The sequence below is a fragment of the Camelina sativa genome, chromosome 15 (genome assembly GCF_000633955.1).
Source record: "Camelina sativa cultivar DH55 chromosome 15, Cs, whole genome shotgun sequence".
Classification (NCBI taxonomy): domain Eukaryota; kingdom Viridiplantae; phylum Streptophyta; class Magnoliopsida; order Brassicales; family Brassicaceae; genus Camelina; species Camelina sativa.
The window spans coordinates 15,497,581-15,557,670 of record NC_025699.1 but is presented as its reverse complement, the minus strand read 5'-3'; the positions used below and the strand labels follow the sequence as shown (position 1 = coordinate 15,557,670).

The following is a 60,090-nucleotide window of genomic DNA, read 5'->3' as shown; positions in this document are numbered from 1 at the left end:
TGCAACCTCCTTCTTCACCAACCCATGAGGTACCACATTCATCCAAACTTTGTAAATAACATTGCATTTAGTTTAATTCATTTTGTGTGATTCTTGGATTCTTTTCCAACTTTTATTTACACAGGGACTGTGTAAGTTAAGTTTGGGGGAGGGTCATAGAATGTATTTAACATTGTGTTTTATTTTCTTATTTTTATTATTTCAAATTTTTGCATGCTAGTTTTATTCATTTGAGTCTGCATCTATGTGCATTAAAAAACCCAAAAAATTTGAAAAATTTCGAAAAAAAAAAATAGAAGAGTGTTCATGTAGTTGCATTTGCATACTATGATTGAGTCTAGTTTGTTCCATATAGGATTGTTGCATATGCATCTTAGGGGACAATGATTAAAACCACCTTGTTTAAAAATCAAACCTTAGGATTGAAGCTATAGCCCTTAGTCACAGTTCATTGTTGCTAGATCAATCTTTGGAAAAAAATGAAAAATCTTTGCTTAGATCCTTTGTGTCGATTGAATGCTTCCTCCACTTGCTTGAACTTTAGAACATCTCTATATTATTGGATTTAATTTGAACTTTAATTGTCTTGCTTATGGAACTTGAATACTTGCTCATGGTAACTCTAAACTCGGGTTAGCACTCCTCATTTTACCAATCTTTTCGTTTAACCCGATTCATTTGTCCTACCCATGAACCCAAACCTTTCTTTCAAACCTTGATGTGAATTGTTGAGTGAGGCCTTTTTCATTGTGCTATAGGTTGTGAAACCTTGAGAGTATTGAGAACGACAAAGAACTGCCTCTTGATTTAGCTAAGTTAGATTTGAACTAGCTAATAGATTCGGTTTTGAAGGATAGGTGGTTATAATGTTTATTTGGGGATGGGTTGTGAAATATAAAAAAAAAAAGAGAAAAAAGTCCCTAAGGTTAGAATTAATTAGCTCTAAGTCTCTAAGTTAAACAAAAAAAAAAAGAGAAAAGAAAAAAAAAATCTTGCTATAGTCTCCTAAAAAGAAAGAAAAAAGAATATATCTATATTAGGAGTTTAGCAAATAAAGAAAAAAAAGAGAGATTAAGAGCTAGAATTTTAAAGTCTAAAAGTCTAAACCTTAGGGAGTAAAAAAAAGAATAAGAAAGAGTTAAAATCAAGGGTGTGGGTAGTTAAATTCTAGGAGGTTTAAATAAAAAATATATATATATTATGAATATATGAGAAAAGGGTAGATCATCAAGAGTTAAGCTTTGTATGCCCAAATTGTTCTCAGTCTTAGATAGTTTTCACGACTGTCTAGCATTCCACTTTTTGAGAGAAACCACCTAAAGAATTTGCTTGAAACCACCTTATCAAAAAGCCTTACCCTTGAAACCGATTGAGCTTGATTCACCTTCCATTTGCAAGAATTCGCCAAACACTTAATTGAATGTGAAAGAGATGTTCCTTATCTTTAGTTGGAGGTTGAGCTAGATCGATGCATGGCAATAAGCATAGAAAAATATTTGTAAGTATGTTGATTGATCTTAGCACCATTAAACTATCTTTAAGGACTATAGCTTGCATCCTTCGGTTAGCATCTTAAGGTTATGAGTCCCCACTTTCAAACCGTACCTTCTTACTTACTTGCTAGAGGACTAGCAAGATTTAAGTTTGGGGGTCTGATAACACTCTAATTTACATGTTTTTAGCATCCTTTTTTGTCCATATTTTGCATTGTTCATACCTCTAACTTAGCATTTTTAGACCATTTACTGTAGGAATCAAGTTTTAGAGCATTTAGGGTGTTGCATTTCTGCATTTGCATATATTGGATGAAAACAGGTGCTAAAGAGCCAAAAATGGGGAAAAACAAGGACAACTCGAGCATGTACCCGAAGGAGCCATCGAGCTACAAGAACAAGTCCGAACCCCAACACGATCGAAGAGGATCCAAGAGCGCGAAGAGCAACCCGAAGATCCACCCGAGGAGTTACCCGACTCAAGCCTCGTGTACCCCATCGAGTAGACCATCGGGCAGGTCTGGGAAGCTAGGTCAAATGGGTTTCCATATATAAACCCCCTCTTTCCCTAGCTCGCAAACGAGCACGCCGCAGACCCTCAAACCAGAGAGCGAGAGCTTCTGTGAGAGAACTGAGCGACTCAACATTTTTTCTTGTTTTTGTACTTTTAATTTGTAGTTTTTCATAGATCTTTTATCCCTACTCTTTTCTACTCTACTCTATCTTTTAAATAATGTCATTTTCGTTTATTTCTATGGCTTTATCATTCGTTTCTATGTCCGAGTAGTGTAGCAAAGTTTCTAGGGATGGGATAGATGATTAGGTGTTCTTGATCGGTTAGGATGCTTTAGTTGATTGTTATGATAGATAAATTTCCTTCTAGGTTGATGTTCTTAATGCGGTCAACAGACCGACAGGTTGAGATTAGATCTAGGGCGTTTACAATGCTACAGGCCGAAAGGAGTAGATAAAATGCTTGATTAGGTCAATGCTAGAGGTATACTTAACTTTGAGTGACAAAATCAGATAAGTCTAAGTGTACTGACAAAAATGAATTGTTCTTAATGCCTGCTTGTTCATATTGCTAGTGTGACAGTGTGGTAGTATGTTCAAGGTTGATTGTTACTAGTGCGACAGTGCGGTGACAAGGTTTTAGTGGTTCATTGTCTAGGAAATAATTGCTTGAGGCATGTGAGGCATCCGTATTGGTCTAGAACACTTAGGATTCGATTACCCCCATCCTTAGGAACTTTCGTATTTCATTTCTTGCATTTTCCTTACTTACTCGANTAAAGAATTTGCTTGAAACCACCTTATCAGAAAGCCTTACCCTTGAAACCGATTGAGCTTGATTCACCTTCCATTTGCAAGAATTCGCCAAACACTTAATTGAATATGAAAGAGATGTTCCTTATCATTAGTTGGAGGTTGAGCTAGATCGATGCATGGCAATAAGCATAGAAAAATATTTGTAAGTATGTTGATTGATCTTAGCACCATTAAACTATCTTTGAGGACTATAGCTTGCATCCTTCGGTTAGCATCTTAAGGTTATGAGTCCCCACTTTCAAACCGTACCTTCTTACTTACTTGCTAGAGGACTAGCAAGATTTAAGTTTGGGGGTCTGATAACACTCTAATTTACATGTTTTTAGCATCCTTTTTTGTCCATATTTTGCATTGTTCATACCTCTAACTTAGCATTTTTAGACCATTTACTGTAGGAATCAAGTTTTAGAGCATTTAGGGTGTTGCATTTCTGCATTTGCATATATTGGATGAAAACAGGTGCTAAAGAGCCAAAAATGGGGAAAAACAAGGACAACTCGAGCATGTACCCGAAGGAGCCATCGAGCTACAAGAACAAGTCCGAACCCCAACACGATCGAAGAGGATCCAAGAGCGCGAAGAGCAACCCGAAGATCCACCCGAGGAGTTACCCGACTCAAGCCTCGTGTACCCCATCGAGTAGACCATCGGGCAGGTCTGGGAAGCTAGGTCAAATGGGTTTCCATATATAAACCCCCTCTTTCCCTAGCTCGCAAACGAGCACGCCGCAGACCCTCAAACCAGAGAGCGAGAGCTTCTGTGAGAGAACTGAGCGACTCAACATTTTTTTTTTGTTTTTGTACTTTTATTTTGTAGTTTTTCATAGATATTTTATCCCTACTCTTTTCTACTCTACTCTATCTTTTTAATAATCTCATTTTCGTTTATTTCTATGGCTTTATCATTCGTTTCTATGTCCGAGTAGTGTAGCAAAGTTTCTAGGGATGGGATAGATGATTAGGTGTTCTTGATCGGTTAGGATGCTTTAGTTGATTGTTATGATAGATAAATTTCCTTCTAGGTTGATGTTCTTAATGCGGTCAACAGACCGACAGGTTGAGACTAGATCTAGGGCGTTTATAATGCTACATGCCGAAAGGAGTAGATAAAATGCTTGATTAGGTCAATGCTAGAGGTATACTTAACTTTGAGTGACAAAATCAGATAAGTCTAAGTATACTGACAAAAATGAATTGTTCTTAATGCCTGCTTGTTCATATTGCTAGTGCGACAGTGTGGTAGTATGTTCAAGGTTGATTGTTACTAGTGCGACAGTGTGGTGACAAGGTTTTAGAGGTTCATTGTCTAGGAAATAATTGCTTGAGGCATGTAAGGCATCCGTATTGGTCTAGAACACTTAGGATTCGATTACCCCCATCCTTAGGAACTTTCGTATTTCATTTCTTGCATTTTCCTTACTTACTCGACCACTTACCCGATCAGGTACATGATAACCTGCATCGAGTAATACCTTGAGCTGTTTATAGTTCACTTGCATACTCGATCACCCCACTCGATCCTGTACTCGATTGCTTGCATCGAGTGCTTAGGTCGTGTGGTTTACTTGTCTATATTCTTTTACTCTGTTTATATTAGGACTGTTAGAACCAAACCCCCTATTGCTTGGCTTGACTTGCTTGATTCTGATTACATCCTATCTGCTAGCAATACACAACCATTTGGATTGATAACCCTTTGTACTACAACTGCATAGGGAATTGATACCCTTGGTGAAAACCAGTCTATCACAATTCTATTGGTCAATTTTTGAGAAAACATAATGATTATGTTTCTCACTTTTTGCATGAAATCTGATTGGTCAATCAAGGAAGACAAATGCTCCTTAATTTCCCGATTCTTGACGTCTCGGCCAGCGACACCACGATGCAGTCGGCGGTAAGCGACATGGCACAGTCTCGGTCGGATTCTGCGACACGCCTCAGACGACTCTTGCGGTAAGTCTCAGACTTGCGGTAGGCTTCGGACAGCTTCTGCGGTACGTCTCGGCTCCATCGGTCATCTCTCGATCCGTCTACTTTTCCTCGGACACTTCTTCGGCAATTCTTCTGCTCTCCTTCCTGGCCTCCTTTCCAGGTCTTTTGGTCATGGGTTTTCATTTTTAATTTTACCCCATGGTGAGGGTCATTACAGTAGTTCTTCTACTCTTGACTTGATGAGCATTGTCATCAACAGATATCCATCAAAATTACTTGCCTTGACGAACAAGTAATTAAATCTGACTTCTTTCACTGCGAGGGTTTAATGCTATGCATATTGAAAGGTGATTCTAAGTGTGTGGTTTGGAATCCGTATTTGGGGCAATCAAGGTGGATCGAGTTTAGATTTTATCATCACCCATATACAATGGACAGATTCTTTTACGCTCTTGGATATTTCGATAAGAAGAGCCAATCTTGCCGTAGGCACAAGCTCTTGAGGTTTACAGATAGTTACCACCAGTATGATCCCGAAGAGCAGTTTTTTTGGTATGAGATTTATGATTTTGACTCTGGTTTATGGACGACTCTTGATGTCACTCCATATTGGCGTATGTCGTTTGGTAACCATGGCGTTTCTCTCAAGGGATACACTTACTGGTGTACTGCTAAAAGGAACGAGAATTTTAAAGAAGTCTTGGTCGATTGCATAATCTGTTTCGATTTTACGAGTGAGAGTTTTGGCCCGCTCATGCCTCTGCCCGTTACTGGTGGGCATTATGACTTTACCAGTTTATCTTGTGTTAGAGAAGAGAAGCTTGCGGTTTTACTTCAGGAAAGTGATTCAATGCTACTTGATTTATGGATTACTACTAAGATTGAGACTGAAGAGGTGCTGTGGAGCAAGTTCTTGAGAGTCGAAACTGCTGGATTTAATAGAAATATTCCATTTATAAGTGAAACCTTCTTCATTTACGAGGAGAAGAAACTCGCCTTTGGTTCTGTTGTAGATAAGCGCCACAGTGTTATTGTCATTGGAGAGGCTAATTACCGTAGGGTATTGGATTTCGGGCGAGAGTTTGGTGACGAAGATGGTTGGCTAAATTTGTGTTCTTATGTTCCAAGTTCAGTGCAAATCAATCAACCTGCAGAAGGGGAAGGGAAAATACAAAGCTATTTGGAAAAGCGTCGAAAACATGTCGAGACTTGTCTCACTTGGATATTATGACCAATATAATATATGCCGGAGGAAGGAGGCAAAAGGAGAAAACGAGATATTATGATCAATATTATTGAAACTGAATTTACGTCTTCTGTATGGCTTTCATTTACTCATTCTTCTCTTTGATCAAGATTACTCTATTATAAGATTTTTGTAAACAAAACAGTAACATTAATTTTCTCATATGTACATTCAAAATAGATATATTGGCTGCGATTGTTTTAAGGGATGCAGAAGTAAAACCATAAAATTTGGGATTTACAGAGCTGATTGATTGTACAAGTAGTAGTCACATATCTGAAGAATCTAGCAAACCGAACCAATGGAAACCGAAGAGGAAGGAGAAATAAAGGGACCTTAGTCGTAGCTTGTCTTGGTCTTTGGCTTTGTCTTAGGCAAAATCTACTCTAAGCCTTTTCAGATTCTTTATTATCTCCACTAATGTGATCAATAAAATTCTCTTACAAGGAACATCGTTTACATGAGAGATGGACGAGTACAAAAAAATGTATGAATTGTAAAAATGAGTTTGTAGCACATAGGAAATACATGAAAAGGGTACAAGTACGACAATGGAGCCAAGTTTTAGATCTAAATCTCACAGAATCAGAGAAGAACCCCAACATGTCTTTCTTTTTCTATACACACATTACAGGAAAAAAAAACTGTTGTGGAAACGAAATTATATGTTGCATCGGTCATACCCTGAGAACCAAGAGGGTTCCGCGAGCTTTGACAACTCTTCGTCTTTCTTGTAATATGGCTCGAGCTTTGACAACTCTTCGTCTTTCTTGTAATATGGCTCGAACTCTTCTCTCCATTGGTGATCACCAGAACTTGGTGATGGCTCCATTTGTTCATCATATTTGGCCATAGCATCGCCATCAAAAGAAGCTTGCAATAATTCCACGGGATTCTGTGGCTCTGCAATGTGTTGTTGGTTAATAGTGCTGGTTTCGGTTTCGTATTTCCTCTTCAGTTTGTCCATCTTTTTATATGCTTCTGTTGCTTCATACTCTGCATCCATTGCCCGTTTCTGCGAATACACAAGCCATAATGGTTAAAGTAAAGAGTAATGTGATGAGATTAATAACTGAAAAATGGCAGATGAGGGTGAGATTCTAGAAAATAGTTTTAAATGTACCTGTGCAAGTGTCAATCCTTCTTCAGCTTCTTTAAGTCGAACAAGTAACTCTCCTGCAGCTTGAACAGCTTCAGCTGTATCTCTTAATTGTGATTGGAGACTCTTGTTCTCATCCCTGAAGTATTGTGCCTCCTTCTCTCTTTGCACCTTCAAAGCTGAAATTTCTGCTGCAAGTGCGTTTATGAATCTAGACTCAGCTCCCTTGACTCCTGCTCTGGCTGCCGCCTTTTTGACGTCATCAATTCCTTCTCGAATCCTCCTATGCCTTCCAAGTNCGAACTCTTCTCTCCATTGGTGATCACCAGAACTTGGTGATGGCTCCATTTGTTCATCATATTTGGCCATAGCATCGCCATCAAAAGAAGCTTGCAATAATTCCACGGGATTCTGTGGCTCTGCAATGTGTTGTTGGTTAATAGTGCTGGTTTCGGTTTCGTATTTCCTCTTCAGTTTGTCCATCTTTTTATATGCTTCTGTTGCTTCATACTCTGCATCCATTGCCCGTTTCTGCGAATACACAAGCCATAATGGTTAAAGTAAAGAGTAATGTGATGAGATTAATAACTGAAAAATGGCAGATGAGGGTGAGATTCTAGAAAATAGTTTTAAATGTACCTGTGCAAGTGTCAATCCTTCTTCAGCTTCTTTAAGTCGAACAAGTAACTCTCCTGCAGCTTGAACAGCTTCAGCTGTATCTCTTAATTGTGATTGGAGACTCTTGTTCTCATCCCTGAAGTATTGTGCCTCCTTCTCTCTTTGCACCTTCAAAGCTGAAATTTCTGCTGCAAGTGCGTTTATGAATCTAGACTCAGCTCCCTTGACTCCTGCTCTGGCTGCCGCCTTTTTGACGTCATCAATTCCTTCTCGAATCCTCCTATGCCTTCCAAGTAATTGGATATGCTTCTCTTCCAGGTCTGCATATTGTTCAATCATCCGTGCATGACCCTGCATCGCCATCTGCATTGCTTCCGTCAACTCTTCTGCACATCTTTTCTCCGTATCCAGTTCACGTTTCTGCTTTTCCATTAGCAACCTATTGGTATCAAGCTCAGTTCTTAATTCCTCAGCAAGAGAGATCCAGTTGCTCTCGGCTTCAGTCCAACGAAGTCTTTCATGTTCTAGTGTCTTCTCAGGACTCTCATCTACTGACTCAGGAATGGTGTTAAGTGGCGGAGCCTGATTAGGGTCACAAGCGTATGTTAGCTTAAGCAGGGAAGCTCTTTTGCGAGCTGATGTAAGAGAAGGGTCAGTGTAACATTGTAGCTGCGCCTTTAAATCGTGAATCTCTTCTAATAATACTTCCCTTTCTCCCATGTCACCATAGAAGTTCTTGAAACTTTCGAGCTCTTCTTGCACTCGTTTCAACTCAATCCTCGTCTGCAATACTTCAGGGTGATTCTCATACATGTCCTTCAGAAGCTGCAGAATTATATGTAAGAAAACATTTCTCCATTGATTCAGTAATATTCTAAATAATGGAACACAAAAATTTACCTTATGCTCATGCATTAGAGATGCAAATTCTTCGTCCAGGAAATCATCTTTAGATAACACGCCATCCATGAGGCTTTCAAGGCGAGCAATCTTGTCCTCCCTTGTTTGTCCTATTATGGCATTGCACTCTCTCTCATGCTTGTACTGTTGCACCTGTTTAATTTTCCAGAGACAATTAGAGATGTTTCCTATATACGTCGAAAGTAGAGAAGCTAACCAACAGAACAGAAGCAAGAATCATACCAGCCGATTAAGCTGTGATATTTCAGAGGCTTGCTTAGTGCAGAACTCTTCCATAGCCATTTCTCGTCTGATAGACCCTGCTAGTACCTTTTCCACTGCCTGTAAGGTGCAAGAAACTCCTATCATATTATTAAACTATACAAATGCGGAAAGAAATGCTTTAAATGAAAGCCACAATTCTTACTTTAGGAACTTGGAAATTGGACTTTTCTGAATCTTCTGAGTTGTCAATAGGTACTAACGGAAGATTAGAATTGTCACTTATTTCTTGGGCATCACATTCTGCGCTGCATTTACATTTACTGCACAGTACTTCTTTGGGGTTCTCTTCCACTATTATATCAGCTTCGGGATAAGTCTGCACACCTACATCAGTCTTACTTAAAACGGTTGAAGGCTTGCATTCTAGAGCTTTGTGGGACAATCTGAATGTCGACCGTCTATGAGCTGTACTCTGGCGATAAGAGTCAAGAAGTTTCATGCCTCTGTGGAGGCTAGCTGCCAATTGCCTAGTTGGCACAGGAAAAGCTTCACTTTTCTTTGTAGACAAAGCACTATATAGGTTTAATATCTCTGTGGACATAGCCGGAGAAGGTTCCACAACTTCTGTAGTCGACTGGTTCGCTCTCTCAATATCCTTTTGTGATGCGGTGGACATTGACGTTGTCCTCAAGCTTTTCCTGCTATTTCTAATCTTAGGAGAAGCGCTCTCAGTGGGAGGTACTAGTTCAGGAGAAGCACTAACTAGATCTATGCTAAGGCAAGGCGACACAGGACTTACTGTGACCTGTTCTGTATCATTTGATGTATCAGCTACTGATACAATTGCAGAAACATCAGCTTCGAGAACCAAGTCTTGAATGTTGTCCGCCTTGCTTGGTGATTTTCCCTGGTTTGTGTCACTAATACAAGAATGAAGAGAATTGGTTATGGAAGCAGGCTGTGCACTCGAACCATCATCCATAGTTTGCACAGGTGCTTTGATCTGATCTGTTGTGATGCTAGTTTCTGCCACAGTTAACGCATTCTCAGTCTCTGACCCACTGTTCTCAGTTTGGCAACATGCGTCCTCCATGTTAACATCTGTATCTTCAGAAAGCTTCTTTTCAGTAGATTGGACATCAGATGATTTAAGGTGGGAGTTTCTGTAAGATTCATCCTTTAGGGCCAATGATGAAACTATTTTCTCTACTCTGCTCATGTCCTGATTGTTTTCCTCGGTAGGTGGCGATAAACCCATTTGAGCACAAAGCCTTTCAACAGCCTCCTCATCAATTTCCATCTCAGTATCCCCATCATCATCTCTAATTGGTAATGACTTGGGATGACCCAGGCCAAAGCTTCTTAACAAATTCAGACTTCTACGCGCATTCCAGGACGTGGTGTAAGATGCATTTGGGTTAGTTGGGTTGTTATTATTATCCTTCACCCTTTGCAGTTCATCCTGTGCGGTTTACATTAAATATTACATTAGATATTACATTAGTTGGGTTGTATCTATGTTTTATGAGATAAGCAAAAGAATGTATACCCTAAGCTGGCGTATCACTTCCCGCAAGAAATTTACATCATCCTGCATTACTTCATTGACAACAGCCTTGTTCTGTATCGCTTTTGCACGCTGAGCAAATCTCAAGGTACTGAAGGTTTCACTTCTACAACTGCAATATGTGATGCCAGTTTTTTTTCAGAAAAATGGAGAATAAAATAATTTCTGGAACACAGATTTCTTACGTGATACTCGTATGGGTTCTTAATTTACCTTTGCGAGGGAGAAACTGCACAAACCATAGCTAACTTCGCATTCCCACCAAGAGACTCTTGCAATAGAAATGTCAACCTGGAATCTCGGTAGGGTATATGCCTTTGCTTCCCTGTTTGTGAAATTTCTGCGAGAATGTTGATCAAGTTCCTGCATGTAATTAAAAACTCTGTGGGTTACATTGATCTTAGTTTCAGACTGTACAGAATAACATCTGAAAAATGTCAAGGTAAAAGATCTGGCATAGAAGTCAGAAATTACAACCATCATTTTCAAATTGTGTTCATTTCAATAAAATCCAGATTCAAATGCATACTCTCGAGAGAAAGGAAAAAAAATGCAGGATTGACTGGTAAAGAAAATTAATAAGCAGCCTATCTATACGTAGATTATTCTGATCTTACCCAAGTTGAGAAAGTGATCGATTTATATTCCCAGCTTCCTTTAAACGATCACCTGCTGCACCGGTTAACTTTTGCCTTTCTGAACCAGCCAGATCAACAAGATTTATTCTACTTGTTTTGAAGCTGCTTAGACCATCTGCAACACTCTGTTACATATTACATTGAAATACAGTTAGATATAGATTGACATTAACCCATAATAAAATTATCTATATAATTGCTACAGTAGTAAGCATCTCAGCATCATAGCCTAGTTTTAAAACCTTGCAGTTGCCAAATAATATGAACAATGTAATAAAGAAGAACAGCCCACCTTGCAGTGGGACTCGACAACACAAGTAAATACACAATGCGACCTTGAACTCTCTGCATTTACACTTGTTGCCCCAGTCCTTCTGTTTGCCAAGCCCTGCGACAGTTTAAAACTCAAGCATTATTATTGAAGATACTCATTTCAAAGCACGCAACAAAATAGTTCAGATTGTCTACACTGCAAGACTTTGACACACTTTGGCACAATACACAGTATTGCAGTTCCTGCAGTGTAGACAATTTTTCTTTATAAGAAACCAAAGTTATGCATCCCATCTTTTAAAAGTTTAGGATAAAAACAATGATATCACACCTAGGAAGTACGTTTTTATCATTTACTCTAGAAATCTTTCAAAGTAGAAGGGGATTAATTCCAGAGAGGAACATGAAATGAAATGATATAACAAACCTTAACCAGAAGCTTTGACAAATCCTTCAAGTTTTTCACGTATTCCTCAGTCAGATTTTCAACATAAACACCGGACTTGACATCTTCTCTAATCTGGTGCAATATTAATTAAAAAAAAAGATGAATCCAGGTTCTCTTCCTTACAAAATGAAACAAGTTGAAGTTACAAGTTCTTGTTACCATCAGGTTTTTTTGGCTCGGATCCAAAAGATCTGTTATTTGCTCGTTATATATCTGCAATAAAAAATGGGAAAGGGAACCATGTATATCAAGCTTTGAGAAATTAAACATAATAAGCACAAAATCTATAGTAGAATACACTCATCAAACCTCGAGAAACGAACAGCGGCACTGGTAATTGAGCTGCCTTTCAGCGTGCTTTGCTTGCTCCTGCAAACAAAAGAAATAAAATTTTGAATGTACTGCCTCTTTAGCAAAAATGAAACGAACAGAATGTAAACAACAACACCAAGGCATCATCACCTCACTGATACGGGAGAAGAGCAACTCAAAGACACGTGGTGTCAATCCTCTTTGGTCACCACTAAGATGCTCTTCCAACAATCCATTTGCAGGACCCCACATGGTATACGTTTTCCCACTACCAGTCTGAAGAAAGCAAAATGTTAGAATTACAAACAAACCTGGTTTAAGAAAAGCAATACAATCCCAAAGAAACACATTGGAAAATAATGACTACCTGTCCATAGGCAAAAACAGAACTGTTAAATCCAGCAAGACAGTTCTCTACAAGAGGGGCTCCCACAAGCTGAAAGATTTCATCCTGCAAAGAAGACAAGAAAATATACAAAGACCTTAGCCTAAGTAAATCATAAGATAAGTAAGTAGATACAATGACACCCCAATAATGAAACTAAATACTTGCCTGAGTTGACTCCGGGTCAGCAATCGAGTCGAAAGTGAAAGTCTGTTCATTGATAGTGAGGGCATCGTTGGATATCTTTTTAACTATCATCTCCTCTTCCTCACCTTTGCTTGGAGGCTTCATTCTGACTATAACCTACAAAAAACGAGACAAGAGCTCGAATTGAGTAGCTTTAAACACTACTAAGACAAATCGAACTAACCGTAACTAATAGCAATCAAGAAATTAGGGATTTTAGAATCTGGAACTTAATTTTGACCAAACTCATCCAACAAATTAGGGTTTTTTTATTATCGAACATTTTCCAATTTCTGGGCAAGAAAATCAAAAATTCATAAGAATCAAACTACCTTGACACCAGAGTCTGAAACCCCAGCCGCTACTCCAATATCCGCGGCAGCCTCAGCAATTAGCTTCCGTTTAAGGGGATTAGACGACGGCGGACGCGGAGGCAAACGACTCTTCAGTTTCGCTGGAGACGATCTGTGGTCAGGCATCAACGAGTTCAGATCCGGAGGTGGAGCATTCTCTTTAGAAGATCTCACCTTCGTTCGAGACTTCGATTTCTTCAAGCTAGGGTTGGGCGATTGCGATTGCGATTGGGACTCTCCCATATCCCTAAAGATAGCGTTTCTTGGCATCATAAAGTGCTTCATTCTCTCTGCGGATTAACCGATACGAATCCCTAAAGAAGAGAGGGAAGAGCAAGATCTGCTTCTGCAACAAATCAGTGTTTCGGGCAAAGTAACGAGGAAGAAGGGAAGAGAGAGAAAGAGAGAGAGAGAGGAGAGAGTTTGAGAGAGCCGTTAATGGCGAGAATTTGAATTTCTAGATCGAGAACCACATGTTTGTTTATTCCTATCTTTTATTATTCATCTGTATCCGACGTTGATCGTGAGATTAAAATCCAACGGATGAGATCAAGTTAGGGCCCATGATTTTGTTCGACCGTTTGAGTAATTTTATTTAAGATATGATAATGAATCTCACGTGGCACGTGGCTTTTAGATTGTGTTGGGTTGGGCTTATAAATGAAGCCCAATAATAGTCCATTCCAAACTTTTAAACCGACTTAAAAAAATTCCTAATAACCAACCACACAATTTTCATTTGTCACGAGTTCCTAGACGTTTGCAACTATGCAAATAAAACATATTGTCATATCAATCAGTAGCTGAAGATCGCTTCAACTGTTACTTCCTTGACCTAATCGCAAAGAACATTCTCTTGCTGAGCGAGGACGATTTAGGAAAGCTAGTTGATCCAATATGTGCTTTTTTTTTTATCCAATATGTGCTTAAGCTCGACTTTACTCACAAAAACCACACAGGACACAATCTGATTGAGCAGGTAGAAAACAGTGAGAAATGAAGAGTTCCACTTTTTTCTTACTATTGGTGGTGAAAAAATTCAAAGCACGAACAAACTCATGCCGTTTCATCATCATCCTCTGTTATGTACGAATCCTTGTGTCATGTTTTGCTTGTTGTGCGGATCAGAAGAAAGTAAAGATGGTATCATCTGTCTGGAGTGCCCTTTCTCGATGCACATGGAATGTATAGTTCCCTATCTTAACCACCCACTCCTGTGCAGTCACTTTCCCAAGATCTTCACCAATGGAAACTACGACTGCCATTTATGTCAAAATGATCTTTCCAAGTCTGTCTTTATTCGTTGCACGATATGATCTAATTTGTATGGCGAACCCACCACCACTACTCACTATCTCCTAGTTAAAGCACCATAAGCATAGCCAGATAGCCTCAACCTCTTGTTACGAGTAGTCACTTTTACTTGTAATGCATGTGGTGTGGAAGGTCACCGTAATCCTTGTGTGTTGTGAATGCCACAAAAATTATTGAATAGATATTCAATATATTACAGTTCAAAAGGCATAAACTTTTAAATAAACATAACTGACTGTAAAAATAACAACTATTGAAACAAAATATTGTGATGAAAAAATGTGAACAGGTGAAAACACAACCCTAAAAATGTTTAGATGGATACTTTCACAAGCTAACGATTTCAAGTAGGGATTTAGTTTTTTTTTTACAATTTTTTTTGGTTTATTTTTTTTTTACAGGATGTACATTTTTTTGTTATTTATTTATTTTAATAAAAATATAGAATAAATGTCTATTTGGCAGAATTTTATTGGTGATATGACTTGTGATTTATAAAATAAAGATATATATATATATATATATATAAATATTTACCCAAAAAAATGAATAAGACAGTCAAATGAAAAGATTAAAGACCCCCAAAAAAGAAATAAATTTTACACACAATCTTTAACGTGAATAAAAAGCTAATAAACAGAGTGTTTAATTCAGTTGCTATAAACAAAACAAAACAAAAAACGTTAAGAGCTGAGATTTTTAAGTTTCTTTGGTCAAAGAAACAAAAAAAAAAAGAGACAAAGAACTCGAATCCTCTGATCTGATCTGAAGTCACAACAATGGCGGAGACAGCAAACACAGATCTAGAAGGAATCGATGGAGTTCGTATGACATGGAACGTCTGGCCACGTTCCAAAGCCGAAGCAAGCAAATGCGTGATCCCACTCGCCGCTTCCATTTCTCCGATCCGGCGACATCCCGATATCCCTACCCTTCCTTATGCTCCTCTCCGTTGCCGAACCTGCTCCGCAGCGTTAAACGCATACGCGCAAGTCGATTTCACAGCGAAGCTCTGGATCTGTCCCTTTTGCTTTCAGCGTAATCATTTCCCGCCTCATTACCATGTGATCTCTGAGACTAATCTCCCTGGTGAGCTTTATCCTCAGTATACTACTCTTGAATACACGCTTCCTCCTCCGCATGATCATAGGAATGGGGAGGTGGTTCCGTCTCAGGCGGTGTTTGTGTTTGTTCTTGATACTTGTATGATTGAAGAGGAATTGGATTTTGCTAAATCTGCGGTTAAGCAGGCGATTGGATTGCTTCCTGAGAAGGCTTTGGTTGGGTTTGTGTCGTTTGGTACTCAGGCTCATGTACATGAGTTGGGATTCTCTGAGATGTCTAAAGTTTTCGTTTTTAAAGGGGATAAAGAGATTTCGAAAGATCAGGTTTTGGATCAGTTGGGACTTGGAGCTTCTTCGAGGAGAGGAGGTCCTGTTTCTGGATATCATCCTAAAGTAGCTCAAAATGGTTCTGGTTTGAATAGATTCTTGTTGCCTGCCTCGGATTGTGAATTCACTCTCAACTCTGTAAGTAAAATTTGTTTTTTTGAAAATTATTTATCATTTAGCTAGTGTTGATTGTCAAGTTGGAATTTTTTTATATCTGATTCTGTGGATGATGTTTTGTATGCAGCTTTTGGATGAGCTACAAAGTGATCAGTGGCCGGTTCAGCCAGGTCATCGTTCCCAACGATGCACAGGTGTGGCATTGAGTGTAGCTGCAGGATTGCTTGGAGCTTGCTTGCCTGGAACTGGGGCTAGAATTGTTGCTTTGATCGGAGGTCCATGTACAGGAGGCCCTGGAACGGTTAGTGCCTGTTGATGATTGTTGGCACTGTGAGCATGTGTATGAAGCATGTTTGTGAGTCTTGGTAAAAGTCTTCTTTCTAATCTCTTTTGTACAGATTGTCTCAAAAGATTTGTCGGATCCTGTGCGTTCTCACAAAGACGTAGATAAAGATGCCGCTCCTTACTATAAGAAGGCTGTCAAGTTTTATGATAGCATCGCGAAACAACTAGTCACTCAGGGTCATGTGCTAGACCTTTTTGCTTCTGCACTTGATCAGGTATTACTTTGACATGATAATAAATCATTGGTGCACAATGCTCTGAATTACTTCTTCAAGTTTCATTTTGCAGTTTGTATTAGTTGCTTTTGCAATACTGTTTTGTATTTTTTGTAGCTGGAAATCTAGAAAATGAAATGCATCTTTTATTCTTGTGTCTAGCAGTGTGGTCTTGATAATGCAATAAGTTTTACAACTGTTTGTCAAACTTAACATGGTCAATATATATATAAAAAATGTGAATCCTCTCACTTGTCCTCAATTTTGTTAACTAGCCTGTGATATCAGTTTAACTAATCCTCTCAATTTCCTGTTTTTGATGATGTTTTTTCTCCACTGTGTTTCTTCCAATAGTTTCTATCTTTAGTCAACATAAGGCATTGCTTGTTGTATATTGTCATGCTCTCATTTCTGATAACTATAATTGGATATCTAATTATAATTGTTTCTGCTGTTGCATTTTGGATATAGTTAGGTTGGGGTTGCTGAGATGAAAGTTGCAGTTGAAAGAACTGGTGGCCTTGTTGTTCTGTCTGAAAGTTTTGGCCATTCCGTATTCAAAGATTCCTTCAAGCGGGTATTTGAAGATGGCGATCAGGCTCTTGGCCTCTGCTTTAAGTAAGTTTCTACTTTGCTGATGCATCACTCTCTTTGATCTATTCTTACATGATAGAGAAATTTTTGGCAATGCAATAACCTTTCTCGTTTATTGAGTATCATAGGCTTCAAGCATATGTGTAAGAAATAAAACTATGTGCGTACTTCAATATAAACTGACCTTAAATCGTTTATATCTAGTGGGATGCTTGAGATCTGTTGTTCACAGGACATCAAAATTCAAGGGGCTATTGGGCCATGCTCATCATTAGAGAAGGTTAAATATGGAGTCCTTGAATATACCCTTCTTTAAAAAATGCATTGATAGTAATTTGTGAGATGAACAAAGCTATCTCTTCTCAACTAAATTGGAATTTTCTTTTATTTGAATCCTTTCAGAAAGGTACTAGTGTTGCTGACACGGTTATTGGAGAGGGGAATACTTCTGCTTGGAGGTTGTGTGGCCTTGATAAAAGTACGTGTTTGACAGTATTTTTTGACATATCTTCAAGCGGGTCAAATTCTCCAGGAGTTGCGAATCCACAGTTTTATTTGCAGTTTCTCACAAGGTACTTTGGGCAGTGTTTTAGTCTTGTATTTATCTGTTTTTTTGTTGTTGTTTCAAGTCCGTGCCTTTCTGCATCACATTGTGGGCGTCATTATCGGAAGTATCATGTTGCTCACTTAATTGCAGTTACCAAAACCCTGAGGGTCAAACATTGCTTCGGGTTACTACTGTATGCAGACAGTGGATAGACAGTGCTGTGAGTTCAGAGGTTTGTCTTGTTCTTGCTTTATTCATAAATTTATGACTTTAGTTTCAATTGATAAGCAATTTGAATTTTTTTTTTCATCATGACCTATTCTCTGAATCCATAGTAAAGGGTAGGCCAACTCTTTGGGTTTTGCTTCATTTAATTGAACTTTACTGTACTTTTAGTATCACCGTTAGGACTAGAACATGTTTTTACTGTACTCTTTCCTTGACTACAATTTTCAAATTAGTGCTATATAATATACTACCACAGATTTCCATCAATTATACTGTTACAGTTACTACTGATAGGCAGTAAGTCTTAGTTCTTGCATTCTTGTCAGTACTATTAGTCGTATATTTTGGCATTCCTTGTGGCTAATCAGAAACAATCCATCACTAATGTATCATCATATATAATTTATATGGAATAATAAGCAAAATTCTGACAAACATTTTGATACACATACCAGCCTATCCATTTGCATTGTTTGTTTTTTTTAGTTTCCATGAGATGAATTTTAGACATGGGCCCATGGTGTAGGATTATGCAAATAACCATCAAAAAATGCAATGCAGGATTTTTTATAGCCTAAAAGCTTCCTAGTGAGCTAACATTCTATTTTACCGATTGTTATATATTTTTCAGGAACTTGTGCATGGGTTTGATCAAGAAACTGCTGCTGTGGTAATGGCTAGATTAGCTTCTTTGAAAATGGAGTCAGAGGTACGTCACAGTAGACAGCTTCAGTTTGGTAGTTGCTTTGTTTTGTTTTTGTGCGGGCGTAACCTCTTAATGCTGGCAATGTTTTTAAATATGTGTCTTTCCTTGGGAAAATACTCACCAGGAAACCTAGTGAGTATTTATACGAAAGACATTCAAAGTTTATTGTTGACACAGCTGTATAATATATTGTAATCTGAACTAGGAGGATCAATGTTCCTTGGAAAATACTGCAGGGACTAGTTATCTAAGGCGCGCCTATCAGCAAGTCATGTTTGTTTATACAATTCATCTTTTTTTTTTCGCAGGAGGGATTTGATGCTACTCGGTGGTTAGATCGGAATCTGATTCGTCTTTGTTCAAAGTTTGGAGACTATAGAAAGGATGATCCAACCTCCTTCACGCTGAATCCCTATTTTTCGTTATTTCCTCAGTTTATATTTAATCTGCGGCGATCGCAGTTTGTTCAGGTACCACTGCTTTTACATGTCATGGTTTGTGCTCATCATATCATTAGCTTAGTGTCATGTTTTCTTTTGCGGGGTTGTGATGATGGCAGGTGTTTAACAATAGCCCTGATGAAACCGCATACTTCTGCATGTTGTTAAACCGGGAGAATATTTCGAATGCAACTGTCATGATCCAACCGTCGTTGACAATGTATTCATTCCATTCACCACCTCAACCAGCTTTACTAGATGTGGCTTCCATTGCAGCCGATCGAATTCTTTTATTAGATGCATACTTTAGTGTTGTTGTCTTCCATGGAATGACTGTAGCACAATGGCGAAACATGGGTTATCATCATCAGTCTGAACACCAGGTACTACTAACTAGCTGTGACAAATAGATTTTTTCATGATGCAGAACCATCTCATTGTGGTTGAATAACTAATCTTCCTGTGACTGACTAGCTATTACGATTTTTGTGAGATAGGCTTTTGCTGAGTTATTGCAAGCTCCACAAGAGGATTCCCAGATGATAGTCCGGGAGCGTTTCCCTGTCCCAAGATTAGTTGTCTGTGATCAGCACGGCTCGCAGGTCATTTGTCTTTATCTATATGTCTTCATGTAATTGTCAGCTTCAATTTTGGTTTTTGCATCTCACTAGATTTGAATGGGAAAATGCAGGCGAGGTTTCTATTAGCTAAGCTGAATCCATCAGCAACATACAACAACGCAAACGAGATGTCAACAGGGTCAGATGTGATATTCACAGACGACGTGAGCCTTCAAGTCTTCTTTGAACATCTTCAGAAGCTCGCCGTGCAATCTTGAGTAGTCATTGTTTTTTTTGAACAAAGTCTTTTTTTGAACAAAGTCTTTTTTTTTTTTTTCTTAACTCATCAACTAACATTGAAAACTTTTAATTTTGTCTTTATTAAAAAAAATTGTCTTGTAATATTATGTTTTTGTTCAAGAACTTTGGTATTTTTCCTGATTTAAGACTAAGTTTTGTACCATGCATATCTTAATCCTAATCAAATTGCGAACCTCGTATAGGTTGGATTACAGTACATGTTGTTTATTATGATACAGTTGCGCGCGCTGGACTTCGCTTAGGTTTGAGCTGTTATACGTCATATTGGAAATATAGCGCGTTATAGTTTGCAATTGCATGAACCAAATGATAATCACGTATGATGCTGTGAGTTGTGAGTCTGTCACAAAACCAAACTCTATTGCCAGCTGTTAGTTTCTGTAGACAGACATTGTCAAACGCGAAATATTCACAATCATAATTGCGAGACTTTGTCATCCTTAATTCCTTGAATTATGAAGAGAAAGAAAACACAACATCGTTTGCACAAGTTAATATTAAATTACTCACTAATCTACTGCAATTGAATCTAATACAACGTTTCTCATTACAAACCAGATGGCAGGTAGTCAATATACCATCCCCGACAGCAGCACGAGCACCCCCTCCTCCATGTATATAATGTCGGATTTTGCCGCTGCCTTTGTGATTGATTATACAACTTATCACTCAAATCAACTACAAGATTGCAAAATATCACAAAAGATAAGACAAACTATGATAAGTTGATAACAAATCCGGCAGAAACCTTTGGCATACATTTTTGATGGTTTCATTATATACATAAGAACTAATTAAATTTCATTAACTAACCAAAATACAAAATACGCGTGAGTTTTTATCCTAGTGTACTCATATTATTACTTGGATTTTTGTTTACATGTTTTTTTCTTAAAAAATGGTGTAAAAACAACATAAATTTAAATTAAACAGTGGACGCAGTGCCGTGCCAGCCTTTCTATGGGCTTACTTAAGGCAAGTTTTAAAGTGTAATTATTTTTTAAATGATAATTAACATATAATTATATAGATATATATATATATATATATATATATATAAAATAAAGAAGAAAATAATAAAGAGGTCTAAAACAACGATTTTATGTCTGAAAGATCTTAATTTTTGTGTTTTTTTTTCTTAAAATTCATATTCATATATAAAATCATTTTTTGAATTTTTTTTACAAATTCAGAAAACATAAATATTAACCAATATTCATATAACAGGAAAACTAAACAAGAATCAGTCTTTATATATGTTATAAAAGAAAATCAAAATCTAGCAAGTTAAGCATCAACTTTTACACCACTATAAACATGAAAAATAAATTATAATATACAAATACAAAAAGACTTCGTATAAACATATTTGAGGGGAAAAGGGCCATTTCATACCCGTACACACCTCAAAAGTGCGAATTGCTGCCTGTACAAACAAAGAGTGCCAATTTAGATATGTACCCTAATACATTTCTAATTTCATACCCGTACTCACAAAATCGAGCCAATTACAAAGTCCACGTTAACGGATTTAAGTCAACCGTTAGAGATGCTGACTCAGAATCCACGTGTATGCAAAACGATGCCGTTTTGATACGTTTTCCTCGCAAAAAAATTTGTGGACATTCCACACTCGGGGAGATTCGAACCCTCAATCTCGAACATTACCAGCATTGGACTTAACCAATTGATCCCACAATAACACTCAGTAAAATCATACAATTATATTCTTATAAACCTAAGGTAGCATCTAAATCGAAGAAAAATGTGGGAAATCCACACTCCCGTGGGTTGAACCCGCGTCCTCAGATTTTAATAGCAAGGACATAACCAACTGATCCAACAACATCACTCGATATATCACACAATGTTATCGTTATAAAGCGAAAAGAAATCTAAGCCCCAATTGAAAAAACAAAATCAATTTTAGTGTAACCAAATAATTTGATTTTATTTTCTCAAAAGTTTTTAATATAAACAGATGTATTAAATTAGACGTAATCTAAAAAATTTAGATTAAAAATATGAATTAATTAATCTAAATTAATTAATCTAAATTTTTTTAGATTAATTATTTTTTTAGATTAATTTTTAATGAATTAAAGAAAAAAATAGGATATATTTTTTTAATGTAAACGTCCTCAGATGTTCTCAATAGGACATATTTTTACATCTAAATTTTAATATATCCTATTTTTTCTTTAATTCATTAAAAATTAATCTAAAAAAATAATTAATCTAAAAAATTTAGATTAATTAATTTAGATTAATTAATTCATATTTTTAATCTAAATTTTTTAGATTACGTCTAATTTAATACATCTGTTTATATTAAAAACTTTTGAGAAAATAAAATCAAATTATTTGGTTACACTAAAATTGATTTTGGTTTTTTAGTTGGGACTTAGATTTCTTTTCGCTTTATAAAGATAACATTGTGTGATATATCGAGTGATGTTGTTGGATCAGTTGGTTATGTCCTTGCTATTAAAATCTGAGGACGCGGGTTCGACCCACGGGAGTGTGGATTTTCCACATTCTTCTTCGATTTAGATGCGCACTTTTGAGGTGTGTACGGTATCCCCACATTTGAGAAACATAGACTTCGTTGGAAGGTTTGCTCTGTTCTCTCACTTAGCTGGTGCTTTGGCCGTTTCTTCGTTGCCGTTAATAAAGCCGCCGTCCCAATTTCTTGTGGGCTTAAGGATTTCTCTCTCGAGTTTAGTTTACTGAGCAGAGCGCTATCCGGAGATATCAACGTTTTCTGTCCGGCTTCAGACAATCATAAAATCTGGGTTTTCCTCCTTTTAATTCTTCAGTTTCTGTTTCGGTAAGTTCCTTGCTTCCCCGCTGGTGGTTTTTATTTCTTCCCCCTTGCTTCAGTTCATCTTTATGGAGAAGCAATTGGATCAATATCTTCAAGAGATGTCAATTGAGGAAGAAATAGATAAGCCTCTGGTTTTATCTAATCAGCCTAAGTTTAGTGCCTCTGAAAGAAATCAGAGAAGCATCCTGGGTCGCTTTCTGAACCCTGAGAATCAGCGAATGGCAAATTGGATCTTAGAGATGCCAAGGATTTGGAGATTATATGACAGGGTTAGAGGAATAGCTTTATCACGCGATCGTTTTCAGTTTATTTTCAAACACGAAGAAGATATAAACGAAATTTTAAAGACTGGGGTTTGGACTCAAGATGATTGGGGAGTTGTGATGGAGAGATGGGTTGAAGATCCTCCTTCTGACTATCTAATGTTTTTACCCGTCTGGATTAGGCTTCGTAATATCCCTGTGAATCACTACACCAAGGATACTATTACGGAATTAGCTGGGTGTCTAGGACAGGTACTAGAAGTTCCTTTCGATGAATCAGATGCACAAAGCAGAGATTTTGTGTGTGTTAGAGTTTTGCTTGACCTGTCCAAGGGTTTGAGAAATTTTAAAGAGCTTCAACTGCCGAATGGAACTATAGTTAAGATTGGAATAGATTATGAGAGGATTCGCAAAAGATGTTTTCAGTGTCAGAGGCTGACTCATGACAAACCTAGATGCCCTTTTATCCAATCTGTTCAGGATCACCAACGTGTGGATGATAGATCGGCTGTGACAAAGGATCTATCGAAAGGCAAGGAGGCGCAATCTTCAGGTTTAGCTTCATCTGCTGCAGGATTCTCTTCTTCAAAAGTCTTAGCTGATGCAATCAAAGCTGATAGGATGATAAAGCAGAGCACGGTTTTAGAGGTTCCCATACAATTCTTAGATCAAGATTCCTCTTTTTATTGCTCTCCGTCAACCTTTTGTGCGGGTAGTCTTGAAGCAAGTTCCTCAAAAAGTTCTCAGCAGGTGATATCTTCGTCGAAAAGGCCTAGGCCTTGGTTAAAAAATTCCAAAGGCAGAAAAGATAAAAATATCAAAACTATGGGTTCAATTTTGGATAATAATCTTGATATTACTGGAAAGAGTGATGCAAAGGAAACAGGAAAGGGGTTGGCCAAAGGTCTCCAGAGAGACAATGATTCGGTGGTTCCAGGTGAACTGCCGCAAGACCAATAAATTTATTATGCTGTAATGTTCAAGGGCTGGGGAATCCTTGGACAATTCGTCTTCTCAAGGAAATGAGAAAAACTCATTTCCCTGATATCTTATTCCTCATGGAGACAAAAAAACTCTTTTGGCTTTGTGGAAAAGATTCAAGGTTGGATAGGCTATAATAATCTTAGAACTGTTGAACCAGAAGGTTTTAGTGGTGGATTAGCTCTTTTTCGGAAAGATAGTGTTGATATTGAGTTTTTGGGAGTAGACAAAAACTTTATAGATATGAAAGTTTCTAGTGGTTCAAAGATGTGGTATGTTTCTTGTGTTTATGGGAATCCGGTTATTGGTCTTCGCTCCTTAGTTTGGGATAAAATCTCAGAGTTTGGTTTGTTAAGAAAAGAAGCCTGGTGTATGCTTGGTGATTTTAATGCCTTACTATCAAATGGAGAGAAGTTGGGAGGACCATTACGAGACCTAAGTTCCTTTCACCCTTTTCAAACTTTTCTTGCTAATTGTGACATGTCTGAACTTGGTAGCTCTGGAAATTGTTTTACTTGGGGTGGCGTTAGGAATAAACAGTGGATTCAGTGTAGACTTGATAGATGCTTTGGGAAACCTGCCTGGTTTTCTTTATTTCCCAATAGTCATCAGTGGTTTTTGGAGAAATTAGGATCAGACCATAAGCCTGTTTTGGTTAAATTTACAAGTGACAAAGAATTGTTCATGAATCAATTCTGGTTTGACAAGAGATGGGCTGAGGATCCTTCTTTATTGGAAGTAATCCAGAAAGCGTGGAATGAAATGAGCACAATAGGTTCCGATTGCTCTGTTCTGGCGAGAATTGAAAATTGCAGAAAGGCTATTGGCATCTGGAAGAAACGAGCATGGTCTAACTCAGAGATCAGGATTAAAAGATTAAGAAAAGAGTTAGCAAGTCACTATGAAACCTTGAAGCCTAACTTCAGAAGGATAAATGCGATTAAAAGAGACCTTGCTATAGCATTCCGGGAAGAAGAAATTTACTGGAGACAAAAAAGTACAGAGAAATGGCTTCTTGATGGGGATAGGAATACCAGATTTTTCCAAGCATCAGTGAAAGCTGCTAGAATGAAAAATTCCTTACCTTTCATTATAGATGACACTAGTGTCGAGCAATTTGGTGAACAACAGAAAGGTGAAGTGGCTGTTAAATATTTCTCTAAGCTTTTCTCATCATCTGCACCTTCGCAGGTTAGTGCTTTACTATATAACTTTCAGCCGAGAGTTTCAATCAGTATGAATCAAGACCTCTCTAAGGACATTACAGTCTCTGAGATACGCCAAGCTGCCTTCTCAATTAGTAGTGAGAGTGCTCCCGGTTCTGATGGGCTCACTGGCTTCTTTTTCAAAAAGTTTTGGCCAGCAATTCATGATCAGGTCAATAAAGAGGTGCTCTCGTTTTTTACCACTGGGAATCTTCCGATGGAATGGAATCATACGCTGTTGTGTTTGATCCCCAAGATTCAAGCTCCAAAAAAAATGTCGGATCTCAGGCCAATCAGTTTGTGCTCAGTGATTTATAAGATTGTCTCAAAAATTCTGGTGCATAGACTGAAAAAACATTTATCTTCCATAGTCTCTCCTACTCAGGCTGCTTTTGTCTCAGAAAGACTGATTTCTGATAATATCTTAATAGCACATGAAATTGTTCATAGTCTTCACACTCTTCCAAGTGTTTCTCAGGAGTTTATGATGGTTAAAACTGATATGTCAAAAGCTTATGATCGGGTAGAATGGAGTTTTTTGAAAGATATACTTATTGCTCTAGGATTTCATGAACGTTGGATCGCTTGGGTTATGGGCTGTGTAACATCGGTGAACTATTCTGTGTTAGTTAATGGAGAATCTTATGGTTCAATTCAACCTGAAAGAGGAATCAGACAGGGGGATCCTCTTTCCCCTTTCTTGTTTGTGCTCTGTACTGAAGCTTTGGTTCACCTTTTCAATCAAGCTGCTAGTGAAGGTAAAATTTCTGGTATTCAATTTCATCAAAAGATTTCCTTTGTCGGGAGCCTCTTGGGTGGTGAGAGATCATGTTGGTAATGGCATTCTTCACAGTAGACGGTCCTTTGCTTCGGTTTGCTCTGTCTTTGAGGCTAAAATAAAGAGTTGGGAATGGGCTTTAGAGAGTATGGCAAGTTTACATGTGGAGAATGTTACATTTGGGGCATCTTCTTTGGAAATTATACAGGCGTTGCACAATCCTAGCCACTGGCCTGCATTTGCAGGGTTCATTGAGCCTCTTATCCTTCTTGGCAAAGATAAACCAAACTGGTTTCTGCTTTATGAACCTACCATGTGTAACATTGGGGCCACTCTTATTGCAAATAGTGTTACGTTGGATCTGCGGTTGTCTTCTTATGTGGCTTGTGGTTTCCCCACATGGTTGAAAGGTTTTTTTGAGAATGAACAAAGGGTGCTTTCTACTTCTATAAGCTAGCAATTTCTCTCTGTTCCATTATCAGGTTTTTTCCTCGTTTCTAGTTTTTTAAATATGGGTATATATATATATATATATTTGGGTTTATCGTTCATCGATTGACTAGGGTCTTGAATCTTCCCAGAAAAAAACAAAAGCAGAAGACTTTTTGGGTTTTAAGCGGTGATTCTATCTCTCTATAATCATTTTTTATTTGGTTTGCTCTCCTTTTTGTCTTCTTTGACTTTTCTTCTCTTATCAAATAAACTCTTGTACTATATTACCTTAGTACTTTTATTTACTCCTATATATATCCTCCTTTGGTTCCTTTTTATATTGTAACTTTCCTTCTCTTTTCTTTTACCCTTCTAATGTCTGACGAACTGTGGAATGATCTGTAGTATATGGTTCTGGGCCGAGACGACCCAGAACTGTTTGTTCCACATGTAGCTTATGCTGGAGTTCTTGCTAGAAACAGGGTTAGTTTGATTGGGCGTCCTCTTAATACCAACGAGCAAGAGCTTAGGCGTGTGATCCTTGCGCTGCCTAACTCATGGGGTTTATCTGCTAGGGTGCATGGACGTGTGTTGGATGATAGATTTGTCCAGTTTCGGTTCCGGTCGGAGTCTGATTTGAGAGCTGTGCTCAGAAGGGGCCCTTGGTTGTTTAATAACTGGTTTGTAGCTTTGCAAAGGTGGGAAGACTATCCTGCAGATGATTTCCTCACCTCTATTGACCTATGGGTCCAAGTAAGAGGTATACCCTTACCTTATGTGTCTGAAACAACTGTTCGGTTTATTGCTAATAATACTCTTGGAGAGGTTGTTGAACTGGATTTCAATGAGGAGACATCTACGCAGATAGCTTTTATCAGACTTAAGATCAGAATTGGTATATCAGACCGTCTCAGGTTTTTTAGAAGAGTCAGATTTGAATCAGGTGAAGGGGCCATGATTGGCTTTGAGTATGAGAAACTCATACGGATCTGCACCAACTGTTGCCGTATCAATCATGACTCTAATCATTGTCCGTTCCTGGCTCCCCCTATCGTTCATGAGGACTGCTTAGAGGTTCCGGTTTTTCCTGCTAGAGAAGAAAGCGAGGGTTCTAATCTTCGCAGAGGCCCTGAAGACCCTCAGTCAGAGCAGAGCTCTGAGTTATCCTCTTACTCTCCCATCTCTCAACCACCAAGACCGGTTAATCCTGCACCTTCTTTAGAGGAATTTCTGGCTGCTCACCATCTCCAAAGGGGTCCTTCCTCAAGCTCCAGATCTTTAAAAGAATCTTCAGATTCTAGAAAAGCTAAAGGAAAACTTGAACTGGGTGAGAGTTCTAAGAGAAGGAAAGGAAAGCAGATACAAGTGGAGCCTGCAAGAAACACTCGACAATGCAGAAAGGATCCAGGTGTGAGGTTCTACCCAGTGAATCCTGAACCTCCTTGAAAAGTTTTTAAGGCAGTCAAAAATCTCAGAGACTTCTAACATAAAAGCAGACTCTTATCTCTGGGATTTTCTTTTTAGTTTATGGTTTTTAGTTTCCTTAAATAATAATCTTCTAACTCTTGGTTAAGTTAGTGGATGCTTGTTACACCTTTTGGTGTGGTTTGAGCTTCATGTTTGATGAAGGCTAAAGGTTGTGAAGAAATTCATGAAGACCTTTACAAGAAATCTTTTTGCAGAGGAGGAGATGGTGTGTCTGAATCAGTCATTACTCTTGCTTATGAAGTATGCTTTGAGACTAGATACAATGATCTTCATTGTATGGGAGGTCTTACTGTGGTGTGATGACGATGGACTTCCTTCATCATCTTCCAACTAATTATCGTGTTTATGTTGTTTTCTAAAGTTAGTTGTCTTTAAAGGTTGCTGTAATAACTTTGAATCTCCAAAACAGTCTCTCCATGTAAGGATGAAGATATGGTTTGATATATAAAAGGAACTTTTTGGGAAAAAAAAACACATTTGAGAAAACAAAAATATTTAGGATTCTTAGAGCTTAAATAAATAAAAATAACGAAAGAAAAAGTTTTTGTTGACATAAGAATTTGGTTATGAACTCACGTGGAAAACATAATAAAATATTTTTGAACCATTAGACCAAAATTTTATACTGTATATTATATAGGGGACGTACGGCTATGAGTGGACGTACCATCATCACATTTGATACACCATACAATACATTAATTGATGCACCTCATTTAAGTGGAAGCTACTGAAAGTTGAATCTATATATTTTTATGGAAAAAAATAAAGACATAATAATTAGGAAGAAGTGTCCGTGATAATGGAGAAATTCATTTTGGATGTGGAACGGGTATATATATGTATATTTTTGGACAAACGGATGGATTATATATATATATATATTTTCATATTCAACTTATGTTTTGCTCATATTTTTCTTAATTTTTTCTTATTTTTTGCTACTTTTCATTATTTAAATAACTATAACATTAGAAGTATAGTCACACTAAATTAGTTCAATAACTATAATATAAATGTACTGAATTAATAAAATATTACTTTCATTTTAACTGTCATTTTATATGACTTAAGTTTGATTTCATAATCGTCATTTCAGATTTCTAATACATGTTTGAAAAAATTCATATTCTATCCCAAATGCTTCTATGTTTTGACCAATTAAAAAAGTAGGTAATATATTGAAAATAGTAAAATATAAATTTTATTTTCTTAATTCGTGTGAAAAAACTTAAAAAACAAATAATTTTAAATGGAGAAAATATTTTTTAATTTAAATTGAAAAATGAAATATGAAAAGAACAAGAATTTTAGTTTTGATTTTGGCTCTAATTCACAACACAATAACAGCCTAAGTTTAGTTTTGTAATATGTCACATGATAGTAAAGTTAAACTTCTAACAACATTACTATGTCATCACATTCCATACTTATGTCATCACCTTCCATACTTATCAAGCACATGACTGCAACATACATATATGTTTTTATATATACATCTTCCCTTAGTTATTTAGTTGTACTCATAAGAATTAATCAAATTTCATCTATAAACCAAAATTAAAAATACAAAATAAGTCTGGATTCTACCCTAGTGTACTCAGATAAAATTTTGTCATCTATTTTTTTAATAGTATACAATAACATGGATTAAATTAAATAGTTAACCATTACATTTGATACACCATTTAATAGATTAATCGATGCTCCACATTTAAGTGGCATCTTTGTAAGTTGTATTTGTAGGTAAAAGAGAAAGATATATTATATAGGAAGAAGTGTACCTAATAATGGAATCTTCATTTTGCTTATATAGGTTGGGAATGTAGAAAATTATGATGAGAAGTAATAAGTGAGAAGCGAGAAAAAAAAAGTGAGAAGAAGACATTCGAGTGCTGTATTTTTTTCAATGGAGATACCAGTCTCTCTAGGTCCGTCAGTTGTAATTATTTTTATATTTTTCAACTTTTTCTTAGTCACAATATTTGTGAATATATCTTTCATTGCCTTTATTTAATTCATATTAATCTTATAAATTATGTTTCAGATGTTGTGGTTGTTGATGGTCGTAGATTTCCACAGTTTAAGCAGAGAGTGCCGTAAGCACAGGCTGATGAAGCAGCTGCTTGCGGCCCGATACTGATAAATAATTTTCCGGCCCTAAAATTAGCAAAATTTCCTATTAGTGTAGTGGTAAGGAACTACTAAAACTTCTTGGATGTCTCCAGTTCAACTTTGTTTACAATCAGTTTTATTAATTTTGTTTGATTCATTAAAGATAATTGCCAAAAAAAAATTTTAGGCTTGTGGCCCATATAATCTGTGCGACGGCTCTGAGTATAAGCAACTTACCCAACTAGAACTTGGGTATTCGAATCATCCTGTGATTGACCGAGTGATTCGGCTACATGTAATCCGTAACTTATGGACTGAAGATGAAATTGGTACAAAGTTTTTGCTCGTCGACGAAAAGGTGTAACTATACCCATATTTTAATACGTATTGAATAAGATGAATTTAAAAATGAATGCTATGTATTACTACAAGTCTATAACAAACTTTTTGTTTTTCCAAAATTTTCATGGTGACTTAATCGAATGTTTCATCCATGTCACACGTTCTACTGCACACCGCCTTAGTTCACAAACTTAATAAATATTGGTATTATTAAATGGTTACGTCGGTTTAAAGAATGACTTAAGAAAACCGACGTCTCCAAGCATGTTTCTTGTAGTGATTACTTAACTAATTATATAGAGATTATTTGCTGAAAAAAAAAAATTATATAGAGATTATTACATAATATTTCCATTATATAAAATAATTAATCAAAATTTCGAAATAATCTTATCATAAATTAGAAATTAAGAAATACAAATATGTTCTTTACTTTTTGTCAAAGTAGTCGGATATCAAAAAGTAAATAACATACATGATATACAAAGTAAAAACTAATGGAAATAGTACATTAGCAAAGAGACTTGTTTTTCATTGTATACCAACTTAAATAATCAAAAGAAAAATAATGATCAAAAGTAAGAAAAAACCAAGAAAAATATAAGAAAAATATAGAGAATTTGTTAAAAATGCCCCTTTTGATATACCTCTTTTCAAAAATATCCTCTTTTCTGGCCATTTTTATTTTAGCCCTTTTTTAATTTTTAATGACCATTTTACCCTTATATGAAAATTATTTTATTCAATAAAAAGAAAAATAAAATTTTTCCGCCAAAAAATTTCCGACATATTTTCCCGCCAAAAAGTTTTCGAAAAAATTTTCCCGCCAAAAACTTTTTTGACAAAAAAATTTTGATAAAAAATTTCGACAAAAAAATTTTCCCGCCAAAAAAAATTTACAAGGTTTTTAAAAGGTTTTATAAGGTTTCTACCTTATAAAAGCCTTATAAACACCTTATAAACACCTTGTAAAGGCTTTTACAAGATTTTTTAAAGAGTTTTAAAAGGTTTTTTAAATAACTTGTAAACGCTTTTACAAGATTTTTAAAAGGTTTTAAAAGGTTTTTAAAAGGTTTTCAAATGGTTTTTAAAAAAAAATTTAAAAGGTTTTTAAATACCTTGTAAACGCTTTTACAATGTTTTTAAAAACCTTGTAAAAGTTTTTGTAAGATTTTTAAAAGTGTTTTAAAAAGTTTTTAAACACCTTGTAAATGCTTTTAAAAAGTTATTAAAAGCGTTTACAAGATGCTTAAAAACCTTTTAAAAGCATTTACAAGCTTTTTAAAAGCATTTACAAGGTTTTTAAAAGCGTTTACAATGTGTTTAAAAACCTTTTAAAAACATTATAAACGCTTTTAAAAGTTTTTTAAAAGCGTTTACAATGTTTTTAAAAGGTATAAATTTCAATATTTTTGGCGGGAAAAATTTTCGATTTTGGCGGGAAATTTTTTTTTTGGTGGGAAAAAATATTTTTTTTGGGAAAAATTTTCGATTTTGGCGGAAAAAAAATTTTTTGGCGGGAAATTTTTTTGGCGGGAAAATATTTTCGATGACTGTACATTCTTGCTGTCACTCAAAAAAGGGTAATTTGGTCATTTTGTATATAAAGAGGGGTAGTTTTAAAAATGGTCAACATGAAGGGGTATTTTTAAAAAGGGGTATGGAAAAAGGGGCATTTTTGAGAATGCCCTAAAAATATAAGCAAAATATAAGTTAAATTTGACAAAATACAAAATTAAAGATCTAAAATTGAAATGTTAAAACAAAATAAGCGATTAGTAATTACCAACTACATAATAAGAATGTCACAATATGTGAAGATAAAAAATTAACTTACTTTGTGTTTCAAAGGATTTTATTTTTATTGACTTTAAATCAGATGATTGACACGAAAAGTCTTGTAAAGGGAAAATATTCCTTTATATGTCCAACAAAATAAAATCAAATAGATAGAAATTTATTTATAAAACATTCCACCTATTTATTTATCAGATAACCAGTTTACTTTTTAGTTTAGACCGGTATGTCAAGGGTGCCAATTCTCGCACTAATACATCATAATTTGATTTAGATTCTAAAACACATCTTGCAGCTAGCTTAACCAAATTGGTTTCGAACTCCTCAATTTTTTCCATGTTACTTCCCAGTTTAGCAAGTGGTATAGTTTTGATACCAAATTGATAGGTCTCAATCAAAGCATATATTAGGCCTGGACATTCGGTTTAAACGGGTTATTCGGTTCGGTTTAATCGGTTTTTCAAAATTTCGGTTATCTAAAAATTCAGCCGAATTAACCCGAATAAAAGTTCGGTTCGGGTTATTCGGTAATCGGTTTATTCGGGTCGGTTATTGGATTTAAAATCAATTCCGAAATAAACCGAATTTTAATTTAATTCGGTTTAATTAAACCGAATTAGACCAAATTTATAAGAATGGGCTTTAAAAATAACAAATTTACAATTACAAACCACTAAACTAGTGGGCCAAATTTTACAAAACAAAGCCCAAATTAAATTGCAACCAAAATCCATCAAAAATTAGGGTTTTATCAACTCCTTGCCCCTACTCATTTCCAAGGCGGCGGAACTTCAACGGTGGCGGATCTTCGATAGCGGCGGATCTTCGACGGCGACGGTAGCATTAGCATCTGGCAGTAGGATCTCCCCGTGAAAAACATGCCTTCATCGAGGCCTACCATCATCAAAAAAACATGCAATCATTCATCTAAACTTATGAAATAAGAAAAGAAAACAACAAAAAAGATGAAAATCGATTAGATCTGAAGATTTACCAATCGTTAGTTTGGTGTTGAGGAAGCTAGTAGCGGTGAATCTGGACCACAGTTTAGTTGTCAGAGAGAATTGATTATAAATGACTGATGGTGATAGGCTAACAACGTTTTAGACTGTTGTGCAAAACACTGGCCATGGATCTATGACAACGAAGAGAAGAAGATACATAAATAGGTGGGAAGATGCAGCAAAACNAATCGGTTTTTCAAAATTTCGGTTATCTAAAAATTCAGCCGAATTAACCCGAATAAAAGTTCGGTTCGGGTTATTCGGTAATCGGTTTATTCGGGTCGGTTATTGGATTTAAAATCAATTCCGAAATAAACCGAATTTTAATTTAATTCGGTTTAATTAAACCGAATTAGACCAAATTTATAAGAATGGGCTTTAAAAATAACAAATTTACAATTACAAACCACTAAACTAGTGGGCCAAATTTTACAAAACAAAGCCCAAATTAAATAGCAACCAAAATCCATCAAAAATTAGGGTTTTATCAACTCCTTGCCCCTACTCATTTCCAAGGCGGCGGAACTTCAACGGTGGCGGATCTTCGACAGCAGCGGATCTTCGACGGCGACGGTAGCATTAGCATCTGGCAGTAGGATCTCCCCGTGAAAAACATGCCTTCATCGAGATCTATAACCTACCATCATCAAAAAAACATGCAATCATTCATCTAAACTTATGAAATAAGAAAAGAAATCAACAAAAAAGATGAAAATTGATTAGATCTGAAGATTTACCAATCGTTAGTTTGGTGTTGAGGAAGCTAGTAGCGGTTAATCTGGACCACAGTTTAGTTGTCGGAGAGAATTGATTATAAATGACTGATGGTGATAGGCTAACAACGTTTTAGACTGTTGTGCAAAACACTGGCCATGGATCTATGACGACGAAGAGAAGAAGATACATAAATAGGTGGGAAGATGCAGCAAAAAGAATAATCAAATGAGAAAGATTGAGAAGAATGAATGAGAAGAAGGAGGCAGAGAAGAAGTTTTCTCTCGGAGGCAGAGAAAAAAATAAGAGAAGAAATGAGAAATCTAGGGTTTTTTTCATTTTATATGGTGCATCTATTAACCGAAAAACCGATTGGTTATCGTCTGCCGAACCGAACCGAATTGATAACCGAATTACTAAAATTATTTCGCCGATCGATTTGGCTTTCCCCTCACAATCAGCGCCGAGATCCGAAATTTTCGGTTTTCTTGGTTCGATTTTCTCGGTTTACTCCGAATGCCCAGGCCTAACATATATCAAAGGTTGCAAGAACGTTTTTAGTTGTTAGTTTAGATTACTTTTTATTTTTCTTTTGCTTTTCTTTGATATATAGAAACGAGAACAAGGATTCGGGATCCAATCCCTGAATAGAGGACTAAAAAACTTAAAGATGTAGTAGAACCGAAACGTTCAAAACCGAAACTCAATCAAAGTATTTTGGATTGAGCTTCTTCCCCCTAATTAGACCAGGAGACATTTGATTGTCTTGGCCAATCAATAATCCACTAAATATATAATAATAATTCTATATGATCAGCATGTCGAATTCATGATTCTACTTTCTTTTAATTTTTTTTTTATTTAAAAAAAACATCAATATTAACTCTCTATTGTTTATATCAAAGCTGACATTTGTTCACTTATTAATTACCTATACAAATTGTAGCCACCACATCGTACCAGGCCCAACTAAATGATTTCTATACAAACCAGCTCAATATCTTGCAGAGCAAGAAACAAATAAACCAAAAGGACGGTGGACTTAGGCCTAGGCAAATATTTCTAACAAAAATTAGTAAATTACCAAAGCAGACCAAACTGGAAAATTACCAAAACGACGGTGGTATTAGACGGTGTTGAGTTAATTATTGTATGTCGTTTGACTGTTATTGATGGAGTGAGTGGTGTTTTTGAGTTATTTAGATAGCGTAAATGTGTTATTAGTCTAGCTTATATGGTTTTGCAATTGTTACAATATGTAAATTTGATTTACTATAATTATTTATTATTTTGTGCGTAAAAATAGATTACTAAAAATGAAAATAATTCTTAAATGTAGTAATATTATTATACATATTATTTGTGTAATGTATTCATTAGTATTAAGAGTAATAGGGTATTCATTTAAAATACAACATTTAAACTTAGGGGGTGGTTTTGGACAGTGGATTGTGAGAGAATTTAATTGAATAGAATTTAAGTCATAATTTACAGATTTTTAGTGATAATCAATGTTTTCAAAACCGGACCGGACCGGCGGTCGAACCACGTTAACCCGCGAACCGGTAACATGTCTGGGTTGGGTTAATATCAAAACCCAAAAGAAATTGAACCGGTAAAAAAAAATATCAACCCGCCAAAAAACCAAAAACCGGTGAACCATTAAACAGGATAAAACCGGGTTCTACTTTTTTTTTAAAAAATAAGTGCAATTAATTTAATTAATTACCTTTTCTAGTTTTCTTCTTAGCAAATTAGCAATAGTAGAGTTTCTTAGAGAATGAAGATTAAATATTCTACACTCTTATTCTCTTATTGTTTGAATTTCTAAAATATTTTATTAGTACTGGTTACACTTTAAGTTTGTTACACTTTGAGTTTATTACTTTTTAAGGTTTTTTTAAAACATTATGATTATTGAAGTATTTTCTTTGGCATATCCAATTATTTCATAGTTATAATCATTGAAAAAAATAGAAAACCTATTCATACCTATTATTTATAAAAGTATCATCAAAATCAATTGAACCCGGTCGACCCCGATCGAACCATGTTGACTCATGACCCAGAAGCTTTCCCGGTTCAGTTACCGGTCCGGTTTTAAAAACATTGGTGATAATAAAAGATTCTCAAATCTTTCTTTATCATTCTACAGATTATATTTGATAACATTTTTTTAAAAATGTGAGATCATCACAATTGCTGTCGAGTATCCTTGGACTCCTCCAAATGCACCAAATGCAATAAAATTGGTCATGTCGTCAGATATTGTCCCATTGAACCCACACCTATCGCTGCAAACCGCCCCAAACCTGCAAAATCTACTACCAAAACAAAGGTTTCAGAATCAACAAGTGTAAAAAGTAAGGAAGCTAGCACCACATCCTCTGCTTGCCATCCCACTCCCTCTCCCTCACCCGCTGCAGATTCAACCGAAGCTCCTGCACTTGCAACTTCAACCTCTACTCTTGCCCTCCCAGTCCTGCAATCCACCAAACAAAACCTTCCACCAGGTCGTAAATCATCATCAGCAACAAAAGGTCAAAGACGATCCTCCCCTGCCTTAGTTACAACTCAAACCACCTCCCGTACTCCAGTCACTGCACCAAATCCTTTTACAGTCTTATCTGACACTACCACTACTCAACTAGACCCACTCTTGACCTCTACCACCTCTTCAACCACCGCTAATACTGTTACTACTGATATGGAGATTGGACTACCACCATTGGAGACTCTTCCGCACATGGGAGAGACTCCCAACCGCTCCTAACCACCCTTATCTTTTAACCATGTATATACAACCATTTTTTTGGAATGTTCGAGGACTCAACGACTCGGATAAGCATAGACCTTTTGCTAACTGGCTGTTTTTTAACAAGCCTATTTTTGGAGCCATCCTAGAAACCCATATAAAAGAACCAAACCTGAACCGAATAATGAACCTTACCTGTCCTGGTTGGCACTACACATCAAACCATGCCTCTGATCCTGATGGAAGGATAGTACTAATCTGGAAGTCACCTGCATCAATACAAGTTTTGCATCAGTCTCGTCACATGATCACAAGTGAAGTTACAATACAAGGGGGTCACAGGTTTGTTTTCATGGTGATCTATGCCCCAAATGAAGGTGATGAGCGTACTGACCTCTGGTGCGAAATCCTGGCTCTGCAACAACGGATGCAATTAGACTCTATTCCCTGGTTGGTTGGTGGTGATTTTAATCAAATTATCCACCCTGCAGAACACTCCAATGCAGATGTAAACCACCTAACCTCCCGAATGGTGGAACTCCGAGACTGTCTAATACAACTTGAGCTGTTTGATGTTCGTCACCATGGTCCCCTTTTTACCTGGTCAAACAAAAACCCCTTAAATCCTATCACAAAAAAACTTGATAGAGAACTTGTGAACAATGCCTGGCTGACTGCTTACCCAAACACGGTGGCTTCTTTTATGGTGCCTGTTTTCTCAGATCACTCTCCATGCCTTCTAAGTCTTGATGCAACCTTGCCCACCTCTGGAACCAAGCCGTTTAAATTCTTTAACTTCCTCACCACCCACCCGCTCTTCAACCAAACGGTTGAAACAAATTGGATTCTGGCTGGAAACTCAAATCCTCGAGACATATGTTTGTCGACGTCCAGTGCAAAGCAAAAACTTTTTAAAAGAGAGCTAAAAACACTTTTGCATGAGAATTTTTCAGATATACAAAACAGAGTGAGAGAGACTAACCTTTTACTTCAAACTGTGCAGGTACAAGCTATCTCTACACCATCACAGGCCCTTTTCCAGCAGGAGAGTGATCTGCACACCAAATGGAACTTCCTAAGGAAAGTGGAAGAGGGTTACTTTATGCAAAGGTCTCGAATAAACTGGCTAAAGGAAGGATATTTAAACATGGCTTACTTCCATCGCATCACTCAGATTCGCAATGCCTTCAATGCCATCAGAGCCTTCTCCACGCCTGCAGGGAACTCAGTTGACGATCCAATAGAGATGAGCACAATAGCGGTCAACCACTTCCAGTCTCTGCTCGGACCAGTCTTCATGCAACCACTCTCAATCAGACCAGCTTGGATTCAGGCCATTATTTCATACCGCTGTCCACCTGAACTGAAAGCGTCAATGGTGAGATTACCTACTAATGATGAAATCACAAGAGTAATGTTCAAGCTTAACGCAAACAAGGCGCCAGGACCAGATGGATTTACCTCTGCATTCTATAAAGCTGCTTGGGGTGTAATAGGGTTAGAGGTCACTTTGAGCATCTTGAAATTCTTCCAAACTGGTTTCTTTCGAGCTGCGGTCAATGCCACCACTCTTGCCTTGATCCCAAAGTTTCCAGGAGCATCTCTCATATCAGACTTTAGGCCGATATCATGCTTAAATACACTATACAAGGTCATCTCTAAGATCCTGGTAGCAAGACTAAAGCCGGCTCTCCCTGACCTTGTTCAGAGAAACCAGACTGCATTCATCAAGGGTAGATTGTTAGTGGAGAACACCTTGTTAGCTGCAGAATTGGTCAATGGTTATCAGAAGGAAATAGGACCCAAAAGAATCACTATTAAGGTGGATATTGCTAAAGCATTTGATACAATACGTTGGGAATTCATTTTTACTTGTCTTAGAGCGATAGAGGTACCTGAACTTTACATTCAATGGCTTAGAGCTTGTATATGCACTCCCTCTTTCTCAGTGGGCTTCAATGGTCATGTTCATGGCTACTTCAAAAGTAAGAGGGGGCTTCGTCAAGGTGACCCCCTCTCTCCTTACTTATTCGTTCTTGCCCTCAACTGTCTCTCTGCCATGTTAGATCAAGCTGCAGAAGAAGGAAAATTTCAGTATCATCACAACTAGCATGCCCTCAAGCTAACACATCTATGCTTTGCTGATGATCTCCTTATATTCATTGATGGGTCCTTACCTTCTATGCAATCAGTTCTGAGCGTCCTTAAGCAGTTTGAGAAAGCTTCTGGCCTGGCCATAAGTTTACCGAAGACAAGCTTTTTCTCCTCAGGACTATCTCCCCCTGACATAGAACAGATAACGTCAGTAACAGGGATTTCGCATGGTCAACTACCAATCCGCTACTTCGGAATTCCCTTATGCATGAAAAAACTTACATTATTGGATTGTGCGCCACTGATCCAGAAGGTAAAAAGCAGTTTCAATGCTTGGTCTACAAAGATGCTCTCATTTGCGGGAAGGCTACAACTCATCAACACGGTGATAGCAGGACTTACAAACTTTTGGTGCTCTGCTTTTCTTCTTCCAAAGAAATGCATAACAATCTTGAACTCTTTAACTGGAGCTTTCTTGTGGAAGGGCACAACAGAGGGTCACCACTCGGCTCGTGTGGCTTGGGATGTTGTCACAACTGCAAAGTCAGAAGGAGGATTAGGCATACGCAACTTGACCATATGGAATAAAGCATGCATGATAAAACTTATCTAGATGATTTTCTTTCGGTCAGGATCAGTATGGGTGGCTTGGTTCTATCGAACAACCTTAGTAACTTTTGGACACAGAAGAGAAATGCAAAGTTCTCTTGGCTAGCGAAGAAGCTTTTCAAGCTAAGAGAAGAGGTCTACCCCTGGATTAAGGTAAAGGTGGGCAATGGACGTAACTGTCTTTTTTGGAGTGATCATTGGTGTAGACTTGGAAGGATGTCGACTCATCTGAACTCTGAAAGAACTCTGGGAATCCCAATGCAATCCACCTTAGCTGATCTATGGAGACACGGTTCATGGAGGGTTCCCCCTGCACGGTCAGAGAATCAGGTTAGCTATCTCATTGAACTATCAGCTTTACAACTAACAGACTGAAGAGGACAACTATATCTGGTGGATAAATGATAAACAGAAAGACTCTCGATCTACTGGAAAAATCTACTCAGCGCTGAAAGGAAACTTACCTAAGGTCCCGTGGTATAAGACAGTCTGGTATTCCAGAGGAATTCCAAACCATAGCTTCCTCACTTGGCTTGTTGTGCTGAACAGATGTCCAACTAGTGATAGGCTCCGATCGTGGGGTTTACAAACTAGTCCTACCTGTCTGCTCTGGAACTCTGCGGATGAGAGTCGGGATCACCTTTTCTTCGACTGTCCTTTCAGTTGGACCATCTGGAGCACTATATCCAATCGTTGCTCTGACACTCCACAACGCTCTTGGTCAGCATCTCTTCAGAGTCTTATCAGCTTCAGGGGAACTCGCGAGGCCAAGATCTTGCTTCTTACATCTTGGCAAGCTACGATCTACAACCTTTGGACAGAGCGAAATCATCGACTTCACCGAAGTAGCTTCAAGACAACGGATACTCTTCTCACCCTGATCGACTCACTTGTGCGGAATAGAGCTCTGAGCCTTCGTGATTCAAGCCCGACCCTCTCTTCAAACATCCTCTTGCTCTGGTTTGCAGGATCGAGCTAGCTTACTCATCTGAAGAAAACCCTAATCGCCGCATAGTGTCTTTCTGATTCTCTCGACTACATCTCCCTCAATCAATGCTGTGAAACGTTGGTGGTTTGAAGTGGTTATGATGCCTAACCGTTTTCCTGGTTCAATTCCAACTATTTGGTTCAAGTTTGGTTCTAAACTAACTATGGGTTCTATTTTGGTCTTAACTTCACTTTTTATTGGGCTTCCAATATTGGGCCTCGGCTCTGTAAAACTCTTTGGTCTTATGCTTTAAATTGAATGCCTTTAAACAAAAAAAAAAAAACATTTTAATGGAAATAATAGAATTCTCTTATAGAATTGTAACCGAAATAAATAGATATTGCCCTCGACCTCGTGACCTTTCTCTCTCCCTATGGCCATCATCGTTCTTCTTCACTAACCTAATTGTCGATCCCATCCACCATTACCAGAGTCCGTACAACCTCCAACAACAAAGGTTTCTTCTTCATCCTTCCACCACCAGCCTATTCCTTCACAACCGACGGATCTGGTGATGGATCTGACGAAGGAGATGTGAACACCGTGCTTCCCTGAGCACTCCAAGCATATGAAGATCCCGTATGAAACTGATGCCCATTGTAGATTCTTCTGGGAGCAATTGACACATAACTTGTTCTCTGGCTGGGATTGGAGCGTTCTGTAACATTCTCGTTTGTTTGTATGTTGCATATCTTGTTTGTTTGTTTGTTCTAATGATGAATATTTTTTATTTTTTTTTTTATCTATCCAAATCTGACCTTAAAAGCTCGGAATCTATTCTTCACATTTTACACTAACATTTCTCTTGAATTCTTGCTAAATAACGATGTTTTGTAAAATAAGATAACATCCAATAACACTTGAATTTAATAGAGTTAAAAAGTAACAACTTGAATAACACTTGAATCTAAAAGACTTTAAAAGAATGATTAAATCCACACAGTCCAATAACACAAGACTTTTAAAGAATTTATAAAAGGTTTGATCGAATAACACTGGAATTCATCATTCTATTAAATTCTTTCACAATCCTATGTTCACTTTAAGTGATGAATTACCAAATCAATTTTGTTTCTTTTTGTAATACTATGTCTCAACCTAGGCGATAAGAATAGTGGTTTCTTCCACGCTGTCACTAAAGGGAGAGCAACAATCAACAAGTTCTCAGTTTTGGAGGATGATTTGGGAAAGGTGTGGTATGAGGAACATCAGATAGCGAATGTGATTTCAGACTATTATCAAAAAATATTCACGGCCAAACCAAGAGAAAGGAGAAGAACCATCGAAGAGGCAATTCACCCCTACGTCACCGAGGAAATGAATGCAAGCCTGACAACTGCACCAACAGAGAAAGAAATAAGGAATGCGTGTTTTCTATCCATGCTGATAAGGCACCAGGACCAGACGGCTTCTCTGCAAGTTTCTTCCAGTCAAACTGGAGAACAGTTGGCAAACAAATTGTAACAGAGGTCCAACAATTCTTTTCCTCTGGCAAGCTACCTGCAAGGATCAATACAACCCATATTAGACTGATCCCAAAGATAAAGAGCCCCCAAACCATGAAGGACTATCGCCCGATAGCTTTATGTCCAGTCTACTATAAGATTGTCTCCAAGATGCTTGCCAAGAGACTAAAACCGCACCTTCATGCATTGGTATCTGAAAATCAATCGGCTTTCGCCCCCCAACGAGCTATCACAGATAACGTACTGATCACACATGAGGCACTCCATTACCTGCATACATCAAAAGCAAAAAAAAAGATGTTACATGGCGGTCAAGACTGACATGAGTAAAGCCTATGATCGAGTAAAGTGGGATTTCATCCAACTTGTTATGGAGAGAATGGGCTTTAACCATGTGCAAAATGAGAGGACCGACATTTTTTTTTGATAATAAATAATAATTATAATATACTCCCTCCGTTTCAATATATAAGATGTTTTGGCCTCTTTTCTTTGTTTCAAAATATAAGATGTCTTGTAACTTTTCATGCAATTTTTAATATATATTAAAAAATCTGTAATCATTATTTCTGCAGTCTTCTTTATTATTGGTTGAATATTTTTTAATTTAAATATATATGATACTTTTGAAAAGAAAAGTAAACTATCTTAATATGTGTGCTTTACCTTAAACATCCTATATTTTGAAACGGAGGGAGTAATAAAAACTACAACTAGTGGTCCCATACCCACTAGCCACCTAACCACAAACACATTCAACAGCGGAAATAACCAACCAATATTCAATAATAATCCAATAATAAACCATTATCCAAAATATAACCAATAACCAATAACCAAACAACAAGAATCACAAAACCAGCAACCTAGCAATGTTTCTAATGACTCAACTCTAGCAACCTAGAAATGCCAGACAACATCCAATTGAGTCCCTAGAACATCCTCTTCTTCATTGCCTTGATTCCACGATCACACTTTGCCTTTACCTGCACCACAAACACACATTGCAATGCATGAGTATTTTATAAACACTCAGTTAGGCAATCCTCCCATCTACTGGGCTATACGCACAAGCAATAGAGTCATCTCTAACCATAAAACAACAATCAACAATTAACAATAACAAACCAGGACTCTGCATCGTTCGACACCAACATGCATCAACCGACGCCCAATCCGCATGGGGATGCATCGACCGACACAGAAGCTGCATCGACCGATGCAAGTGTAACGTGCATCGACCGACACCCAATCCGCATCAACCGACGTATGCTCGACATCACACGAAAACCCTAGAGTTTTACGCGCCGTCCTCGCACTTGCATCGACCGACGCAAGATATGCATCGACCGATGCAATGCCGAGCATCGTGTTTCCCCCGAAGCTTCTCACTGGATCTTCGTTCCTACAACCACAAAACTCGATCTCAAGCCACAAGAAAGCTTCCTAACGTCCATAGCAACGATCTAACAAGTCTAACATCACACAACAAGCAGATTAAAGAGTTCTCTAGCTTAGATAAGCCATGGTCCTACACTTACCTTTGCCAAGACGAATCTGAACCTAAACACAAGAAGAAAACGCTTCTAGGAAGCTCCTACAACGATCCCAGCTACAAATCTCTACAGGAACAGCCTCAAATCTCCAGAAATCACCAAGAACACCAAGAACACATCTCTTTCTCTTTTGTTTCTCAAAAACTACTAAAATCGTCTAATGAGACAAAAAGAATGACTTAAGGGTTTTCTTTTCCCCTTTTCCCAAAATGCAGCGTTTGACTTAAGCCAAAACGCACAAAATTGAGTCAGCATCGACCGATGCTCCACCTGCATCGATCGATGCACATCCCAAACTGGGATTCCGGTTCACGGATGTTACAGTGGATAAACAGGATAATGCAATGCCTAACAACTGTATCCTACTCTTACCTGATAAATGGAGCAGCTCAGGGAATGGTCCTACCACAACGTGGTATTAGGCAAGGGGACCCGCTATCACCGTTTATCTTCATACTATGCAGCAAAGTGCTGTCAGGCCTGTGTAAAAAAGCTCAAGCGGAAGGAAAAATGACAGGAATCAAACTAGGCAAGAAGAGCCCAAGGCTAAACCATCTCCTGTTTGCAGACGACACCATGTTCTTCTGCAAGGCAGAAAAGGAAAATTGTGATAACCTGTTAGAAACCCTCAAGAAATATGAAGAAGCATCTGGACAGATGATTAACACATAGAAATCAGCCATAACTTTCTCGGCCAAAACGAATGCCACCACCAAAGAGAAAATAAAAAAGCAGCTGAAGATATCTAAAGAGGGAGGAAAAGGGAAGTACCTAGGACTCCCTGAACTGTTTGACAAAAAGAAAAGGGATCTATTCACTAGCATAGTGGATAAGATCAGACAAAAGGCACGGAGCTGGTCCTCAAAGTTCCTGTCAACAACAGGAAAAATGGTTATGCTCAAATCATGATTGGCTGCAATGCCAACATATACTATGTCTTGCTTTAAATTACCGGGATCCCTGTGCAAGCGCATCCAGTCGGTGTTGACAAGATTCTGGTGGGACTCGTCTACAGAAAAACAAAGATGTGCTGGATATCATGGGCAAACCTAACCAAGTCAAAGGTAGAAGGAGGCTTAGGATTTCACGACATTGAAAGTTTCAATGACGCTCTGCTAGCAAAGATAAGTGGGAGGATTTTTACCTCTCCTAATTGCCTAATGGCTCGAATCCTCCTAGGAAGATACTGCCACTCCACTCCCTTCTTACAGAGTATACCCCTGGTTAATACTTCCCATGGATGGCGTGGAATTTGCATAGGAAAAACACTGCTCGAGAAACAGCTCGCAAAGGTAATTGGTAATGGCCACCAGACGCCCCTGTGGAGTGAACCGTGGATCTCTCTGGAATCCCCACAAACCCCAATGGGACCACCAACGAAGGAGACTCAACATAACACAATGGCGACCTTGATCTCACCATCCACAAAAGACTGGGATAGGGGAAAAATACGTCAAGTATTACCAGAGCTGGAACAGAACATGCTCGAGATTAAAGTAAGCAAAAAAGGAGCCGAGGATACCTTTACGTGGATACCAACTAAGAATGGAGTCTATACGACTAAATCAGGCTACTATGACAGCATCAAGTTGAATCATCCGACGCAGGTACAAGCCCTTACTCCCATCAGAAACTTCAACTGGGTAAGTGACATATGGAACCTCTCAACATCTCCAAAGAATAAGCTCCTGCTCTGGAAAGGTATGAAGGGGGCTCTACCCACGGGAGAGAACTTAAGGAAACGAAGCATAAGAACAGATTCCATTTTCCCTTTCTGTGGGGAGTCGGAAACCAGTGACCACCTCTTCATCACTTGCCGATTTGCCCAACAGATCTGGAGAATCGCTCCTTTCCAACGCCCTGTGGATTTTAGCACTCTACAATCCCTACGAGCCGTAATCGAAACAGCCAAGCTGTGGATCTGCCTTCCCCCTAGCGGAATGAGCGTAGGACCACACCCATGGATACTATGGTCGATCTGGATCTCTCGAAACCATAAAATCTTCAGAAACTTTTTCATATTCTTTAGAGGAAACCCTGAACTACGCTCTCAAGGTGGGAAGGGAATGGTGTGAAGCTCAAGAACTACCTGAATCTCATACACCCAGAATGATCAACGATTTTCCCCAACCGATGGCCAGAGAGGTTGTGATCTGTCACGACGACGCAATGTGGAACAAGGAGACTAAGCAAGCGGGCTGTGGTTGGACCTTCAGTAATAGCCATATCGGACAGAACTGCACATGATCGACGATTAGTAACTTCGTTCGATCACCACTCATAGTGGAGGCGATCACCATCCTCCACGCACTACAAGATGCCTCAAACCTGGGTTTCCCCCAAATCTCTGTCGCTTCAGATTGCAAGCAATTAATCGAAGCCATAAATTCGGAGGATCCGCCTAAGGAACTTCACGGGATCATCTTTGTTATCCTCGATCTATCCGCTTCTTTTCAGTTTATCAAATTTTCTTTTGTTCCTAGAAATTGTAATCGCGATGCAGATGCTCTGGCAAAACGTGTGTTATCAAACCCTGTACCAGTTCCGGTTTAACCGGGTTTTTATTGAATTTCCCGATTTGCACAAAAAAAAAAATATTAACAAATCATAATTTACATTATATTTCCTATTGGTGGTCGGTTTATTTAATGAACTTTTTTTTTATATGTAAAAGAGGTTTAATCATATAATGAAATAGTATAATCCTTGTGTAATATAATATAATGAAACTTATGGGAGCTTATTGTGTGTTTTCGCCGTTTTTTTTGGGAGAGATTTTGTTCTCGTAGTTATTAAAATTTAGGGAAATCAAACGGAAACGTTCGGACTGTCATATATATGCTTGAACAATACAGGAGTTAGGTGGTGAAATTTGTATATATTGTTCAATATAATTTGTTAAATATATTACTCTACGTGTCCTTTTAGCCGAATGCATAATCATGAGGTTTTTTTGGCAATATAACCAACCTTGGTAATACATAAGACGTCAACCCAACAAAAGATAAATTCCCACACAATAAAGTGTGAATTTTATTAGAGTACATGTCTAAATTAGCACTACCTGTTTGTACATGAAGAAAATCACACTTTTGGGGTGGGTAAAGGTACAAAATGGCCCTTTTCCCCACAATATAGTCTATCCCCGTATAGATGACGTGTACTTTGTTTCACCGGTTAAACACACATAACTATCAAGCAAACGACGCCGTTTGTTTCTATTGGAAAACGACACAACTTGGAAAAGTTCATGTTGTTTTACAATACAAAAAACGACACAAAACCCAATGTTCTATAAAACAAACCGAATATAATCGATATCTTATAAAATAAATCTAAATTAGGGTTCATTGAACTGATTTGGGGGAAACAGAGAGAGCCGCTGCCATAGATATTGGAGTAGATTTAGGAGTTGGATATTCAGTTAATAGTTAACGTTCCTTTTATATTTATTTTCCATCCTTCAATTATGTTCTCAGTTTCGTTCTTAATGTCTGATTTGACAAACACGAGTCCAGTTGAGTATGACGATGCGGAGTATGGGATCCTGGCTGTTTGTTACTGTGGTGAAAGGCCAAACCTACAACCTTCTTTTAAAAGGACAAACCCAGGGAGGCTCTACTACACATGTCGGAATAGAGAGGTAAATAACGTCCTCATTTGGTTTAAATGTTTAGTCTGGGTCACTTATCGTAATCTCGAGGTTGAATAACCATCAGATTTATTTTCATACCCTAAGCTTTTTATTAAAAAAAATTTACAGGATGGGGACTATCACATTTTCAAATGGTGGGATGAAGCTATGATGGAGGAACTTAAGACAGTGAAGGAAGATATTCTAAAGTTGACTAGTTTGAATCAAATGCGTGAAGCGCTACAGGAACAAAAAGAGGAGATTGCTAACATCTTAAATATGCACAAGGAAAATCAGATGGAGTTGGGAAGGCTGAAGGCGTTGATTGCAAACAAGGGTGATGGATTAACTATGGAGTTAAAACTGACGAATATGTTTGTTGCGACTTTGGTTATACTAGCGAAAATGTCATATTTTATCAAGTAGATTCAAAGTTTATTAGTAGTATTTTGGGTTGTGTTCTTATTTTTTTCAACAATACGTTGTACAATTATGTGGGTGTTAGTTTATTATATTTGGTTTAGACACATCTGTTTACGTCTCAAAAACAATGACTGTTTCAAACGTGGTCGTGTTATTATTGCTGACCAAGCCCATGAAGTAAACAAAAACATTTGTACACAAATTAACACATACGTTTAACATTAAAGGTTGCCAGTATTAGGAAGATGCTTACAAAATAAAGCAAAAGAAAAAATTAACCATGCTTACAACACACAAAAAAGTTCAGCGATGTGGTTTAAATATTGTTGGTAGATAACATAAAAAGTTCAGTGACGTGGTTTAAATATTTGAAATAAAAGCAGCATTCAGAAATGGAAACATAAGCTACGATTCTTCTTCGGTCCGCGCGCGGTGGTCCAAGTATTCTAACCAGAGTTTGAAATCTTTGACCTCAGGGAACGACAGGTCAAATATTACTTTTGAGACACCCGGTTGGCTAACCACTTCCATTCCTCCAGCTGTGCGAAAAAATTAAGGAAATAGTGTAACCAAACTTAGCTTTCTGTAGAACTCCTATAGTTAAAAGGTGTTTTAATTGTTATAAGGGAGATTTGCATTGAGACACACTTTCTATGAAAGTATGTTCATTTGACACATTTTTTGTCCATGGGACACTTTTTGCCAATTTTCACATAATTTCTAGACTATTTTAACCTTCATCATATAAGTTGAGTTATAACCTTCATCACATTTTCTTTTTCTATTCTTCACTTTTTTTTTTCTCCTACTCTCTTTGTAATCACTTTATTTAATCATTATGACATATTTTTTTGATTTTGTTTTTATCATTCATTATAATTTTATTTTTTTCTACATTTTGAGATTCATTTACTATATTTAAAATGAATAATTATAATACATATTATCAAATTATAGTTGAATATTTGTTGATTGTTATGTGGATGCTAAAAATTTCTTATTATGTGGATACTATACTTATTCTAAAATCAAGTCCACATGGACGATGAGTTATACACGTCCACTAATAACTATTTATGTTTTGGTGAAGTAGTCATTGTTAACTATCATAATATGTTAACCTCATCATATCCCCAAAAAACCTAAGCATGAAACCGTTCATCATATCATATCCTAAACTCTAAACCAAAAAAAACCTCTATCTCTAATGGTATCCATTATGTATTGTTTATGTGGACAACATTCTTTACAAAATTGGTGTCCATTAATTTGTATGGAGCGGATTGTATTATGTTGATGGTTAACATATGTAGATGAATACTTACTTTTGGATGATTAGAGAAAAATATATGAATACCTAATTATCCAATTATAGTTGAATATTATTTGTTAATTGTTATGTGGATGCTAAAAATGTCTTATTATGTGGATACATATTTGTGGATACTAATGTCTTACTTGGGGATACTTATGTGGATACTTATTCTAAAATCAAATCCACATGGATGATGAGTTATACACGTCCACTAGAAACTACTTGCGTTTTGGTGAAACAATCGTTGTTAACTATCAAACAATTTTAACCTCATCATATCTCCTAAAAACTAAGCATGAGACCGTTCATTATATTCNCTAAGCATGAGACCATTCATTATATCCTATCCTAAACCCAAAATCCAAAACCTCAAAACCCTAAACCCTAAACCCTAAACCCTAAACCCTAAACCCTAAAGCCTAAACTCTAACACCTAAATCCTAAACTTTAGACCTTAACCTTAGATCATAAACCATAATCATAACTTTAATTTCATAGAAACTTTAACAAATGTAGTCAAATATGAAGATCTTTTACTATAAAACATGAAATTAACCTACCCCAACCTGTAAACCCTGAACCTTAAATTAGGCCAAATTTTTGACTTCTTGCATTACATTCTTTATAAATTTCCAAATTCATTGATGTTGTTCGCTATTATTTGGATGGTTAACATGCATAGATGGATACTTATTTTGGATGACCAGAGAAAAAAAACATATGAATACCTAATTAGTTAAACAACTTGTGGTTTAGTAAAGTAGTCATGGTAAACTATCAAACGATTTTAATCTTTCATGTCCATAAAATCAAGTCCACGTGGACGCTAAATTATACACGTCCACTAAAAACTACATGTCCATAAAATCAAGTCCACGTGGACGCTAAATTATACACGTCCACTAAAAACTACATGTCCATAAAATCAAGCCCACATGGACGCTAAATTATACACATCCACTAAAAACTACTTGTGTTTTGGTGAATTAGTCATTGTTAATTACCAAACAATTTTAACCTCATCATATCCCCTAAAAACCTAAGCATGAAACCGTTCATTATATCCTATACTAAACTCTAAACCCTAAATCTCTGAGTCCTAAACCCTAAAACTCTAAACCCTAAACCCTAAATCTTAAATTTTAGATCATAAATTTAGTCTCATAGTAATTGTAACAAATGTAGCCAAATCTGAAGATTTTTTTACTAGAAAACATAAAACTGATGATCAATAACATATGAAAAATATTTGATGGATGATATTATATATATTGAACATGAAACTAAATAATCATAAATATATAAGCATATGGATTTGATTTTGTAGATGATAAATATATCAAAATGCAAAATTTTAAAAAGATATAAATGTGGCTAAGGAATATATATATTGTTATCCACTACTCAAGATTATTCAGACATATATATCAAAGAAAGGGAGTAAGATAAACAAATAACATAAAAATTATTTGGAAATGGAGAGAGAGTTATAGAAGGTGAGAAAGAAAGATAAAGGAAAGAAAATAGAGTAAAAATAAAAAATAAAAGAAAAATGTGTGTTGAGAAGTAATGTGTTTGGAGAGAGAGAGTTAAAGGGTAAGAAAGTAAAACACTATAAGAAAAGTGTGTGGTGGTCCAAAAGTGTGTTAGAATGCAATTTTTTTATAGAAAAGTGTGTTAGAATGCAAATATTCCTTGTTATAAATACGTTTACGTAATATGTACCTCCATCCTTAAACTTCGCCCTCCAAAATCGCAAGACTACCACTGGTTTGCCTGAGGATAGCCATAAATTGCGGACAAAATCATCGGCCATTTCGTCATAAGCTACACATTGCAAGTGTTGACCCCTACGAACGAAGACATCTACGTTAATACCCGTTATTACTTAAAAGTGTGTGAAAAGTAATAATCGCAACAAACGACTCACTCAAGATTCTTCAATTAAAACCTTATCAACCGTGTTTTTTCGGCAAACCGTGGAGCAGTTGGATCGTCAACGAATATGGTTGGTTCGACGTTAGAAACTTCCCCCATCGTGTCTATGATGTCATGTCATTAGAATGATCGTACTGGCTATGATAATGGAAAAGGGAACAACAGAATGCAACGTTACCTATGCAGCAGTTTGGAGTGAAAGGAGACCATTGTTCGTAAATTGTGTCGAAGTCGACGTAGTCGATGTAGTGATTGGTCGACAAGCAACGAATGTTTTCCACAACCGTGTCAGCAGTGAATTTTATCAGGAAGTTGGAAACCACGACCTTCATTGCGGATGTGTCGTTAGTGACGACGAAATTTGAGAAGGTTTTCCACGAATCCTCTCAATCACCATACGTTCACGGAAATGGGGCAACAGGTCCTCGCTGATTGTTGCCTGCATCTTCTGCCCCTATGGTGCGGGAAAAAGTTCAACTATGATGTATAAATCATTTTGATATGAAGAGCATATAATATGATGATGAAAGTCACTTACGAAAACATCCAAAACAACCATTTCAAAGGTGGAGATGTTCGCTTCTCTCTTTATTCACTTACGAATGATCTTAACAGAAACCTTCCAATCAGAACGCCAAGTGTGGAGATCGGATAGCATGTCGAAATGCACCATCACTTTGTTGCACTTATGTTTTGTGGGTTTTGGTTATGAGAGACGAATGAATATTTAAACGGGTTCTCCTAATTGTGTTCTTATATAGGCAGCGAACAAAGACCAATGGATTATCCATCTTGTGGCTTTTCAAAACGTCGTGACTGCACTCTATACGGATACCTCGTATTTAGTATTTAGTTAATTAAGCGGTGTAACTGCCGGTTTAGCGAAGACGATACATCACATGTACTTGTTAATTATGTGGCGCGGGGAGTCCACTTTATATATCGTCGAATAATAGATTGGTAATTATCACAAACCAATCCACTGTAAAATTTATCATACTCCAATGAATACTGATTGATGGTTTATTAGTTCTGCCACGTCACTAATAAAGGTTAACGTTGAAGAACTGTATAAGTTGAATAAAAGAATTAAAGAAAATCCCAACCGTTGCACTGTTTTAAAAAAATTAAAAAAAATTGTTAAGTAGTAAAGCTAAATCCTCGTTCTTGGTAGGAGACGGAAAACTGAGGCCTCAGTAGTAACGGCGCATTTGGATGTCCGATAGGGTTGTTTCCATCCCGACTATTTGAATTAAGGTGTTTAGACCTGGGATATGTTCTACAAGAGGAGCGAGAATAGCAGTCCGCGATGGAACATTTAAGGAAGAAGAGATTACGAAGGTCGGGTGAAATCAGAAATACGGCGACTAGTTTCCATCCCTCTTCCATCACTGGTGTTGATTAAAAAGGTAAGTGTTTCTCTTGACTTCCCCTTTTCATTGGAAGAGAGATTGGTCCCCAAATTCTATAGTTGGTTGGAAGAGTATCTAGAAAATAGAATTAAGAATCGATTTGATTAGCCCAGGTCATGAATTCCATGAATAGTTGTGTATTTGTGGCGGGCAAAGGATAAAGAACCCTAATCTTGTAGGCATTGGGGGTAGGCATTGGCATTGTGTACGTACATACGAATAAGTACGTTAATTGTTGATGGTAGGATGGATCCCGAAGAAGTAGAGATCGTTCCTCCATTGAGTTTGGATCTACCGAGGAGGTTATTTGCTCTTGACCATTACCCTCTCAAAACCAAGATCAATGCGTATTCAAAACTAGAATATCTTTCTACGATATCGAAAGTGATGAGTGGAACAAAAGAAATGGAAAACTTGTTAAAGTCTCCATTTGGGCAGCTTTTTCGTATCCCTGCGAACAAGACCTCGTTCTCCGGGAAACTAGTTCATGGATTTGTTTGCCGTCAATTGGTGACCAAAAAGCGGCATGAGATGTGGATTGTGTTTGGTGGCAATCCAATCAAGTTTGGATTACAGGAATTTGCAGAGTTGACAGGTCTCGAATGTGGAAATTATCCAAAAAAAGAGAGATGTGAAAGCAGCTACAAAAACGCAAAAGGGATGTAAGACTGTTTGGGATGCACTATTCGGGGGAAAACAGAGAACCAACGATCTCCGAGTTGGTAAAAAGGTTGGAGACTGAGGAGATGGAAACGTGGAAGAAACTAGCTTTAGCGCTGATAATAATAGTTGATGGAGTTCTAACATGCGTCACGCAACCAGTAAAACCAGATCCGAAGACAGTGGAGATGACCAAGAATATTGATTTTTTTTTCAAATATCCATGGGGAAGGTTGTCATTTGAACGGACGCTGGAGACAATTACAGGATTTAATTGTCCAGCAGACGTAGACAGTTTAGTGAATATTTTTAAGCATCAATCATTTGCTTTTCATGGATTTCCTCTAGCACTCTAGCTGCTGCTTTTCAATCTGTCCCAGCACTTGCAAGATTAGTACCGTCTGACGTTCAAGATCAGGCGTTTAATCAAAGATCGATCCATAATCTGGCTAAACTTCGCCCAATCGAGACAGCAGACATCTTCGCATGCGAGGCTGCTAAAGAGGTATGTACGTGGTTGATATAATATGTAAACGACTTGAAACTATAAGTTTCGTAAAATGTATATATATTTTCTAATACATGTATCATCTTATAGGTGGTTATTAGACGGATGGTTGGTAGTGGGGAGCATTGTGATAGTGGAGAATTCGCGTGGCGTGACGAAGAGGAAGACCATCAAGTTGACAACATTAAAAATCTGATTAAAGCTGGCCACAAATGGGATGAGGCAATATGGTTGGGAGGTGATGATAGGTGTCCAAAACAAATACGACCCGAAGAGAAAGGTTTGTTGACATTTATACATTACAAAGGGCTTCATTATAAATTAATTTTTTTTTATTAATGGTTAATTGGTGATATAGTTACAGTTGACTGTCGAAAGAGAAAAAGAGCAGACACCGCAACAATTGAAAATAAGAAAGAGAAGAGCACAAGGAGACATGATGTGCGGCTGGGGGGTACGCCCGTTGTTGATGAACGTTTGGACGATGACATATTTGAAAGGTATGCGGTGGAACTAAGCCGGTTCTACAGGAAACAAGAAGCACTGATAAAGGAAAATCATGAAAACATGAAGATTTTCGTCCGTACAGAGATCCGCACGGAGATAAGAGCTGCACTATTGGATGTTAAAAGAAATGAATATGAGGAACCTTCTTATGCTTCGAAGACAGCTTCAGAGATAAAGTATTCAAAAAAAAGAAGAGGGAAAACTAAAAAGTTTCAAAGAATGAGTTCAGTAATGGTTAGGAAAAAAAGGGGAGAGAAGGTCAGAAACAGGGGATGCGGTGACAATGCTAAGGTTGATATGACAAATAGCTTAAGGGTTGTAATTTTTTCACTACTTACATATATTAAATTATGTTGCTATCGTGGTGTGCACAGGATGATCGAAATACTGATGGTTCGAAGGTTATCATAGATGGTGAACACTCTGTCAGTGGTGATTTTTCAGTTTGAGGCCAGGTAATGGACAACATGTCATTTAAAATGCGGGTCCATCAAATTAATGTGGGTGTTTTTTGTTTATGCACCTATCATTTCCCTTTATATATTTGACTGTAGGGTACAACCCGTAGTCATATTAATGGGTGGGAAACAGATAATTACGAATGTGGCATGAATTAACCATCCCCGGACAATGGAGTTAATGAGTGTCGCAAAGATTATGACGCGGGGGTAATTGCTGTGGAGCTATCACCAACTAAAACCGTATCAAATGTAAGTATTTGACACGAAATGGAGATTACAACACTATATTCGTATTAAAGCATTGCCCACCTTTAATTGAAAAGATATTGTTGGAGCTGAATAATAAAATGGAACCTGATCTGCATTGTAACAAAATGGTAGGTTAGGAAGTAACCATAAAGGGGATCACCATTTGTGGGTTTCATATATATTTGGTTATTTGTTTATCTCCTCCGATCTAAACGTGTAAAAATGTATTTTGTGCCAAGTTCCTACAAACACGCGGTTCAAAAGTTTCATTATTTTGAATAGGTGGATGGGGAAGAAGTGCATCAGGAAGGCGAAAAGGTCGAGTGATTTAACAGTAACGAAGTGGACATAATACGTAAGGAAGGCGAGTCAGTTGAGGGCTGTAACAAAATCGAAAAAACTGTAGAAAGTGAAACTACAGTTGACGGTGAACAAGAGGCAAGTGTCTAACTTTTTTGATTTCGATTATTTGTGACATTAGTGTACGTAAATATGAATCTATGTACGTACATCTAATTAGGCCGAAGTCCAAACACTACGCAAGGAAAGCGATGTCGAGGAGGACTGTAACAAAACTGATGGACATGTACAAATAGAAACTACAGTTGACTGTCAACCACTGGCAAGTGTCTAACTTTTTTTAATTTCGACTATTTGTAAAATATATAGTGTCTACTTAGATGGTAAAGTGTACGTCACAATGAATCTATGTACGTACATCATATTAGGACGGAGACCAAGCAATGCACAAGGAAAGCAATGTCGAAGAGGGCTGTAAAGAAACTAGAGGTCAAGCAGATAAAAGTCCAGGGGAGGAATATATTCCCGGTGACTCAGATATTTTAGTGGCGCGGTCGGTTATTGTTGTGGATGAAACAGGACGGGCAGAAGAAGTGATAATGGAGATACGTGAGGATCAACCATCCGAAGCCATAGTGATAAAAGTAGGATCGGTTTCATACGACCCGATGGAAGATGTTGATGATGGAAAATTCGCCAAATTCACCGAGTTGATAAAACAAGATAATGTGTAAGTATAGTATATATTACTCAGATGACATAATTGGTACGCTCAACCATAGATATAGGATATTCGTAACAATATTGCGCAGGATACACCACATTTTCGGATTCCGCAAGGCAGATAGCCTATTCTTCTCTACTCTTATATCGCCTAAACAATGGGTCCATAGTCAGGTACATATTTTACACTTTACGTACATGAGTTTAGGTGTGTTCATGGATTCTTGTTGGATTTAAATTCGACTGGTTTGCGTTTAACTGCATCTGCAGCACATGGAGATGATTGCCCTAACGCTGTGGCACAAAAACGGAGAAGAAATGATAAAACGAAGGAGCGTAATTTTGGACTCCGTTCTCTTTTACGAGTTAACAAGAAGGTTCCAAGAATTCAACAACTCCAAGACAAAACAGAATTTCCGGTGGGACAAAGTACTCATTGACATCGTCAATGGGGAATGGATGCACCACGAACCAAGGTTGAAGTGGGTTACAGATGTCGACGTTATATATGCTCCAATGAACTGGAAATCTACGCATTGGGTAGGAGTGGGCATAAATCTTAAATCGAGAAATGTTTCCATTTACGATCCGTTGATGACAATGGCCAGAAGACCTGTTGTGATGTCCTGGATCGAGCCGGTGATTAAGATAATACCGTACCTACTTCAGAGGGTTAACGATGTCAATTACCTTGTCGATCCATTTACCGCTGAAAGGGTCAGCCCTATAGGACAAAACTTGAGGACGGGAGATTGTGGACCTTTTGCTATGAAGTTTTTAGAACTGTTGAGCATGGGTAAACCGATGGCTGATTGCTTGAAGATCACCGACAACAATATTGACAATTTCTGAAAGAAGTTCGCGATGGACGTCTACAAAGCTGGTATTGGCCCGATAAATTAAGTAGCGAATAAACATTTTTCCTAGTTGTACTTATTACTTTCACGCAGGTGGTCCATCTGATCCGTAACCGCTGTTAGGATGATTTTAGTTCGATGACTTGGAATACAATTTAATTGCCTCGCTCATCATATCATACCTCTACCTACATGTTGCCAATGTACGTAGGATTGCCAGTAGGGACAACTTAGTGTGCTCAAAATGGAGAGAAACTAAGCACCAACCATGCACCTAAAAATAACGTCTATAACGTTAGAGAGTCGATTGTACGTACACAGATGAATATACAGAAAGAAGACACTTACAAATAATATGTACGTACACATACCATAATAAGGCCGTTACTTAGTTGATGATACGTACACATCTGATAAAGGCCTAACATATACTAATACTGGTTAGAAAGACGGTCATAATGATACATATCTAGACCCTACAATATACAAAAAACACTACACCTAAAGAGGGTTTAAACCGATCAGAGCTATGTGAGTGACCAGACGTCGGATAATCTAAGAACGACATCCTCAAATCCCACATGTTACCAAAAAAATGACCAAACACGCATCTTCTATTAGCAATACGCGTAAAACCAATCTTCAATTTTGTAAAATCATACTGCTCCGGTAATGTACATGGAACCTAACTTCTTCAAATTTTTGATCCCGAGTTGAACTCAGCTTCCGGATAATCTAATGTCTCTGACGTAGCATCTAGTTGGAGAAAGTTTCATCCTAATCGAAGGCATGGCCGCATCACAGAGGTGATGTTCATATATTTTACCTTGTTTTCCCTTAGTTTATTCACATCTTTTGCATCTTTTGCTATCCATTTAGGCCATTATTGTGTAGCTTTAGCACTAATCATGCATTAGAGTTTAGTTGCATTGCATTTGCATCTTTTCATGCATAAACAGGTGATTTTGGAGCTTAAGGAGCATGGAAGCAATGGAGAAGAGATGTGAAGCAATCATGAGGAGGAAACAAGGGAGTTAAGGCTGAAGAACCAAGGTCCAGAGTCCAACTCGACCGCACACTCGACCAGACACTCGACCGTGTGCTGAGGAGGACTCGACCGAGTGGAGATTGCACGAGAGAAGCCAGCTCGACCAGCCACTCGACCGAGCACTGGTCGAGTTGACCGAGCCGTTGACTACTTTGACTTTTTGTATTTTTAGGGCTTCCACTCCCCTCCTATATAAAGCCTTGTACCTGCAGCCACCAAAGGAGTCCAGCTTTTTAGATATTCTCTAAACCTAGTTTTTACCCTTTTGGGAATTATTCCTTTTGCACTTTTATTTTTCTTAGATTTTGTACTTGAAAAAGACTAAATTCCTCAATATTGTTGGTTTCATAACTTTCTTAATATTGAGAATTTGAGTTTGATCCTTTCATTAATATTGAAGATCTTTGTTTCATCTTTCTGATAATGCAAGTTTCAATATTTTCTGGGTTTTTGACTTTGTTCATCATGTATTGTTGTGAGTAGTTTCCTTAGGATCTTGAGGATGGGTTAGGCTAGGCTTTGTTTGAGGTTTGTTTGCTTTGGTCAAGCTTGATTGTTGTAGATCTCTTCTAGGGTAGATGTTCTTAATGCTGATCCTATATCTGAGAGGGTAGGATCTGATCTTAAGCTTCTTAGCATCACACCAATGTTTAAGAGGCATAGATAAGGCTAGATCTAGAGCTTACCATCTTGCTTGCTAAGAGATTAGAGGTTTTGCTTGGTATGAGACATATTGCTTAATGCCTGCTTGTGTAGATTCTTTACGTTGTGAGAACAAGTCTAGAGATGCATATNCAGAACTTTGGTTTATGATTTGTGATTGTCCTGTTTCATTCCTGTTTCATTCTAGTTGCATTCATTTAGTTTTCAGTTCATTAATTGTCTTGCATTAGTTCATTAATAGTAGTTTCTATTTCTGTTCTTGCTTCACTACTGTTACAATCATTCAGTTTCATTTGCATTTAGTTCTTAGTTCTTGTAGTTTATTTTCTGCATCTTTACATTTTCATCTTAGGATTGTTAGTGACAAACAATCTTCACATTTGTCTTAACTTAGATTCTTATGCATATCTTAATTGTTCACAAACACTCATTTAGGATTGATACCTCTTATACTGCAACAACATAAGGGGAATTGAAACATCCATTCATCATTCCATTCATATCTCACCATACATTCATCATCATCATCACACACCACATAACAAATACTTGTTTCAATTTGGTGTCGTTGCCCATTTGAGTGTGTTTTTGTGACATTTAGGATCCATATTAGTCTAAGATTAAGTTCGTTTATACACTTGAATCTTCTGTTGTTGGGTTGAAGTTCCATTTCAGGTACCACTCGACCAGTCACTCGACCACCACTCGACCGAGCAGTGATCGAGCACTTGATCGAGCCAGAAGCCGTGTACATTTGGACACCACTTCCCAGTCGACTTGACCCCCCAGACGAGCCTGAGCTCAATTGTGAACCTGTTCGAGTCTGTACTCGCGTTTGTTGATGCACACAAGGTCTAAGGGGAAAGATAATCTTCAAAGGCCTATTGACAACATACATAGGAAGCAAAAGGGTTTGGGAAATCAGAGAAGAAGGGTAGTTCAAGTTCAGCAAGAGGATTCAGTGATCATGGAGCAACAAGCTAACCATGAGCAGAGACCTAGGCACATTGGTGCTGGAGATGCACCCAACACCCACAACCAAAGGGCTGGTATTGTGCCTCCAACAGTGCCAAACAACAACTTTGAGATCAAGAGTGGATTGATCTCCATGATTCAAGCCAACAAGTTCCATGGGTTGCCAATGGAGGATCCACTAGATCATCTTGATGAGTTTGACAGAATCTGTGGTCTTACAAAGATCAATGGAGTGAGTGAAGATGGATTCAAGTTGAGGCTCTTCCCATTCTCACTTGGAGATAAGGCACACCTTTGGGAGAAGACTCTTCCTACTGGAGCAATAACCACATGGGATGCTTGCAAGAAGGCTTTCTTAGCCAAATTCTTCTCAAATGCAAGGACTGCTAGATTGAGGAATGAGATTTCTGGGTTTGCTCAAAGAAACAATGAAAGCTTTTGTGAAGCTTGGGAGAGGTTCAAAGGATTTCAGACTCAATGTCCTCATCATGGCTTCAGCAATGAGTCACTCTTGAGTACCTTGGATAGAGGAGTGCTTCCCAAGATAAGGATGCTTCTTGACACAGCTTCTAATGGCAACTTCCTCAACAAGAATGTGGAAGAAGGCTGGGAATTAGTTGAGAATCTTGCTCAGTCAGATGGCAACTATAATGAGGACTATGACAGAACCATAAGGAGTTCCTCAACTGATCAAGAGGACAAGTACAAGAAGGACTTGAAGATGGTCAATGAGAAGCTTGACAAGATCCTTCTTAGCCAACAAAAGTCTATTCACTTCATTGGTGAAGAGGAGGTTCCAACTCAAGAGGGGGAGACTGAATTTGCTGAGTTATGCTACATGCAAAATCAGGGAGGATTCAAAGGAGACAACAACCAAGGGGGTTTCAAGAACAACAATCTCTCTTATAGGAGTACCAATGTGGCTAATCCTCAAGACCAAGTCTATCCACCTCAACAGCCTCAACAGCAACAAACCTACATCCCCAAACAATAACACCAAGTGTTCCAGCCACAGTTGTGTCCCCCACCAGGGTTTCAGACTAACCAAGGCCAAGAACTAGACTTAAGAGCAATAATGCAACAATTGTTGATTGGGCAAACATAAGGAAAGATTGAGGAAGCCAAGCAGTTTGCTGAGTTGAACCAAAGGTTAACATCACAGTACAATGATCTGAATATGAAGTTTGAGGGTCTTAATTCAAGAGTGAAGTATATGGAG

General features: G+C 37.6%; 5 protein-coding genes, 3 long non-coding RNA genes and 1 pseudogene across 10 annotated transcripts; 5 read left to right on the top strand and 4 right to left on the bottom strand.

The window, feature by feature from the left end:
• Positions 5,187-5,987, top strand: LOC104748495 (F-box protein At2g38590-like). The gene is made up of 2 exons (XM_019236737.1): positions 5,187-5,308; positions 5,411-5,987. Exons 1-2 carry the CDS (start codon positions 5,187-5,189, stop codon positions 5,985-5,987), a joined length of 699 nt encoding a protein of 232 aa, XP_019092282.1.
• LOC104746878 (kinesin-like protein KIN-12B) lies at positions 6,426-13,459 on the bottom strand. 3 transcript variants are annotated; one of them, XM_010468420.1, is made up of 18 exons: positions 12,986-13,459; positions 12,636-12,770; positions 12,450-12,533; positions 12,233-12,358; positions 12,080-12,139; positions 11,930-11,983; positions 11,750-11,842; positions 11,342-11,437; positions 11,029-11,174; positions 10,625-10,774; positions 10,394-10,523; positions 9,047-10,306; positions 8,863-8,961; positions 8,620-8,772; positions 8,006-8,544; positions 7,126-7,390; positions 6,760-7,017; positions 6,426-6,720 (listed from the first exon to the last, which is right to left on the bottom strand). In XM_010468420.1, the coding sequence occupies exons 1-18, from the start codon at positions 13,289-13,291 to the stop codon at positions 6,664-6,666; spliced, it is 4,011 nt and encodes a 1,336-aa protein (XP_010466722.1). In that variant the 5' UTR covers positions 13,292-13,459; the 3' UTR covers positions 6,426-6,663. The 3 variants fall into 3 exon arrangements, with proteins under 3 accessions (XP_010466722.1, XP_010466721.1, XP_010466723.1); XM_010468419.1 differs by having other exon boundaries at positions 6,426-7,017; XM_010468421.1 differs by lacking the exon at positions 7,126-7,390 and having other exon boundaries at positions 6,426-7,017; positions 7,741-8,544.
• LOC104746877 (protein transport protein SEC23) lies at positions 14,994-19,930 on the top strand. The gene is made up of 12 exons (XM_010468418.1): positions 14,994-15,849; positions 15,956-16,129; positions 16,227-16,388; positions 16,864-17,006; positions 17,187-17,262; positions 17,385-17,554; positions 17,680-17,761; positions 18,389-18,466; positions 18,772-18,933; positions 19,023-19,286; positions 19,401-19,505; positions 19,595-19,930. The coding sequence occupies exons 1-12, from the start codon at positions 15,100-15,102 to the stop codon at positions 19,739-19,741; spliced, it is 2,313 nt and encodes a 770-aa protein (XP_010466720.1). The 5' UTR covers positions 14,994-15,099; the 3' UTR covers positions 19,742-19,930.
• On the top strand, positions 22,394-23,857 carry LOC109129340. Its single transcript, XM_019237419.1, has one exon. The coding sequence runs from the start codon at positions 22,677-22,679 to the stop codon at positions 23,832-23,834; it is 1,158 nt and encodes a 385-aa protein (XP_019092964.1). The 5' UTR covers positions 22,394-22,676; the 3' UTR covers positions 23,835-23,857.
• Positions 26,532-28,148, top strand: LOC104746876 (annotated as a pseudogene).
• Positions 32,516-33,193, bottom strand: LOC109129236. Its single transcript, XR_002035421.1, has 2 exons — positions 33,007-33,193; positions 32,516-32,906 (listed from the first exon to the last, which is right to left on the bottom strand). It is a non-coding gene; the product is annotated as an uncharacterized LOC109129236 (long non-coding RNA).
• LOC104746875 lies at positions 33,319-34,018 on the bottom strand. Its single transcript, XR_761014.1, has 2 exons — positions 33,754-34,018; positions 33,319-33,653 (listed from the first exon to the last, which is right to left on the bottom strand). It is a non-coding gene; the product is annotated as an uncharacterized LOC104746875 (long non-coding RNA).
• On the bottom strand, positions 43,450-45,692 carry LOC104746874. Its single transcript, XR_761012.1, has 5 exons — positions 44,721-45,692; positions 44,343-44,630; positions 44,151-44,247; positions 43,970-44,068; positions 43,450-43,782 (listed from the first exon to the last, which is right to left on the bottom strand). It is a non-coding gene; the product is annotated as an uncharacterized LOC104746874 (long non-coding RNA).
• Positions 46,689-47,258, top strand: LOC104748494 (uncharacterized protein At4g04775-like). The gene is made up of 2 exons (XM_010470127.1): positions 46,689-46,841; positions 46,962-47,258. Exons 1-2 carry the CDS (start codon positions 46,689-46,691, stop codon positions 47,256-47,258), a joined length of 450 nt encoding a protein of 149 aa, XP_010468429.1.

Excerpts from the sequence above, each read along its gene's own strand:
- LOC104746878 (XM_010468421.1), bottom strand. The coding sequence starts at position 13,291 with ATGAAGCACTTTATGATGCCAAGAAACGCTATCTTTAGGGATATGGGA. Across the intron at positions 11,843-11,929 it reads CGAGCCAAAAAAACCTGATG|ATTAGAGAAGATGTCAAGTC; the intron begins GTAACAAGAACT and ends ATATTGCACCAG. Across the intron at positions 8,545-8,619 it reads CTCTAATGCATGAGCATAAG|CTTCTGAAGGACATGTATGA; the intron begins GTAAATTTTTGT and ends ATAATTCTGCAG.
- LOC104746877 (XM_010468418.1), top strand. The coding sequence starts at position 15,100 with ATGGCGGAGACAGCAAACACAGATCTAGAAGGAATCGATGGAGTTCGT. Across the intron at positions 15,850-15,955 it reads GTGAATTCACTCTCAACTCT|CTTTTGGATGAGCTACAAAG; the intron begins GTAAGTAAAATT and ends TTTTGTATGCAG. Across the intron at positions 17,007-17,186 it reads GCTCTTGGCCTCTGCTTTAA|TGGGATGCTTGAGATCTGTT; the intron begins GTAAGTTTCTAC and ends GTTTATATCTAG.
- LOC104748495 (XM_019236737.1), top strand. The coding sequence starts at position 5,187 with ATGGACAGATTCTTTTACGCTCTTGGATATTTCGATAAGAAGAGCCAA. Across the intron at positions 5,309-5,410 it reads CCCGAAGAGCAGTTTTTTTG|CACTTACTGGTGTACTGCTA; the intron begins GTATGAGATTTA and ends TCTCAAGGGATA.
- LOC104748494 (XM_010470127.1), top strand. The coding sequence starts at position 46,689 with ATGTCTGATTTGACAAACACGAGTCCAGTTGAGTATGACGATGCGGAG. Across the intron at positions 46,842-46,961 it reads ACACATGTCGGAATAGAGAG|GATGGGGACTATCACATTTT; the intron begins GTAAATAACGTC and ends AAAAATTTACAG.
- LOC109129340 (XM_019237419.1), top strand. The coding sequence starts at position 22,677 with ATGGAGAAGCAATTGGATCAATATCTTCAAGAGATGTCAATTGAGGAA.